At 45.9% G+C, this 71,644-nt stretch overlaps 4 protein-coding genes and 1 pseudogene across 5 annotated transcripts; 3 read left to right on the plus strand and 2 right to left on the minus strand.

The window, feature by feature from the left end:
* The first annotated feature begins 25,654 nt into the window (after nt 1-25,654).
* Nucleotides 25,655-26,992, plus strand: LOC136470705 (uncharacterized). The gene has a single exon (XM_066468454.1). The coding sequence runs from the start codon at nt 25,655-25,657 to the stop codon at nt 26,990-26,992; it is 1,338 nt and encodes a 445-aa protein (XP_066324551.1).
* Nucleotides 26,993-27,536: 544 nt separating this feature from the next.
* LOC136470706 (uncharacterized) lies at nt 27,537-28,799 on the plus strand. Its single transcript, XM_066468455.1, has 4 exons — nt 27,537-27,596; nt 27,672-28,049; nt 28,126-28,374; nt 28,456-28,799. The coding sequence occupies exons 1-4, from the start codon at nt 27,537-27,539 to the stop codon at nt 28,705-28,707; spliced, it is 939 nt and encodes a 312-aa protein (XP_066324552.1). The 3' UTR covers nt 28,708-28,799.
* An 18,801-nt stretch (nt 28,800-47,600) lies between these two features.
* On the minus strand, nt 47,601-50,762 carry LOC136475130 (SAP-like protein BP-73). Of its 2 annotated transcripts, XM_066472685.1 has the most exons (3): nt 50,557-50,762; nt 49,314-49,412; nt 47,601-48,995 (listed from the first exon to the last, which is right to left on the minus strand). In XM_066472685.1, exons 1-3 carry the CDS (start codon nt 50,591-50,593, stop codon nt 47,866-47,868), a joined length of 1,266 nt encoding a protein of 421 aa, XP_066328782.1. In that variant the 5' UTR covers nt 50,594-50,762; the 3' UTR covers nt 47,601-47,865. The 2 variants fall into 2 exon arrangements, with proteins under 2 accessions (XP_066328782.1, XP_066328783.1); XM_066472686.1 differs by lacking the exon at nt 49,314-49,412.
* A 1,377-nt stretch (nt 50,763-52,139) lies between these two features.
* Nucleotides 52,140-61,568, minus strand: LOC136478304 (uncharacterized; annotated as a pseudogene).
* On the plus strand, nt 52,606-57,377 carry LOC136478303 (receptor like protein 22-like). The gene is made up of 2 exons (XM_066476701.1): nt 52,606-53,478; nt 53,581-57,377. The coding sequence occupies exon 2, from the start codon at nt 53,871-53,873 to the stop codon at nt 56,604-56,606; it is 2,736 nt and encodes a 911-aa protein (XP_066332798.1). The 5' UTR covers nt 52,606-53,478; nt 53,581-53,870; the 3' UTR covers nt 56,607-57,377.
* Nucleotides 61,569-71,644: the final 10,076 nt, after the last annotated feature.

Genomic DNA, 71,644 nt, shown 5'->3' on the forward strand with positions numbered 1-71,644 from the left:
TAATGATACATTTTATTTTGTAAATAAAAAAATATATTTAAAAATTTTAAAATTTGAATCTGTGAACTTCGAATTGAATTTTAAGACAAAAATTATCTAAAATTAAAATGTTGTAAACATCAAAGCTGTAGAACTCATCAAGATGTACAACTTATATTTTGGTCATCTTTTCATTTGACAAAATTTGAAAAGTTTAAATTTTGAATTTCAATAAATGACAACTTCAAACAAGATTTTTGAAATATTAAATGATTTCAAATAAGAAAGTCATGAACATAAAAGTTGTTGAACACATCACTATCTACAACTTTTATTTTGGTCATCTTTTCATTTGACTAAATTTAAATAATTTAAAATTTGAATTTTAATAAATGGCAACTTCAAACAAGATTTTGAAACCTTAAATGATTTCAACTAGAAAAGGCATGAACATAAAAGTTGTTGAACTCATCACTATCTACAACTTTTATTCTGATCATTTCTTCATTTAACAAAGTGTTAGTAAACATTATTCACAAATCTACATATCACTCATAGTTTCATAAACTATACGAGAGATATGTTGATTTGTGAACAATGTTTACTATCACTTTGTCAGATGAACAAATGATAAAAATAAAAGTTGTAGATCTTGATGAGTTATACAACTTTGGTATTCATCACTTTTTCAACTGAAACTATTTGGTGTTTCAAAATCTTGTTAGAAATTATCATTTTTTAAATTTGAAAATTTAAATTGCTCAAACTTTGTCAAACGAAACGAATGACCAAATCAACACAGTAACTTGATAGGGCATGATTTTAGAAAATTTTAGAAAAAAACCATCATATTTGGAGTTAGTATGAGGGAGAAAAAACTAGTTACAAGTTTCAGTCATAGATTAAAAAGAGAAATCGCACTTGTTCATCATTGATCGTCGCGCCCTTCAGAGGCATCATTGGCTTCGCCCCCCTACTCCGAGCGTGGCGGGGCACGCCGGCCGATCGAAGGAGCGTGCTCATACCCCCCATATCTTCGGGGTCGGTGCGTGCGCGTGACCCACAATGGGGAGATACCCCGTCAGTTGCCCCGGTGGGTGTCCATGAGCTGGCGATCGCGGCGACTCTCAGGCCAATCGGGAACTGTTCGGGTCAGCTCCTCCCTCGATCGATGTGAGGGGGCATGGGTCGTGACCCATGAGAGGTCCTCATCCGATAGGCTCATTACCAGCGGGTCAGGGCTTTAGGGCCCTGCCGCTTTCATCTAGGTATGCATCTACGTTCCTTTTTTTATCTCACAGTTGAGTTTTTTGAGCACGACTGACCTGTACTTATTTGATAGCGGCCAGAGGACTAATGGGTCTAGGCATCGCCCTGCCTCCCATGTGGGAGGAGTGGAGGCCTAGCCTGTAGCGAGTCGCGACGAGCAACGGGGAAAGCGAACTGGCGGTGGTGCAGTCCTTCCCTTCTAGGGGTTGCGCACCCCTGGCCGGTCGCGAGTACGGTGGCAGCGATGGCAGGCGGTGATGGCGGCAATCCTCATGGCGACGGCAGAGGTTGGGTTGGAGGTGACCCTTGCGATCCCTCCCCCAATAGCCACTGGTGGTAGAGAGGAGGGAGATCGGGCTCCCTGCCTCACCCGGCGGAGGAACACACGTCTCGCCCTTCTGGTCGGAGCTAGAGGGGTCAGGAGGAGACACGGCCAAGCCAGAGGCAGAACATCCACCGATGGGCCACGAAGTCGATATAGTGGAGATCCCTGCTTCGGCAAGGCAGACGCCAGGGTGGAGCCGCTGGCCATCCCACTGTCAGTAGGAGCTGGTGGTGGTCCGGTCATTGCACGATGTTGCAACAGTTGGATCTTCTAGCGGGTTGGGGGCGACCCGTGAGCTAGTGTGGCTCTGCCCCGATGACCCGAGGAAGGCTCAGTTCATCCTTCATAACGAGGAGGAGGTGATGCTCTAGCACTTTCTGGAGGAGAGAGGACTATCGATGGAGTCTGACCTTGCCCAAACCAAGGCGAAGCTCAAGAAGGCCTTGGGGTGGGTTGAGCTCGTCTATCAGGCAGTCTTAGTCGACTTGCTGTGCGTCGCCGAGGTAAGCCTTCTGTGTTTTTAGTGTTTGTCTTGAACTCCTAGGTCTTCTACTGGTTGTCTCAATGTGCTTGCTTCTCGCTTTATAGGAGTTAGAGGCGACATCGATCCGCAAGTCATGTTTCCTTCGGGAGGAACATGGTCAGATGGAGTGGGAAGCCACGATGTCAGGGTAGGTCGACGAGCTTGAGCGCTAGCTAGAATCTACCTGCCACGAGTTCTAAGATCGGGCAGCTGAGGCGATAGGAGCGTGGGTGGCGAAACTGCTCATGGCGGAATGGGCGACTGCTGCCTAATGGGGACTTGACGTAGCGAAGGTCCACCTAGCGGCGATTGAGGCACTGCTCCAGAAGTCTTTGGAGTCTCTAGAGATGGAGCGGAAGGCCCAGTTTGAGGCCTATCGAGAAGTGCTCGTGCTCTAGGGGCAGATGCTTGGGGTGGAGGAGTCGCACATTCGATTGCTCGTGAAGGTGACCCGGCAGGAGAAAGGACTCTCCATCCTTGAAAACACCTGCCTCGATATGTACCTGTTCCACCTTTGGTTTCTTGTCTTGGTTTTTCCTTTCCTTTGTGATGAGGACATGACACCCATGCATATGACCATGTTTGGCACATGGTATGGAGGGGTAGGAGGCCAGCAAGGGTGTCCAAGTTAAGAAGGAGGTCCGAGGCTAATTCGGTTCAAGTCCCCGAGGTGGAGGCCCAAAGCAACTCAAGTTTGAGTCTGCCTCGGCCTTCAGGACTAGTCTACCTTAAACTGGTAACCCAGGACGCATTCGGACTCTATTTTCGATGATCCATATATGGATGGAAAGCTAATTGGATAAGGAAGCCAACTCAATTGGTTTCATGTAAAAAGCCCTTCAGAATCAATGGTAATCATCAAAACAAGTTAGTATCCAGAATCTATCAGGGTGCTGCGACACCGTCTTTTGGTTCGTTGGACCGTGTATCATGTTTGGGCCCATTAGGGGGCGTGTCCAGGGGGGTGACGCCTAAGACTCTATAAATAGCAGCCATCGCTCTCCTTAGGGTTTGGGGTTTTGTTTAGTTCTTGATTTCCTCGTGAAACAGACGTCGTTTTGCTGCAACTGTCGCCGCCAAGGCCGCTTGCTGTGAACCAGGGCCTTAGTTCTTGATCTTGTTCGCCTGTGGCAATTAGTCCTTTCGAATAAAGACTTGAACTCCTTCTTGTTATTATAAGCCTCATATTTATTTGCAATTTCAGATTGTGTTTATCTCGTTCTTGCTTATGTTCTCGATTCGCTTGTAGGAAAGCCTTCTCGGCGAGGTCAATCGCATTCGCGTGGTTGATAACCAACGGAGCATTGGTATAACGGTTGTGGGGGTCCAAATCAGTCTTGGTTCGAAGCCTAGATCATGAACATCGAGTCTCCACCAATCGACGCTATCATACCTATCGAAAGATCGGGCCTAGTCTACATCAAGTGGTATCAGAAACCTTAGTTATCCCGTTAGGTATAACTTTGTTTTCCCCTTTAGATTGTTACTGTTTTTGCATTACCTATAGTCCACAAAAAGCCAAAAAATATACATCGTCACATATTTCCTGGCCTATAGCCTCATTGTGCTGTGCAATTTTGTCTCTGTTTCGCGTTGTTGAGTTTGTGCCCTAGGTCAAGTTCTTGTTGCTGGTTTTAGATCGTTTTTAATCCAGTTTGTGTTTTTCCCCTTTGTTTTTCATCATAATCCATGAACATCTCCAAATCTTGTTGAGTTTCCTTTGTATTCATCAAACCCTAGTCCACGCCATCTAATTTCCTACACTTGTCTTCACTGTTTCTATCAAATCATTGCTGTCGTGACCAATTTTGCACGCATTGTTCTCGTTTTGTCCTCTAATTCAGAGTCCGTTCTTAAAACTAGTCTAGTTTTCACATACGAATTCGGATTTCGATGTTCTATATATCAAAATCGACCAGAAAAAAATTTTAGATCCATTCATCCTCTGCCTGATCAAGGTCGGAGATTTTTATTTTAGTCAAAAAGTGGTTACAAGATCCTCTTTTCGTGGTCACAAGGTCTTTGTCGATTTCGTGCACGTCTTCTGAAAATTCCATAGGCCACGTCTTTCACTTGTTTAAGCTCATATTTTCTATGGTTACTTCTTTTGTGCTCCTAAGTGAAGAAAAAATATCAAAAAATAAAAAGAAAAAGTCAAAATTTCTTAAAAAAACAACGACAACCCAAAAATAGAGAAAAATGAGAGGGACAAAAGATGAACAATATCTAGAGGAGCACATAGAGAGCGTCATTTGAGCTGTGTTTACATGTGCTGATTTCTACCTTGTTCCTAATCATATTCTTGCTATTCACATCACTTGATACATCTGGTACTTTGAACGTGAGTAGACCAACAACTAAGACAAGTACTTGGGATACTTATTCAGCTTTGCCATTCAGTTGCAAATTTTGTTATTCCTTGCTACTATATTATGCCTATCCAAGCTCCACTTTCTTCTAACTAAGTACAGGTTCACCTTACAACTGTTACACTTCAAGCTACAACGATATCACAATCATCGACCGATTGCACCGCTTGTTGCTTTGGTAAGAACACTTGTAAGACCGTGGTAAGACGCTTGAGAGTAGTGTGACTTTACTCCTTGACCACATCCTATAGTAGTTCATAGTAAAATACATACTTATGTGTTTTCTTGTTTAATTCTAACAATGACAAGGTTGTTCATATCCACTAACTTATGATGGTATAGGTGTTGATGAGTACATAGAGTGGGAAATTGCCATAGATAACATATTTGCTACTCGCTTTATGTGTTCAAGGAGGAAGGTAAAAAATGCATCTAGTGTTTTGTGACATTCTGCTTTATCTTGGTGGGAGTCTTTAGATCCTTCTGATAAACCTCAAACTTAGGAATGATATGAAAGATCTTATGAGAGAAAATTTTGTTAATTCATCTCTTGTAATTAATTCAAATGATGAGGTACATCAACTAGATCAATCTCTTGTTATTCCTCCTGCTATACCTAACCTTTTGCAGGACTAATGTACAAAAGAGCGAGGATGACGTGACAGAAAAGGAGGAGCTCACAACCTCATGCAAATTCAGAACCATCACTTCACAATGCACCTATTACTCCTGTTGAAAACACAGGTAATGCCCATGTGCTACACTCACAGAAGGTGAGAATTGTTTTAATGTACTAAATTCTTCCACACACCATGCTATCATAGAGCAATTGTTAGTGGAACCCTCTCTTGATTTATCTTTGTCCCATGATAATTTACTTGATGTTCCTTGTGATAAAGATGAATTGGTTGATGATGCTTTAGTTTTACATATTTTGGAACCAACCACTTGCACTGAAAATAAACATGTTATTCATATTGCTACTAAAACTGATGAGTTCAAACTGTTGTCTTCTTTACATACTTTGGGATACATTGAATTTGATGTTTTGTGTAACCTAGATTGTTTGGAGGAGAGCCTATTTAAATATGTTGATTTGCCTTGGTTTTCTAAACATATATATCATGTTATTGGCAAATATAACAACAAGGGACAATATATAATACATCGAGTATACATTCGCAGTAATATGAATTCTCCTTTTGTTGTACAAAATTATGATCGTTTAGGGGTCAGCCATAATCATACAAACATTTTCCCATGTTCCTCAAAGAAACAAGTTCACTTCCAAGAAGGGGAGCATTGTTGGTTGCTACCTATGTCTGCTAGATTATCTATTCTTGCATTGTCTTTGGATAGTTCTAATCTTTTGTAGGATAGTGTTGACATACATCGTGTGCATTTGGATTATGGAGTCTACATGCTTGCTGAAATTTTTATGCGAGATGACATGCTACAAACTTGGAAACATGGTCATGTTCCTTCTCACAATTATTTTAGTGCCCTTTGTTTTCGCAACCCCGTTCTCCTTTATGTTGTGCAGGATCAGTTTCAAGCACAATCGACGCCGAGGACGGCATTTCGTCAAGAAGGGGAGGATGATGAGGACATGACACCCATGCATATGACCATGTTTGGCACATGGTATGGAGGGGTAGGAGGCCAGCAAGGGTGTCCAAGTCAAGAAGGAGGTCCGAGGCTAATTCGGTTCGAGTCCCCGAGGTGTAGGCTCAAAGCAACTCAAGTTCGAGTCTGCCTCGGCCTCCAGGACCAGTCTGCCTTAAACTGGTCACCCAAGATGCATCCAGACTCTGTTTTTGATGATCCACATATGGATGGAAAGCTAATTGGATAAGGAAGCCAACCGAATTGGTTTCACATCAAAATCCCTTCAGAATCAACAGGAATCGTCAAAACAAGTCAGCATTCAGAATCTATCACTGGTGCTACGACACCGTCTTTTGGTCCGTTGGACCGTGTATCGTGTTTGGGCCCATTAGGGGGGGCGTCCAGGGGGGTGACGCCCAAGACTCTATAAATAGCAGCCAGTCGCTCTCCTTAGGGTTTAGAGTTTTGTTTAGTTCTTGATTTCCTCGTGAAACAGACGTTGTTTTGCTATAACTGTCGCCGCCATGGCCGCTTGCTGTGAACCAGGGCCCCAGTTCTTGATCTTATTCGCTTGTGGCGATTAGTCCTTTCGAATAAAGACTTGAACTCCTTCTCGTTATTATAAGCCTCATATTTATTTGCAATTTCAGATTACGTTCATCTCGTTCTTGCTTGTGTTCTCGATTCGCTTATAGGAAAAGCCTTCTCGGTGAGGTCAATCACGTTCGCATGGTTGATAACCAATGGAGCAGTGGTGTAATGGTTGCGGGGGTCCGAATTCAGTCTTGGTTCAAAGCCTAGATCATGAATGTCGAGTCTTCACCTAATCGACACTATCATTCCTATCGAAAGATCGGGCCTAGTCTACATCACTTTGCTTCTGAACTTGTCATCCTTTTTCTAGAACTAGGCAGAAAAATTGGTTCTCTAGAGAAGAAGCTGGAGACAGCCAAGGCGGCGATCGGTCAGAGCGTGGAGGCGCTAGCCAAGTCCCTCGAAGAGCAACAGTGCTCTCGAGCGGGAGCTCGACCAGATCTACAACATCACCTAGGTGGTCGTTTCTAAGGTGTTCGGGTCGGTGCCGAGCACTAGTACGCCCGTCGTCCTAGCTGGCGGAGGTCCTGAACAAAGTTGGGGCACTCATCTCCGATGGGATGTTCTACGAGACATCAGGGGGTGCTGACCACAGTGGCGACACACCACTCGGACCTAGACTTCGCCACCATCTATAGAAGGTACACAGACGGCTGGAGCGCAGATGCCATCCATGCGCTTGGGGAGAGCTTAGTGCCATACGCACAGATGGTGGTCGAGCAAGTCTCCACATAGTGGGTGATGGAGGCTTGCCATTCGAGCGTGGCCGAAGGCGTGCGCCAGGAAGACATCATCTAGCATGTAGACGGAGTGGAGACCGGGTCAGAAGCGAGCAGTCGCCCCTGCCTCCGACAGAGCCAAATGTCAGTCCCATCGGAGAGCGAGAAGCCCTTATCTTCGTCGTCTGAGTGGTTAGCCGATGCCGTCGGGTGTCCACAATAGAATTTAGAGTAGAAGTAGTTAGTATATGTAAAAGTTAAGTTCATGGGAAAGCCCTCATGTGAACAGTTTGTTTACATTCATTAATACTTCAATTCTGTTTTATGATGGAATCACTCGTAAGGGTAAGCTTGTCCCATCCGTTCCTTGCTTTTACCCTAGCATAGCTTTGTTTTTTATCCTTTTTTCACACCTGTCCGTTCGACCCATAGGCTTACAACCTTAAGAATTCGGGCGTGGCCCGTGAGGCTCAGCTGCTCGTAACCATAGGTCGTGGTGGGGTGTGATCGGTCGGGAGTTTAAAATAAAGTTATGTAGGGTGATTAAAGGATCAGACTACCCATTCGTTCAGGTAAAAAGTATTTACTATATGATAGTAAAAAGAGAGTGCTCAGGCTGGGGTGCTTGTAGGAGCAAACATTGAACGAAACAAAGCGGTAAGACTGAGTTTTAGGAGAAGAAACGACAGTAATTGTTCGATGTTCCAAGTGTTGGTGAGAACATTGCCGTTGTCGTCCTTCAGTCGGTAGGTGCCTGATTCGAGCAGGTCACGGGTGGTCTAGGGCTTCAGACAGCTGAGCTTGTGGATCAAGGACTAACAGGTTGTCCTAGAGAGGAACGCGCTGACGACATCAGCATCAACGACATCAGGAAGAGGAGTTGCATCAGTTTTGAGAACCTGCGGAATGTAATCCCATAGGGACTAGTTGGGCTCCTGCTGGCAGCTCTTGAGGTCCTAGGAATTCCCAGGACATACATACAGTCCCCTGGAAAATTCCTAATGAAGATCCTCTTAAGATCCTCCCTAGTCGCGGATGCTGTCAGGCGGGAGGAATTTGAGCCATGCTCGAACATGCTCCCCCACACAGATGGGGAGGTATTGAATGATGAAATGGTCATCATCCAATCCTCCGGCTCGGTAGGTGAGCCAAAAGTCTTCGATCCATATACCAGGATTCGTTTCCCTGGTGTATTTGGTGATGTTGGTTGGCGGTCAGAAGCATTGTGGGAACAACGCTTTCTAGATGCGACGGCCAAAGGCCCGTGGTCCTAGGCTATCCGAGCTAGAACTCTGGTCGTCCTATCGACTACCATGCCTGGGGCATGTTTCCTCACTCCCCTCGATGGTCTAGCCAGGGCCCGTGCCGCCTGCTCTCACCGCCCCATGATGGACGTCATCATCACGTCGGGCTTGACACCAATTGTTCATGACGCTGCGAGCATATCGGTTTGGACCGAGCTATTCGCGCACAGGTGGTCAGTGTGGAGCGGGTGCCAGTCAGGCCATGGTGCAGCTATGTCCTCTTATTCCACACCCGACGACTATAGTGGTGAGCGGATCGAGCGGTTTGATTGGTGCGCCCCTATTCCCCCAGTGGGGAGAGAGGCCACGAGCCGGTGTCACGACATAGAGCTCTCCGCCTGTTGAACAGCGGCGATTTCCACTAGCGTCTGGAGGTTTCGGTGGATCGATTGCTCCTAGGGGTCATCAGGCTCGGGAAAGCCACACAAAAGCATTGCCGCAATAGTGATGTTCTGGCCAGCCTGAGCGAACTGAGGGGGATCATTTCCTTTATCCATGATGTTGCGCCGGACCTAGCGGATGTGACCCCAGGCGCCGCCCGTCGGGTTATGCGCATGTGGCGCAGCATGCTGCGCTAAGCGTGCCAGCATAGGTGGTGACTGGCTCTACCACCTTTATCGTAGCTCCTCGCCGTGCTCCTGTGCATGCGTGAGGGCCTTCGCACGAGGGTCTGGAGGGACTCTACTACCACCAGCGGCTGTCCCGGAGCATCAGCCATAGCGCACTTCCAGGATAGAGGGTGGCTAGGTGCCATGACGTCGCTGATGCTAGAGCCGTCTCTTTCAACCTCGTCATCCATGAGGTCATGGAAAGAGGCGGGAGCATAGCCCGTCATCCCCACGAATTTAGATATGAGAGGGGGCGGTGTTAGAATTTTTTGGAGCCCTCGTGCGTACGCGTCCGTAGGGGACGCAAGGCAGTAGGGGAATCGGTTGCATGGCGGTTGCGGTGGGGACAACGGGGTCTCTCCGGAGAGTCATGAAAGATATTAAATAGCGAGTAAAGAATAATATGTACGTTACTCACACGAGCCTAGCGTGGTCTCAAAGCAAAGCGCAGGTGTCTCACCATTGAGGTCGCCGGGTGTCCTAGCGCCCATCAGAGGGACAAGTGCCTCCTCACAGAGGTGAAGCATGCCAAGCTAGTCGGCGACAAAGTCTAGGCTTCTGAAGAGGAAGGTCTGGGACAGCTTGAAGATGGGAGGTACCCACATCCCAATAGGTGGGAGTGTGGAAAACTCCAGCGAGCCAAAGCGAGTCGTATCGCTTGAACCCACCATGATGAAGATGGCAGGAAAGGTAGGCCATCTAATGACCAAAAGTGTGAACGTATGGCATCCTCCCCATAGACGGCACCAACCGTCGGTGCGAAAAGTGACCAACAAGTAAATATTTGTCATTTTGCCATACATTGTTATCAGATGTGGCCTAGCACTCAATGACACAAGGGTTTATACTAGTTCAGGCAACATGCCCTATGTCTAGTTTGAGTTGGTCGGTGACTTTATTCCTGAGCCCAGGTGCTCAAAGTTTGTTGTGGGGTTACAACCGAGTGGGAATAAGATGAGGGGTGTTAGAGGTCCAGTCGGACTCTAGGACTGAAGGGCCAAGAGTGACTGGAAGCTCCTACGTGCGCTAAGTATTGGAACATATGCTCTATGTAGCTTTAGAGTTCTAGAGCCAGTGAAGCTGTTTGAGTGCTTAGAATGTCCAAAGCTAGCAGAGAGAGAGAGAGAGAGAGAGTCGGAATGACCAGTCTTTTGTTGGGAGAGAGCGCATCCCCTTTTATAGATGAAGGGGACTGGCCTTACAAGTTCAAGAGAGAGAGAGAGAGTGCCCTAGTATTGTTCCCACGCCAGTCGGGTATAAGATAGTTTGTCGGTGCCCATAATACTATTGAACGCCTAGATGCATGTGGCAGGCTCCATCGTGTTCTTCTGGTATGGCAAATGTTGGTGTCTTACCATACTATAGGACAAATGTCGACGCCTACAATACTATTTGTATTCTAACATGTCTTGGAAGGCTGCAAAGTACCCTTCTGGCATGGCCTGATAGTACTATCCTATAGGTGTGTAGGGTACGGTCCTCGGTATTGTGGTTTGACTTGAGCGCCTTACCTTATCTGCTCCGCCTGATTTCTTGGATCCTCACCGAGTGGGTGTCCCCGTCCGGTCATTCCCAGTTGGCTCCGACCTGCACCAGTCGAAGAAGAGCCATAAGCAGAGGTTAAGTATATTCCTGGTCGGAGAAGCATGTCGGAGTCGAAAAGCAAGCGTTGTCCTCTCCTTGGCCAGGCCTTCTGGTCAAAGAAGCGGGTCAGAGTTGGAAGCGAGCATCGTCCCCTTCTTGGCTAGGCCTTCCGGTCAGAGAAGCGGGTCGGAGTCGAAAGCGAGCGTCGTCCCCTTCCTTGGCCAAGCCTTCTGGTCGAAGACTAGATCGCTCCTCCGGCCTATCCTTAGGTATCTGGGCTGGCCCAGGAGTTGCGAGTCATTCGTAATATCATCTGTCGGGCCTGAGCTTTTGCTGGGAAGCGGGCCCATTAGAGACCCCGGGTTTATGAACCCGACAGAGGAAGAATAGAGCATGCACTTATAATTCTTTACTTTACATCAATTTGGTAATGTGATACTTTGCATTAGCTGTGAACTCAATTTGGTGAGGTGTGGTGGTGGCAGTAGTATTATTGTTCTTGCTGCAATGGCCTTGTTTGAGAACATGAAAAGTAAAGGCATGTAAACATTTGTGATTGTCCAGCAACCCAATTGGTTATATGTTTTTGTCCAGCAACTGAAGTTTCATGGTGTGTTTTTGCTAGCTGTCAGCGGATAACATATATCGGGCAAGAGGTCATAAGAAATAGGTAGAAATAAAAGCGGACCAACCTAAAGTTGATATTAACATATTGAGTTGCTAAGAATTAGTAAAGCTCAACAGTACAAAATTAACCTAGATAGTTATGCCAAACTATTGATAAAGAAAAATAAACACTAATTAAAGGCTCACTGGATTCAATGCAAAATCGAGACAAGCAACATGAGTTCAAAATAAACAGCAAGTATTAATTAAATGATTAAGGAATGGTGGCCTGATATGTAACAAAGGTCTATCTTGTAAGGACTATCTTGTAAGGTCTATCTTGTAATTAATTGATTATGCAAAACCGAGACAAGTTTGTTGCTAATTTTCAGTACTAAAAATGAAACAATAAGGTCTGTACCAATCTCAAAATGCTTGCACCTCTGGGGCACGAGAACCTAGGAAAGATTGAGACATACTTGATTCAATAGCATGTTTAGCACAAGAAAGATTGAGACATACTTGATCAATTGTATAACCACATAGATATAAGTTGGGAAAGGAAATTGAAAACTCAAATCAGAGCCGAAAGTCCTCCAAACCATTAAGCATTGGAACAAATAATCAGCTAACAAGTCCAATTATGCCTCAAGTAAAATGAAAGATTTGTTAAAAAAATACCATGACCAGAAGCTACCTTATGAACTAGTCCACATCGATCACAACTCTATTTAAAGAATAGTAGAATAGAACTCTCCCATGAGCTCTAAATAAACAACTCACATAATCTAAAAATTTGACTAAATTCATAGTCTGCTAGTTGTTCTAACCAAAATTCTCATGATGCTTAACCAAATGCAGCAAATGAATACTGCCTGGATATCTACATGAAATTTTCTACAACTTTTGTTTTAGTGAATAGGACCAATTCTGTCTTTAACTCAGTCAATAAAAAAGCAGAAATAGTTTGCTAGATCATTTGAAGCTTACAGAAACAGAAATAGAAACACAATGCTCTCAGCCTCTCACTCACCAGTTCTTTGAAAATGCCCTCACTCACCTGCATCTTTAAGCTGATGACACTTTTAGACCTCAAAACTTTGAACCTACAAATGGAAAATAAGACCATTAAGTATGTGAAAAACAAAGGAGCCACTATGGCAGAGTGGGAGGAGCAATGCAAGAATAGACCATTAAGGCCCTGTTTGGTTGAGCTGTGGCTGTGGGAAAAAGCTGCTGTGGGCTGTGAGCTGTGGGAAAGCTGCTGTGGGCTGTGAGCTGTAGAAAAGCTGAAAGCTGTTTGGTTAAACAAGTATAAAATATACCTTCTATCCTTATCTCTCTTGAAACAACTATGGAAGAGCTTTTTATTCCATCAATTTTGAAAAGCAGAAAGCCAAAAGCCAAAAGCAGGATCAAACCAGCTTTCAAAAATGTACTACGGAAAAGCAGCTGCTTCTGAAAAAGCAGCCTCCAAAAGCAGCCCCTTTGGTTGGGCTTTTGGCTTTTGGGACCAAAAGCCAAAGCCAAAAGCCCAACCAAACAGGGCCTAAGTATGTGACTAGGCCATCAAATGCAGAGTCCAGACCTCAAATTATAATTATTCACTAGTGTTAAAAGGAATTGTGAAGCAGCATTGTAGATATTGTGACTACAACATAGCTGTGTTATAGACCAAGTAGAGAAATAATATACACATAGACTCACAAGCATAAAGACTCAGAAAAATACTTGTAATATAATTGTGAGTTAGCATATAAGTTTTACTTTAGGTGTAAGGGTGTCATAGTAGTTTTTTTGTGCCTCGGGTGACCTTGCAAGAGCAACTGGAGCACGGATATGATATGAAACTGCACCTATTGTGTACATATTCAGATCTTCATGTTTTTCTACAGCGCTCTGTAGAGGTATAAGAGTGTCTAAAAAAAGTCAAGCGGGTAGACAAATATGTGAACCATAAATACTGGCAGTTTACAGATAAGGAAAAGCAATAATTATTAAGGAGTAGTCTAGTCAGTAGCAGATGCAGGAAACGCTGACAGATTGTCACATTTTATTTATGGAGCTGTAATCCAGAAAAAGATATAATTTCTTTAAACTAAAACATGCTCTAGCACCAGCTATATTGTAGCCAAAAGAACACACAAAGCTATATGTGTGATGAGCAGGTACAACATGTTTAAATAGCCCAAATTAAATTGTTAACTAACAAGTCAAATTAACAGCTATATTATGTTTCTTGCTTGCATCAACCAGCCTGCCCGCCAGCAAAAATGAACGGGCCATTCCCAAGCCAATAGAGAGCAGGTGTAGCCTGTAGGTTTGAGAGCCCGACTAGCATGAATGTGACCATGCTTCTTGGAGCTGCATGTACACACATGGTAGGACCTAACCACTCAAGCTTTGCTCACTGTTTGTTGTAGACTCTCAGTTTCGTAGAAAAAAAAGAAATTGGAAAGGAAACACATGCACTTCATAATAGAAAAATCTTGTGATGAGTTTTTGACTGCAGATCAGTAATGTATTGCTCTTCTTTTATCGTGCTACTTTGTCCACTGATGACAAAAGTGCTGAGTTCATACTGGTTTGATCTCTTGTCAACGAGTTCTGCAATATTTGTATGTTATATGCATTACCACTTAATTTATGCATGATGCCATATACGGTAGAATGCTTACATATGACCTGTTCATTTTGATATATTTCTTACCATTGGGTTATATAAAGCAATAAGTGTAAATTACATAGTTATTTGCCGTAGACCTCATGATCTTTCTATTCGTAAGAATGATGCAGTTGTAATTGTTGATATGTGCTATTGGTTTTGTTGATTCCTCTTTTGTTCTCAAGATCAATTGGACAGAGAACATATACCTACAATATGTAGTGCACTCAATTTGAGTATGGTTTGTCATCTTTGAATGTTCTTTGCAATAGCTGACCTGCATGCTTTTGTCAGAAAAATCATATTCAGTGTCTGCCATTGGGGTTGTTAACCCTTGCAGTTTGCAAGACCAGTATGTTCCAACATTGATACCACTCTAACAGACTCTCCCTTTTACTGATTATAGGTTGTGAGCTATTGGCAGGCAGTCAACTTGTTTTATTGTAGGATGTTATGGAACCACTTGGAACTGTTCCATGAAATTTTGTTAGACTTGCATGTAAGAATATGAAGTAGGCACTGTTGCCTATCAGTTTACTTTGAATCTTTATGATTAATATTATTTGCTAGTGTGCTCTGGTGTGCCTTTTGGTACAATTGGAAACTTGAGCAAAACAATAGGTTTAAGGCTTTCTTTGACATTAGAATGGCTTGAGTTTATTTTTTGTGTTATTACTTCGAGGTTTGTTAAAGCACTGTTTTATTTTTGGAACCATATCGTCAAATAATTGAAGCCTAAAAGTTCATCGATTTGCCATCAGCTGCAAGGGCCAAGGGATACAAATGTTTATTTCAGCAGCTCGGAAGCCTAAAAGTTCATTGATTTTCTGCTAATAATGAGACCAATGTTGTTGTTTTTTGGCTATTTTTGCCATCAGCTGTTGCTCTATGTTTGCTAAGCAGCTGTTGCTTTTTTTTTTGCCAAATCTCCCATCTCCTCTCCTCTCCTTTTTTTTACCGATGATGAAATTGTCCAAGTTTATAGATTATATGGAATATGAGCTGATGATCAAGAACTTGTGAGGAACTTGGCATCATTACCAGCCGCCCCAACATTACCTTCTCCTCTCTTCTCTATTACGATGCCTTGATGCTCCAAGTTCATAATCAAATGATGATTGACATGTTTTTGAGGCCTCTACTACTGCTACTACTCAATTTTTTGATATATTATTGTTTTATAGGACTACTTTGGTTTATAGACCTTTTTGATTTCTTATACCTTCTCGTGTACCTAAAGCACACTTTCTTGCATCTATTAGAACAAAGTGCGAAATAATGTCATGGACACCAGATAGTGCAGCTCGATGCCCTGAGCATGATGAGCAGCCAACCTATAAGGAGCAAGCACTAGAGAACCAGCTTACTCAAGAGTAGTTCGATAATGAGTTAGAAAAGGATCTAGAGGTGATGCTTACTCAGGAGCAGTGTGACGAGGAGGAAGAGGTAGCAGAAGGAAGAGTAGCAGAGGCTGCTGAAGGCAAAGAAGAAGAGGATGATGATGATGAGGACTCAGAAAAGGGATATGTAAGTCCTGAGGATCCTTTCCCACGTGAAGCCAGAAGGAGGCCAACAGAGGAAGATTTGGACAAGGATTTTGACCCAAACAAGGAGGTAGGGATAAAGCTTTAGCTTATAAATTTTACTAAAGCTTTGGCTATGTTACCTTTACTAACACTTTGACATGTCGTATATACAGGTCCCTCCTAAAACTTGGAAAAGACAACATCGATGTCTACGACATCTCACCGGATAAGACGGAGTAGAGGAAAGGAGAGCAGAGGCAACAACCACAGAGATGGACATTGAGGCCTCTACTCCACAACCTCAAGACACAACCACGAACACGACTACCAAGCCAAAGAGGAAACAAGGGGATAGAAAAGCAAACCAATATCCAAATAAGGCATGCTATGTGATAACGGAGGTTGGGCCAGCAGGGGAGATCCTTAAGCCAAAGAAATTCAGAGGACGATTCTGTAATGCGATTGAGGCCCTAGTAAGAGATAAATTGAACCCAACAATCCCAAACTAGAAAGAGGTACCAGAGAAGAAAAAAGATGAACTATGGGATAAGCAGTTGAAGTTCAATTTTAGATTTTCGGAGGGTAAGCAAGAACTGGTAAAAATGCTTTTAAGATCATGGGAGAGTCATTCCAACGTAAGAGGTCGGAGCTCAATAAGAAGTATATCCAAAAGAGGTTAACTTCCTTCAATGAGTTCAACAACAAAACTCCTAGTCAATAGGAGGAGCTCGTGGCTTAGAAGACTTCACCGGAGGCATTGGAGTTCAGTGCCCATAACACCAAGCTGGCGAAGAGGAACAAACACCACCATCATCTAGGCCTCGGTGGCTACTATGCTAAGGAAGAGTAGTTTAGGAAGATGGACGAAGAGGCCGCAGCTTCTGGGAATATCGATGTGAAGAATTTGAAGGTACGTTCAAGGAATTGGATATATGCAAGGAGTATAGAATCATCCCCACGGTAATCTTAAGTTTGATAAGCTAGAGACCTAAGAGGCAGCATCAAGGATACTAAAATTTGCTGAAGACAAGGAGAAGGGCTCATTCAATCCTTCCAGAGATAGGGACGATCTTAGCCTTGGCTTGGGAAACAACGAGCACATAGGTCGCATCAGGGGGCTAGGGAAAAGGACGGCCTAGAAGCATGGATTCGAAGAAGACAGGCACATGTACAAGAAACATGGTAGAGACCGAGAGGCTAATCTTGAGCTCTAAGTGAAGGCTCTAGTTGCGAAGGTGCTGGAGGAGCAAGGACTCTCTATGGAGCCACGGACATTAATGGCGCCATCGGGAGAACTGACATTAGTTGACAGCCCTCCGAAAGTTCCTAACAGCTAAGGTTCCACTATAGCCACAACCCCAGTCGATCATATACGGGAACCAACTAGTTGCACCTTGGTGTTTCTCTGCGGCCGGCAGAACATTGTGATGGAGGTGGCAATAGGTGTGGCACATCCTCCTGGTGGCTTACACCACAATAATAAGATACCACTAGACTACACTAGGGTCGAGGTGCATACCATGAAGCCTGAGTTCATGCACTAGAAGATAGACTACGCAACTTCAAAGGGGCTGGTGTTACTCAGAGATGTAATGGGGCAGTTCATCCTCTAGCACAAACGGGACATTATATTGACTGCTTCTTCATCGTCTCCCCCTCTCTCAAATTTAGAGCGAGTTGTTGAGGATGGAGAGATATTTTTACCGTCTCATGACTACCACATTCCTGAGATGCCATATTCTTCTCTGCCTCCTAGCGAGTATGTGCCCGATAAGCCACAACCTTCTCTAGCTCGTACTGAGCAAGTGCATGATGAGATGTCACAGTCTTCTCAACAAGCGCAACGGATATAAGTGCCTCCTGAAGAAGGTGATGCACAAAAAGATGAGGACATGCCTGAATGGGAACTTCGAAAGAAGCATCCAATCACCATAAGGCTAATTTATGTTTCGATGAAAGACGTCTTGTCGGTGCACAAGTGATATGCCCATGACCAGTTCAAGCCTGAGAACCTAGTTAAAAAAGTCCCAACACGGGCTTCTAAGGAGACCATCACTATCTAAGTCCACAAACTAGCAAAGAAGTATCCAAATGTTGATGCCATCAAATGGTCAAAGGATTGCCTGAAAACATATGATAGAGGCAAGCCCTTCCTACCAAACTAGGACATCCAACGTGTCAACAAAAGATGTTCGACAGTCCACCGAGGGGTATCCCGTGATGGTAGATTGATCGGTGGAGGTGCGCATAATTAGGAATCGGATGGTGACACAAGGCACAGAGACAGCGATTTAGATAGGTTCGGGCCAGTCTGATCGACGTAATACCCTACATCCTATGTCTTTGGTGTATTGTATTGAATATGAGATGTATGTAGGTCTGACAACTAGGGGGGCCCTGCCTCTCCTTATATACTCTGGAGGGGTAGGGTTACAAGTATCCTATTTGGTACTATACAATATCTTACAGTGCACGTCGACCAGTGCCATATATGCCTTGATCTTGTGGACTAGGCCACCTCTGATAGTGTGGCCCATGTCTTATCTTATGGATACTGGGGGCCATACCCCCACAGCTAGTCCCCGAGCCTGACAGTAGGTGATGTAGTCACGTGGTGCTAGGGTCAGAAAGTAGAAGAAAGGCAGAAGACCGACCGAGCAGGCAACCTAGTCCACGGACGAAGCCCTAAATTGAAAAGGGCACATTGACCACATGGTAAAGTGTGCCCACTTAGTCCCCGAGCCTACTAGAAGATGAAAGAATGAATCTTGTAGCGGGGTCAAAGAAAAAGAAGTCTGAAAGCTTACCGACGTTCGTCTGACATGCACGTATCAAGACCCTAGACTGTGCTGCCCAAGATTAGCACCCTGATCCTAATAGTATGGAGCAGCTTGATAGCACACCGATGAGGCGTAGCAAGATCTGACCATCGAGGGAGTCCCCGGCGTAGCTGGCGATGTCCGAGCACCGAGGAGTTCTCGGCATAGCTGGCGATGTCCGAGCACCGAGGAGTCCCCGGCATAGCTGGTAATGTCCGAGCACCGAGGAGTCCCCAGCGTAGCTTGGCGATGTCCGAGCACCAAGGAGTCCCCGGCGTAGCTGGCGATGTCCGAGCACCGAGGAGTTTTCGGCGTAGCTGGCAATGTTCGAGCACCAAGGAGTCCCCTAGCGTAGCTGGCGATGTTCGAGCACCAACAAGGTGAAGTGGGGTGAAGTGTGCCCACTTAGTCCTCGAGCATGAAGAATCCAAGCGCCGAGGAGTAACCGGCGCAGCTGGCGATGAAGCACGAGCGACTGAACAGTCAGGTCAACTAGTCGGTGGCGAAGTAAGCATTGAGTAGAAGCGATCGGTGAATAGTCCGATCAACTAGTCGGCGATGGAGTCCATGAACCAAGCGGTCTGACCAGTTGATCGGTGGAGAAGTCCGAGCACCAGGTGGTCCGATCACCGGGACGATGATCCTGCAATACAAATATATAGAACGGGTAGTACATGATGTAAAAATATATAAACTCTGGAGAAAAATCAGCAAGTGACGATGAAATAGCATATGTAGCTCAGGCGATCAATTGGTGTGAAGATGTATTTATATTTAATATAAACTGCCCGACCAGTTAGTGTGTAGCTGAGTCTCCAGCCCTAACTAGCCTGTTAACCATAACAGCAGAGCGTGGAGCCCGTGTGCATGTAGGAAGAACAAAGCAGTCGCTAAGAGCCACTGCCGACCACCCATAACGTAGAGGGCAGACGCTCATGCACATGTAGGGAGGAGCCAGAGATAGGGCCGTCTCTGGGGACATCCGAGCGTCAACATGACTGTTCGGGGGTTCAGAAAATCATTTGGAGAGCAAACATGGAGAAAATAGCTCGGAGAAACATTATGGCGATATACGAAGATTGGAGAATATTTAGAAAATTATTAAAGCATGACTTAGCTTGTGTGAGGTCAAGCAGAGGCAGCGACCGATCAACTGCTGGAGAATCGCTCCATGGATAACAAACATGTATATGCATGCATTGCTTCAATCTAGTTAGTCTGCCATATGTAGATCGAGTACACCCCCTTTTTCATTGCTAGCTTGCGTGGTGATGCAGATTTAGACGTGGCCTTGGTCTTCATGTTGGAAACGTAGATGAGCAGCAGTTGATCTGACACAGCTTGGCGAGTAGACGAGTCGCAGGGGAAAATCATCTCTTAGGTGGCTAAAAGCATGGATCTATTCCGTATGTGTGTATGATGTATACATATATGCTAGTTGCATATGGTCTTGGTTGTCATATATGAGTGGAGCTCTAGAACTCTTACCATAGCTGACGCAAGCCGATCCTTTTTGGTTTGCATAGCCCAAAGACGGATTGTCACACGTTACGTGCCGAATTTGACAAGTCTGTTGCATGGAGACGCTCTGGGTCACCGACATTGCTCCTTCGGCGGACACTTGCCGATCTGATCTGGCAGGAAGGCTCGTGCGGGAAGCGCGATGAGTCCCGCTGTAGGTCGTAGTCGCTGTTGTCGCAAACAACATTGATCTTGAGATCCCATCTGGTTCGCCATGGATCAGCACGCGCAGCCCCTACCTGGCGCGCCAACTGTCGACAAAATATGCTCGACAGTCCACCGAGGGGTATCCCGCGATGGTAGATTGATCGGTGGAGGTGCACGTAATTAGGAACCGGATGGTGACACAAGGCACAGAGACAACAATTTAGACAGGTTTGAGCCGTCTGATCGACGTAATACCCTACGTCATGTGTCTTTGGTGTATTGCATTGAATATGAGATGTATGTAGGTCTGACGACTAGGGGACCCCTGCCTCTCCTTATATACTCTGGAGGGGTAGGGTTACAAGGAAAGTATCCTATTTTGTACTATACAATATCTTGTGGTGCACGTCGACCAGTGTCGTGCACGCCTTGATCTTATGGGTTGGGCCACCTCTGATGGTGCGGCCCATGTCTTGTCTTGTAGATACTGGGGGCCATACCCCCACACAGCTCCTACCACTTGGAACGAGAAGGTTCCATGATTGGTACTTGCGTGTTCTCCTAACGAGCATAGACCCCGTACAAGCATGCTTCCCCGCCGGCACATTTGGAAGCCCAACCGGGAAAATTATCTTTGACTTCATTGACATGCAGACATGCTTTCACCTCAGAGCAATGGAAATGAATCTAATTTGCACGTGGTGCCTGTAAGTCCTTGCCCTCCCGATATGATATGAATGTAATATTTGGATTTTATTGTAACTAACCCACGCCTTCATTTGTAGAATGCAAGTGCACATTGTAAAACAAATACCAAGTGTGAAAGCCGGATATATAGATCCTCAAGCTATAGCCCAAACAATTTTTAATTATCCTAGACAGTGGAAACTGGATGCCAAAGAGCTAGCTACTGGAAAGACCCTTCGGGAGAAAGAGGACATCCGTGCGAAGAAACTAAGGCAAGAGTCCCTTAAGGTTTCGACATATATTGCCCTGGCTTTTAAAAATCTCCAACAACACTCGACTATATGGCTACCATACAACTTCGAGTAAGTTCAACTCTATACTTAAAGCTTTGTTCGATATATTTTATTCAATGCAAAAGAGCTTATCTAGTTCTATGATTAAATTCATGCAGTAACCACTGGATTTGTATAGGCGTCGATGTCGTAAGGAGCATGGCATGGGTCTTTGATTCAATAGATAGGGACCCGGTGACATACAATTAGTTTATATGTTTGTATACATACTTGTAACGTTCACTTTTGAATACTAACAAGTTGCATTTGCTAAAATAATTTGAATAGGGCATTCAGGTTCTATGTCAATGAACATCACGGAAGGCATGATCCAGTAAGGAAGGAAAGGCTGACTATAAAAACACTATATGCGGTAAGTGTAACTTACTTTAGTACTCCATTACATGGTTGTCAAAAGCATTACTTAATATTTCCATATGCAAAACACACAGTGCCCTAAGCAGAAGCCTAGGAGTGTACATTATGGATACTATGTATGTTCTATGATGAGTAACACCGGTGCCTACAGGAGACACCCCTTAAGGGTAAGTTTGAACCTCTTCACCCGTAGTATAAAAACTTCACATATGATATGAAATACTAAACCGAAACTTGTTCTCTTGTAGTGAAAAGAAGAGAAAGAAATGAAAAGAGACCCATGCAAGGATGACCAACTCTTAGAGCTCGTCGGCGACCTTTGCAACTTCATATTGGACCAGATTGTATACGTCAAAGGCACCTACCATGACCGAGATTCTGACTTAGATAGAATTCCTCAGTACCAACACCTTTGTGAGACTAAAAGGCTAGCTCTAGGCCGTTGATAACAATGCGTATGGAATTTGACATTGGTCTTACCTTGTGGGACGGTTTGGACTTATGGAACGAATTAAACTTATGAATTATGTCTATTTAATGATGGATTGTATATATTCTTATGAATTGTACTTGTAATGATAGTTTATATAATGCTCTTGTGCTTTTGGTCAGATTTGAATTATATATGTTTTGGTCAGATTTGAATTATATATATATATATGGTCTAATTTAAATTTTTTGACGAAAAAATGTACTGTAGGGGCAGTTCTAGACTGAACCGCCCCTACAAACATGTATTATAGGGGCGGCTGGTACTACAGCCGCCCCTATAAATCGATTTTGTAGGGGCGGCTGATGTTACTAGTCGGCCCTACAAATCGATTTGTAATCGATTTGTAAGGGTAGTTTAAGAACCACCCCTACAAATACATGATTTGCAGAGACAGTATGATAGGGGCGGCTAGCCGAGCCGCCTCTACAAAGCCTCACCAGCCGCCCCTATTAATCTTGTCTATGGTAGTGTATGCATCTAGACATAATTTATATCTTATTAGGTACGCGCGTAACAAAACTATATATTTAGAAAAGTCAGAACGACTTACAGTTTGGAACGAAGGGGTGTCCTTTTTTTAAAAAAAAAATGTGGCTACGCTTTTTCATTTAATTTGGATGGAGATGAGATGGACGATGATATTCGCTAGCTATATCTTGAACGTGCAATGCGAGCGAGGGGGGTCGGAGAAGCAGAAGGATGGAGCAATCAGGAACACTGTTGCGGCGCGGGCCCCCGCGAGATGCTCGGATGATGATGTATCAAGCACGTCGAATCGACGACACGCCGGCCCATCCTAGAAGCTAATCGGTCAAAAAGCCCTGCTGCCAATCCCGCCCAGGGTCGACATCTCGCTGTCATGCATCTAGCTAGCTCCAGATGAGAGAGCTTGCACGGGTGGTGTAAAAACAAGAAAGAAAGAAAGAAAGAAAGAAAGAAAGCAAAAGAAAAGGAGCTAAGCTAGGGAAGGGAATGAATAATGAAACAGCTGGATGCATATATGCATGATGGCCAACGGCGGTCTCTTTGTCCTATAAACATAACACTCTTATTTCTGAGACGAAGTCAAATATTTATATATACAAGAGATTATTAATGCTTATACTCTTATAGTACATTAGAAGTATCACTAAACTGAATATATTTTTATAATAATTTTATTTCTAAATAAAACGATATTAATATATTTTTTTACAAATCTAGTTAAGTTTAAGAAAAATTTGACCTACACAAAATTCTAGGCGACTTTTTTTTGGATGGAAGGAGAGCAGATTCGTTAGTTTCAATTACACACCGCGTGGCTTTCCTTTCTCCTTTTCTTTCTTTTTCGCCTGTGCACTGCAGCAGCGGCAAGTTAGGTCCATACCATACGCGCATATGCCGCGCCCATGCATGCATCAGATATGATATGTGCACTTTTTTTTTGACACTTCTCTCTTGCATTGCTGCATACATGCATGCATCTGTACTTGAACTGCCCCCACACTGGTGCTAACTTAGTGCTACTGGCTAGCTACATAGTAGTATACCATAAGTACTCCTTTATTTGAGACACAAAAATTTCATACAAATTAATTTATTTCTATATAGAGAAAACATAGAACAGAAAAAAAAATCCTACATTCCAAATAAAGGAGGCCTAAAACATATATAGTAGCTATATATAGAAAAGGAACACATGCATCCACGGGGAATATATATAATACAATCTTTCTGGTACCTTAGAAAAGCTAGCTCAAGTGAGTTTATATATATATATATATATATATATATATATATATATATATATATAGAGAGAGAGAGAGAGAGAGAGAGAGAGAGAGAGAGAGAGAGAGAGAGAGAGAGAGATGCACATCACATGATGTTTCACCTTTTAATATACGTTTTATGTAAGAACATATATATATATATATATACTTACATAGGACAATCCCACATCTGAATAGTACCTACATATACTACGTACTTTTCGTTCCTGTATATATGTGTGGTCTCAAGTCTGATCGCACAGCAAGTGTAAGCCACAACAGGAAACTGGCTCTTTGCCGACTGCAATTTTCTTTGCCAACTGTTTTTTTTCGACACTCGGCAAAGAGGTCCCTTTGCCAACTGGAATTTCCTGCAGTCGGCAAAGCAGGATTTGCCGACTGCCTGGATTTGCCGACTGCCAGGCAGTTGGCAAATAATTGCAGTCGGCAAAGGCAGGCCATGATTGACGCCATCCACACCGTCGCCTTTGCCGACTGCCACTCCGTCAGCAGTCGGCAAAGGCGCAGGCTTTGCCAACTGCCATCCTCCCTGGCAGTCGGCAAAGAATTTTTATTTTTTTTGATTTTCGATCCCAGTTTTTTGTGTTGGCTTGGTACAGTAATTACATGATATATTCCAAGTTTGGGGTCATTTTGATTTATTTTGCTATATTCCGTAGATTTTTTCTGTTTCTTTGATTTTTTCCGACAGCTCCAGATTTGAACTGCAGGTACATGAAATAATGGAATCCGGCCATTCAGAAAATGATATTCATGATGTTTGGAGCATGTTGAGGCCGTGTGCGGGGCCTCGCGTGAAATTTCGACCGTGTTGGTGTCGGAACACGCCGAGCCACGCGCGTGAAAAGTGTTTTTAAATTTTATAAAATCGAAACGGAGTCCGAAAATGACGAAACTTGACGACGTGTCTTGTCATCGCATGCGGAGGCTGTGGTAAAAATTTGAGAAAGTTTCGAGCAAGTGGCGACGTCGGGTCGCTAAAACCTGGACATCTCCACATGTGTTATCACCGTCCTCGCCTCGCCGTCCTCGCCGTCCTCGCGCGCGGCTCTGCTCCACGCGCCGGTGACGCCGTCCGTGACGACGAGGTAGTAGTACTACTAGTAGTAGTAGTTTACTTTGTTAATACCTGCTTATATTCTTCTGCATGGATTGGAAATACATTTGTGGTTGTCGGCCATCGTGCCTGACATGTATATGTGTTTGTCGGCCATCGTGCCGTCTTTTCTTGCAGGTTTGGTAACCTTCCCGTACAGGGGAGGTGCTGCCGAAATTTTTCGTTCTCACTAATTGTTTTTCTTTTTCAGGAGGGCTCCCATTGGAGGCTAGCCGGAGGAGCACGACTCGACACTGCCCCGCTAGCCTTTCTTCACCGGCACCTGCGGTATGACCCCTCTTTCCGCCACATGTAGTCGTAGGTCGCGTTACCCAGTTAGGCGTCTCCCGTCCGAAACGGATACGGTTGGAAGTATGCGTTCTTCGCATATGTATAACCGTATCCGTTTCGGATTGTCCACATTATTTGGACAGCCCGAGGATGCGCAGACGAGGTTAGCTCCCATGTTCCGCTCCCGTCCGAGTCGGAGTTTCGGCAGGACCTCCCCGTTGTTCTCTGGATACACACTCTCCCCGCCGGGACGTGTATCGGGAGAACAGCGGGGAGGTGCTGCCGAAATTCTGTCTCGGACGGGAGCGGAGCATGGAAGCTAACATCGTCTGCGCATGCTCGGGTGGGATTAGGACCTATCCTTCACCTATTAGATGGTAGGAGCGCGTTGTAGATGCACTTGCTGGTTTTATCACATGTTAACATTGCCGCATGACAGAGCATGGGTGACCGTGAGTGGATGTACTCGGGCTTCGCAAGTAAGAGCCACGAATGGATCAGGGGGGCGACTGAGTTCCTGGAGCATGCATTTGGCCCAGCTGCTAAAGGGTCGATTCGGATGCCGTGTCCCTGCAGCGAGTGCAGGAACAAGAAGAAGAAAGTAAAGGCTCAGGTGTTGAGAGATCTGTTCAAGCACGGGTTCGTTCCAAACTATACCCGTTGGCGCCACCATGGTGAATACCATCCTATTAGGGACGAGGTGGTGCGACCCGTCCTCGAGGAGTATGATGGCGATGCCGGGATGGCAGACATGATGGCAGACTTCCACGAAGCACGGTTTGGCGAAGGAATGGATGTGGAGGAAGATCCGGAGGAAACCGCGAAGGCCTTCTACGACATGATGGAGTCGGCACAGAAGGCCCTTCACGAGAAGACAAAGCTTACGCAACTGGATGCCGTCTCACGCCTGATAGGGTTGAAGTCGCAGCTGGGCATTAGTCGAAACGGCTTCGATCTCGTGTTGAGCATTGTTGGGGGACTGCTTCCGGCAGATCATGTCCTGCCGACGAACACCTACGCTACACAGAAGCTCCTTCGTGCACTTAAGATGCCGTATGAGGGGATCCATGCTTGTCCGAAGGGGTGCGTCCTGTTCAGGGGAGACCTCGAGGAAGCAAAAACCTGTCCGAAGTGCGATGCCTCTAGGTTCGTGTTGGTAGAAGGCTCTGATGGCAGCATGAAACAGTCTAAGGTCCCCGAGAAGGTCGTACGGCACCTTCCTTTTCTACCGAGGCTGCAACGGCTGTATATGACGGAGGAGTCCGCGAAACAGATGACGTGGCACAAGAATGGCAAAAGATACCATCCTGACAAGATGGTACACCCGGCGGACGGTGATGCATGGAAGCACTTCGATAACATGAATCCTGTCAAGGCTATGGAGGCTCGGAATGTACGCGTAGCGCTGGCAACAGATGGGTTCAACCCGTTTGGAATGATGGCGGCCCCGTACACTTGCTGGCCCGTGTTTGTGATCCCCCTCAATCTCCCCCCCGGCGTCATGTTTGAACCTAAGAACGTGCTCTTGACGCTGATAATACCTGGACACCCGGGCGACAATATGGGTGTGTTCATGCAGCCGGTGTGGGATGAATTGGAACTTGCTTGGGAAGAGGGGGTACTCACGTACGACCGGGCTACGAAAAGGAACTTCAGAATGCATGTTCGGAAAAATTGTAGAAATAAAGCCAAGATTGAGGCTTCCGTTGGGGGGTCCCGTGCAGGCCCGTTGGTGCTATCCAATCGAGAGGTGTCTAAAGCTTCTTCGGAAAAATTGTAGAAATAAAGCCAAGATTGAGGCTTCCGTGGGAGAGGCCTCCGTTCTAGAGGAGGTGTCGACCTTCACACAGGCGTACTATACTGAGAAGCTTCCCAGCATGCACAATCCAACCCCTCGTTACAACACTGACGAGAACTCATCGATACTCAGCCTTTTCCAAGGGGATCTCGGGAGTGGAAGCGCAGGTACCAACAAGCAGTTGAACCATCAGGAGTGGCAGACTATCATGTTCACATTGTTGATCAACCTTGATGAAGTGATTCCTTATCAGAAGTAAGTTCTCAATGAGCTTGTTACCTACGCCGTCACTATCCTCCATCTATCATGGTCTGACCCTCTAGTTTCTTCCTTCTTTCAGGGAATTTATTAGTCAATACTGGAGAGGCAATAGGGCTCCTAACGAGCAAGAAGAAGACAATCTTCTTAGACACGGTGTGCCCGATTTCATCTCCTGGTTCTGTACAAAGGTACCAACCAACTAACCTCTTTCCGACTTTGTGATTCCACTTTGCTCCCCGGAGCGAGTACACCGCCGCGCGCGCAGATGCGAGGGGTGTCACACCACCAAGGGAATCAGCCTCTCCCCCAGTTCGCGACAAGATGGGTATGCGTCCGTTCATGTCTTAATCCTTGCGCTCAATTGTCAATACTTGTAACCATGTTTGTGTTTTCAATGCAGACGCAGACGCACGGTGGGCAGGAAATCAACGAGTACACCGCGTACCTCCTCTCTCACAAGGGCAAGGCGACGGATCCGAACAACGTCTACAACCCGGAGGACAGGCCCGATGCGTACACCAACCCCACCGCCTACGAGAAGGCCACCGAGTACACCGTCGCGGCTCGCCAGCGCTACGGGGAGACGTTCGACCCCACCGCCGAGCCCCTGGACACAGACCTCCTGCAGAGGTTGGGACCAGGGAAGCAGCACGGCCGCTACTACATGGCCCACAGCGCCCTCGACCCGTCCCAGGTTCCTACGCTGACCCAGGTTCGATCCACGCCCACGAGCTCCAGCGACATCCCCGTAGCGCCCCGGCGGCAGTCAGCGTCACAGGTAAGTGCCGTTTCGTTCGTCGTTCACTCGTTTCGCACCTGTACATACAATCAACACTGCGGATGTAATATTGCAGGCCCAGATGGAGGCCAAGATGGAGGAGAGGATCGCCACGTTGCACGCGCAGATGATGGCGCAACAGATGGCTTACCAGCAAAGCCTGCAGCAGCACTACAACACTCAGATGCAGAACATGGCCAGCTTCTTCCAGTCCATGCAGACGCCCGGGGCGTCTACACCGCCTCCTCTTCCAATGTTCGCTCCACCGCCTCCTCCTCCAGAGTTTTTTCCTGTGCCTGCTCTTGTCGCTCCTGGAGGGACCCCGGTGAGTATATTGACTCTTGCTTTAACTTGTGCGTCCATGCTGCAGATACTAATGACATCACTTGGCGTTTAACTTGTGCAGGTACAGTCGACGGGTTCGAACCCGTCTCCTGGAGGTCCCGGCCATCAGATGATGTCGTATCCACCACCTGCACCCTATCCACCGTATCCAACTCCGCGTGGTCCTCCTCCGACGTACTCGTGGCCGCCGGTGCGCGGAGAGTGGCAGTACGCGCAGGCGCCTCAGTTTGGTCCAAGGGGGTTTCCGTGGGCAAACCCTGGGGGCTCTGGGGGCGGAGCGGACGACGAGACCGGGGACGGCGCGACGAGCTAGGTACATGTCGATTCTGTTATCATGTATCCACCGTATCGTCGAAGTTGTTGTCATGTATTTCTTTTCTTCGTTATGGACCTAGACTTGTTATGTTGAACTTTGTGTGATGGACGTCGATTTGTGGTGTTCGACGTGTTGGACTTCATGTGATGGTTGTAATGCACTTGTGTGGTTGTTATTGTGACATATATGTGAGGTATATGTGATGTTGTGCGTTATTGTGATATATGTGGTGATGTTGGCGACAAATGTGATGAAATTGTGATATAAATGGTGCTACCGGTGCTTCTGGTGAAATTGGATTATAATTTGTGATTTTGCAGGGTTTTAATGCGAGAAAACAGAAAACAAAAGCAAAAAAATAAAAAATTCCAGCTTTGCCGACTGTTTACAGTCGGCAAAGCTGGGCAAAAAAACCCCAGGACAGAGTCTTTGCCGACTGCAATGGGAGGCAGTCGGCAAAGAGGTCAAACCTTTGCCGACTGCAACTCCGAAAGCAGTCGGCAAAGAACATTTCAAAAAAAAAATATTTTCTTTCTTTGCCGACTGCCTAGCTGGCAGCCAGTCGGCAAACAATTTTTGAAAAAAAAATTCTTTGCCGACTGCCGAGGAACCAGCAGTCGGCAAAGCCTGCCGTCAGGGCTGACGGCGCCACGTGGCTATGCCGACTGCTGGCGTGGCAGTTGGCAAAGGATTTGCCGACTGTGTGCCACGTGGCAGTCGGCAAATCCGCCTTTGCCGACCCAGGCTTTGCCGACTGCTATTTGCCGACTGCCACGTGGCTTTGCGGTCGGCAAAGCCTTTGCCGACTGGGTTTATGCCTTTGCCGACCGGGGCAAGCAGTCGGCAAAGAGGCGTTTTCCTGTAGTGAGCGGTGCCTATAGCCGTGGGGCATATGCGACGTATATGCTAGAAAGAGATAAGGTACGTAAACATGCACAGTGTTGATCTATCTGAGGTTGGATCGTGCACGTACTACGTAAGCACACCTGTATATATATGGTTCTGCGTACGTAACGTGTGCTGCACCTTCATCAGTTATTATTAATTTGGCAATTAAGTAGCCTTTCTTAAGTATATTAATTACATCCGTGACAAATTGGTCGAGTTAGACAAATTTGCACGCATGCAGGACTCAGGACTCAACTGTGCTGAACAAGGACTCTCACTCAACTAACGAGCTTGTCGTAATCACCATAGTGCAAAGTCGGTCGGCACTTACAATTACCTTGATAACCAATTAACCATATATTATGGGAAAAATACTACTTAACCCTCTAACTACTAATTATCTACTTCACCCCTTCACCTATAAAAGTCAAGTATTTTACCCTTTAAAGTATTGAAAATTGTCTAACTAACCCCTGAGGCAATTTCGTTGTCATAGCATATTATGTGGATGATGACATGGCAGTGAGTCAGCAAACAGTAAAAAAAAGCTTTACATAACCTCCTAGCATATAAAATATTAACTACATAACCCCATCAATATGTCATTTAAATTATCTAATATTGTTTAGCTGACCCTGGATGGTTTTGTGGGGCTATTTTGACACCACACCCTACCACACTAGCCTGAGTATCCGCACTACATGTGAGCCCTTATGTTCCCTCCCTCTCCCTTCTCTGTTTCCAGGCTACCCCCACGCCCGACTACACAACCTCCTTTCTCTTGCTCCACCTCTCGGCACTCCTAGACGTTATTAAGTTCACGCATCACGCCTGCACCCACGTTATCCGGGCCTTCCCACGTCCTCCATCCCTCCGCTTTTCTCCCCCACTAGTTTTTCGGCCGCGCCCATGCGCGCGGTGCACTGACACACGTTTTTTTTGGAAAAAAAAGGTATAATCAAAGTTGGACTGTATGGGAAAAAAAAGTATAATCAAAGTTGGACTGTATGTTGATTTGAGAAAAATCCGGGGACGTTTTCGCAAAAAACGGTGAGAGGCGGACTGCGGGTTGATTTCAAAATAATCCGAGGTGGGTTTTGCAAAATTTTCTGAGAGGAACTATGGAGCGCGGGTTGATTTCCGAAAAGCAAAAGGGTTTTTTTGAAAAATGACCGCGGCTCACCCGATCCGGGGCGTCCGCGCGGCCGATCGGACGGCCACGAAAAGCCGCCGACGTGGCCACGCTGGCTGGCCGGCGAGTCTTTACGCAATCATATCTTTAGATGGCTACCTCAAAAACCAATTCCCCCTCCTTTTGTGACACACCTATCTTAGCAAGCTTCCATGCCCGTCCATATTAGATGGTCCTGATGGCATGGGTAATTAGACCAGCGTGGCAAGCCATGATGGCAAAGCAGTCCTATAAAAACATCAAGTGGTCAATTGAACATTATTAGATGCTTTAAGGGAATGCTATGCTTTTTTATAGTTGATGGGGTTATATAATCAAGCCTCTATATGTTAGGGGGCTATGTAAACTTTTTTCCTTTTGTTTGTTGACTCACATGCCCCATCAGCAAAATTGGCTTTAAAACAATCCTGAGGAGTATTTAGATAGTTTGTAATACTTTAAGGGGCAAAATACTAAGTTTTAACAGTGAAGGGTGAAGTATAAAAACACTAACGATCCAGGAGGTTAGACATTTTCAATGGACCAATGATAAAATGTGGATATATTAAAGATGCTTCTTGTGGCTGCATATGTTCCATTGATAGCTTCAGGGCCCCTTTGGCACAGCACCCAGCGCCTTTGCCCCAGCTTCACTCTCAGCTTCTGCGGAGCCCTGTCAAACACTTAAGATGCAACTGGATTCTGGTGAGGAGCTGATGAGAATCACTTCTTCATTTATACTATGAGAGCTGGGAGCTAAAAAAACCTTGCTCTCCACCGCTTCCCGCTGCTCCCCATTCATTTATCATAGGAATCACTTCAGAACTGATTCTCACCTGCTCCCCACCTTGTTCCCCACTAGAATCACTCCTTCGGAGAATCAAGAAGAACTCAGCATGGCTAAGCAGGCACAAGCACTAATTGACATAGCACCTAACATGTACCCATTGCGATGGAGGGAAAATCATGAAGTGAAGGACAATCTACTCGACCACAATTAGACACGAGGCTTATGGTAGATGGGGACAGTGGAACGAATAGATGGCTGAGTCTGTGCGCCTTTAGTACCTCGTCCAACTGATCCAACTTAATGAACAAGAAGATCAGTTATTGTGGAGGTGGACAGCGAACGACAACTACACTGTAAAATATGTATACCTAGTACAATTCAAAGGCTCCTTTGTTCTCTTAAGGTAAAGTCAATCTATATAACGCATGTAAATGGGGAACTAAAATTCTTTGGCATGGCTGCTGGTTCAAGCGAAAGTAGTTACGGTGGACAAGCTTGATGTGAGAAATTGGCCTGGCAATCCCACATTTGCCTGTGGTGCGACTAAAAATTAAAGAATGCCCTGTATTTGTGCCTATTGTTTCGGTTCACCAAGGAAGTATGGATGAACCTCGTCAGAAACTGGGAAGGATAATGCATACCCACAAAAAAATATGGATGTTTGCAAGAGTGGTGGGAGAAGTGGCTACAAGATCAAGATGCAACGAAGCAGAGAACATCAGCAATCCTCATGTACTCGACTTGGAACATTTGTAAGTAAAGAGCGCAATTGGAATGAAAGAAGAAATATGACTCGTAACAAGATCTACCGGTCGGATTTCTTCTAGTACACTAATAATCCTTTTTTTTTGTGTTTATGCCCTTTCTTATATGTAACACCAAATTGTAAGACTCTGATTTTTGCTCCTCTTCTTGTATGATATAGCAATGCCCTACTAATTATTCCAAAAAAAGATGTATACTCCCTTTGATTTTCCTTGTTTGACTTAGTAGGTTTTAGTCGAAAGTTAAGCTAAACCAGCGACATACACAAAATATGAGAATGGAGAAAATACCAAATATGATATGACTAATTTCTCTTTTATTACACCGCTATTCTATTATAGAAGATGCTACATTATCCAATCCTATAGTAGGAGAAAAATATAAGCAAGTGATTTGAATAACCATGCCAATATATACCTCCAAATAATGGAGCCTAGGCCATGGGAAAGAACACATCAAGCAGGATACCACATGCATGATGGATCGCGGTAGTACGTGTTATACGTTGTATATGTGGTAGGCAATGCAATGCAAGCGGCGGGCCGGGTCTGATGGATGGAGCCTGATCTGATCGTTGGTTGATGCATGAATGCGCTGCATGCGTAGCAGTTGGAATCGAGGGAGTAGTCAGTAGTACGTGTTTAGGCCGACGTCGATCGATCGCCTTGGTACGCGCGCGCGATCGAGGAGGAAAAAGAGAAGCGATAGGAGATGGAGCGATCGATGCGCATGCAGCAGTAGTCGTCCTGTCGTCCAAAGGATGATGCATGGACAAATATTGGATGGAGGACTGTGACCAGTGGAGTTTGGCGAGCCATAGAATGTCTGTCCAAATAAAGCAAGGCAGCTAAAGTGAGAGGCTCAGGCCGACACTGTTCACTAAAGAGGAAAACAAGGAGGGGAGAGAGAGAGAGAGAGAGAGAGAGAGAGAGAGAGAGAGAGAGAGAGAGCGCAATGGCCACACCACCACTCGTCCACACCATCACGGCACCACCATGGGCGGCAGCCGGCCGGGGTGGTCTAGCCCGGCCTCGTGCATGCATACGGCTAGCTGGGCTGGCCGGCGTCTGCATGTGCATGCATGCATATGAATGCTGGCGGGTGGCAGTACTGGAGTTAGCTGCTGCTGCGTACATGGCCACCACAGCGTCAGCGTGTGTTTGCGTTGCATTGGGATATGATCACCACTCACTCGCCTACTAGCTGACACGACGGTACTATTCTTACCGCCCAGCGCCGTACCAACATCTATCTACCTCACCACCACCAGTCCACCACCCGGCCTCTCCTTCAGCTATGGCCAGCCTCTGTCTGATACACTCTGAGCACCGTACCGTGCACCATGCATGCAGAGTGACCCAGCCATCAGAAGCCATGAGATGTGCACTATACTCTCCTACACTACACCACTGTCGTCGTCTATGCTATTGCATTGCTATGCATGCTCCCTCCCTCTCTCTCTCTCTCTCTCTCTCTCTCTCTCGTGAGTTGTGAGTACATTGCTTACATTTACTGGCCAGTACTATGCCCCTGACTGCTTTGACCACGTGCACGTACTACGGTCTACTACTACCCGTGCCTCCTCGTCATCTACATGCTCCAAGCTACTCACATGTCTTAAGTTTAACCAATTATATAACAAAAAAATATATAAATAGTTATGACGTCAAATAAGGGGGTGTTTGTTTCCTTTAGGCAAAAGTTTAGCCCTGTCGCATCAAATCTTTAATACCAATTAAGAGTATTAAACATAGGCTAATTACAAAATTAATTACACAGATTGAGGCTAATTTATGAGACGAATCTATTAAGTCTAATTAGTGCATGATTTGACAACGTAATGCTACAGTAAATATTTTTAAATGATAGATTAATTAGACTTAATAGATCCGTCTCGCTAATTAGTCTACCCCTGTGCAATTAGTTTTATAATTAGCTCATGTTTAGTCCTCATAGTTCGTATCCGAAAGTTCGATGTGACACCACTAAACTTTAGCCCCTGGATCTAGACACATCCTGAGTATCATTAGATTTGTCATAAGATATATTTTACAATATACTTATTTGGTCTTAAAAACATTAATATTTTTATCTATATATTTGATTAAACTTTGAACACTTTAACCAAGAATACATGTAGAAATGTATTTTATAGACAGAGATAGTACATACGTGGCGGGCAGCAGACTAGATAGGCAGGCACTGCATGCATGCCCCGGCCATGGCCTGGCCCTTCCCATTTGCCAGTTCATCACTAGAGAGCAGGGTAAAGTAAAGTACCCTCTCAGCTTATGCCCACATCCATATATATTACGAGTATGTTTTGTACAATTTAGACCAGTCTCGGTGTAGTAACACGAGAGTTTCATGAGCATTAATTAGGTATTAACTTAGCAAATATGCTAACATGACATAATATTGATCAAAATGTGTGTGTGTGAGAGAGAGGATCAAAGCTTCATGGAAGTAAAACGAGTTTTATAGAGATGAAATTAGTTTACATTGTTTCCAACACTAAAAAGACAATCTGGGACACGAACCCTCCACTCAGACGGGCCTTATAACCTGTTTATAACCCAAATAAGTTGAAACTATCAGTCAAATAGACGTGCTTTTCTGCAGCAGCTTCTTCTGTTTTAGATAAAGGAATTTCACATCTTCTTCTAGCTAGAGGTAGCCATGCTTATTCTCACAGTCTCCATTTGCAGGGACGGATCCAGCGGTGGGACGGGTGGGGCTCTAGTCCCCCCTACGTCCGCCGGATCCATGGAGCTCCCTTCTAGAAATTTTTGCCATTGATGTACTTTAAGGAGAGCCTGAAGCTGTCTGAAGGTTGAAGAAGCTCCCCTAGACATTTTCAGGATCCGTCCCTGTCCATTTGTACTATTAAAAGAGCATGTTCGCTGGTTGGTTTCTAGGCTGATAAGTCCGGCTGGTGCTGGTTTGCTATGAGAGGAAAACACTGTTGGCTGGCTGATGAGCCCTAGCTGAAACCAACAAGCGAAATGGCTGAAAAAAATAAAAATATTGCTGTTGGATTTGGCCAAGCTTTGGCGGTCGGTTTGTGGGACGCATTTCATGCACCGCACTGCACGTTACAGTCGTTGCGACCTAACCTATCCTAGACAAAAGATGCGCGCACAGCTAGGCTCGTGTACGCGCTAGTACATTACATGCATGTACAGAGTCGCTATTGTAAGGAAAATGGACCATTGGCCCATTTACTTTGGATTTTGGTGTTTGATGATCAACACAACCAAATTGGACTAATAAAGTTACAAGTGATTGTTTTGTAGTTCAATAGGATGCAAGACGTGACTTGGACGAAGGCAACATGATGATCCGATGATCAACACCATAAGCAAGACCTTACAAGCATAAGAGAAGGACCCAAGATATCAAGCAAAGTCCAAGTATGAAGATAGGAACCAAGCCGTACGCAAGATCGCGAAGAAACGAGCTCACAGAGGTGACCGGATGCTGGACCGGATGCTAGAGGAAAGTGACCGAACGCTCCGATCAAGAGGCTCAGCAACAGGCGTGACCGGACGCTGGCGGCAGATCGACCGGACGTAGGACAACAAAGTTTGGTCGAGTACAGAGAGGTTCCAGAGTGGCGAAACTACGACTGGACGCGTCCGGTGGCGGTGACCGGACGCTGGTAGCGTCCGATCAGTTGTTCGTAGCTTTAACGGTCGGGACGACCAGACGAGTCCGGTCAGCACGTGATCAGCGTCCGGTCAATAGCAGAAAAGCGGGATTTCATCCCCAACGGCTACTTTCTCAGTGGGGCTTATAAATACAACCCCCAACCGACCAAATGAGTTGAGTGGAGCTAAGGAAACATATCTAGGGTGTTGATGCACCATTTTAGTGATCTCCACTTACATAGTGCTTAGTGTTTCATCAAGTGATTAGCATAGGTGCTTTGCGAAGCACTTAGGTTGATTAGACCACCGCTTATGCGCTTGCTCTAGGTTTAGACCTAGTGTTTAGTGGGGTTTGCATACCTCTTACCACTCGGTGCTTGCGCGCACCATTGTTGTACATCGGAGGGGCTTGTAGTCTTGCGAGATCACACCAACCGCGTTTGTGGTGTGACAGCCACCGTGTACCGGAAAGAACAAGGCCTACGGTGTTTCAGCCAGAAGCTTGATAGTGAAGACGGCGGGGAGCATCCCGGAGAGGCTTACCGAAAGGCACGTCGGAGACCCACTTGTGCGTGGAGAAGGCCCGAGGCTATCCACGGAGTTACCCGACCGGAAGCTTGACCCTTGCGAGGGATTCCTTGCGAAGGGCTTCAACGAGGACTAGGGAAAAGCTTGTGCGCTTCTCAATACCTCGGTAAAAATACCGAAGTCATCGACGGAAGTTTGCATATCTCTACCTTGCTCTTTAGCTTCCGTATTTACATTGATTGCATTACTCCTTTTACGGTAGAGATAGCAACACACTAGTAAAACGTAGTTGCACATTTAGATGGTTTATCTTTTGCATAGGTTTTGGTAAGGTTAGAAAAAGAAGCCATAGTTTAGAGTTAGAATTTTAAGTTGCCTAATTCACCCCCCCCCCCCTCTTAGGCGTCACGGTCCCCTTCAATTGGTATCAGAGCCGGTTGGCTTAATTTGGACCTTTGGTTTAACCGTCGTTGAGCTGATACTATTTAGAGTGGTTGGGATGGATACCTCTAGGCTTCCACACTTTGACGGCACTAACTTCCCCTATTATAAAGCTAGAATGGCTTGCTATCTTGAGACGGTTGATTTGGGAGTTTGGAGAGTCACTCATGACGGGATGAAACCCATTAAGAATCCCGATAAACCCACAAAGAGTGAAGAAAATGGAATACATTTCAATGCTAGAGCTAAAAATTGTTTGTTTGAATCCTTTAGCATGGATGTGTTTAACCAAGTGTTCACTTTAAATACGGCAAATAAAATTTGGTTAAAACTCAAAGAGCTCCATGACGACACAAGCAATGTCCGTGAGCAAAAACATTGTCTAGCTAAGCAAAATTATGATTCATTTATGATGAATGATGATGAGCTTGTTCGTGATATGTATTCTTGTTTGAATCTAATTATCAATGAGCTCCATTCAATAGGATTAACAAAGCTAGATGATGCGGACATCGTGAGGAAGATCATCTCCGTGCTACCACAAAAGAAATATACAAGCATTATCACCATCCTTCACAACATGGAGAATTTGAGCACCATGACCCCGGGCATAGTCATTGGCAAGATAGTGGCATTTGAAATGTCATGTAAGATGGGTCAAGGCGAAGCCTCTTCATCGAGCAAAGGCAAAGCTCTCGCATGTAGCGAGAAAAAGAAGATGAAAGGCAAGCAAGTTGAGACAAGCTCAAGCTCAAGCTCCTCAAGTGAAGATGAAGAAGAAGATGAGGATGATGATGATAATGATGATTCAAGTGAAGATGATGAATCTTCCTCCTCCACCTTCGACCTTGATGAAGAATCAATCAAACTAATCAACAAGGTGGAGAAGATGATCCAAAGGCTCAATGTCAAGGGTGTGTTCATCCAAATCCAAGATCACATTTTCACCAATCAAAGAAATGAGCAAAGAAAGAGAGGATGCTATGGATGTGGCGAGTTGGGGCACTTTGTGGAAGTTGGTCCAAATAAGTCCACACCCAAGACAAAGAAGAAGGCATGCAAGAACCAAGCCCTCACATCAATAAGGTCATGTGATGACTCTTTAAGTGAAGAACACCATCACAAGAGGCGAGGGCGCAAGCACTCATCATCAAGCTCTTCTCGTATGTGCCTAATGGCACGAGGTAATGAAAGCTCATCCTCTAGTGAGACTAAAAGTGATGATGAAATGCCTTCTTATGAGAAAATTGTGCAACAAAATCTTAATTATGCTAAAGTTTGAACTAGTCAACAAAAGAAGCTCAAAAAATTAAAAGAAAAGTTAAATAGTTCACAAGAAGCATACAAAACTTTGCTTGAACAATATGAGAACTTTGCTAATCTCAATGTTGAACTATCTACTAAAATTGAGCAATTTAAGGCTAGTGCAACAACAAATGCATGCACAATCAATGATGAGCAACTTGTAAAGAAAAATTAAAAATTAAAAGAAAAGTTAGCTAGCTCATAAGATGCTTATAAAAGTTTGCTTGCTAAAATGGAAACCATGTGCAAACATTGTAATGAGCTAGCTAATAAAGTTGCTAATCTTGAAGCCGTTAGTACAACCCCCACCAAGGCATCTAAAAAGAAAAGTTCTATCTTTAACATGTCTAAAAAGGATGCCTCTACTTCTTGTAATGATTTATGTTTAGACTCATCTTTATGCAACCAAGTTTGTGTTAAGAAAGTTATTGTAGATACATGCACACAAGAGGTTGCAAAGGAGAATGAGCAACTCAATCAAGAAGTAGCTCGCCTCACCAAGGACTTGACTCATGTGAAAGGCAAGGCGAAGCAAGCCCAACTTCATCAAGATAACACTGTCAAGGGAGTGAAGAAACTTGATGAAGGACAAACCATGGTTTGCTACGTGTGCCACAAGGAAGGTCACAAGTCCTATGAGTGCAAGGTGAAGAATGGGAGAGGAGCAAAGAAGAAAGAGAAGAATCAAACAAGCAAGCTCTCCAACACCTACACCAACAAGGTGGACAAGAAGGCCTCCACACCATACTTGTTAAAGAAGAAGAAAAATAACAAGGTGGTGACCATCAAGGTGAAAAAGCAAGCTAACAATGGGGTCAAACGCTTTTGGGTGCCAAAGAAAATCATTTCCAACATGAAGAGCACTAAGAAGGTTTGGATTCTAAAAGGGAAGTGAGAAGTCTAATGGACTTTGGGGAATTTGGAGACTTGGTAATGTATGGGTGTATTTCATGGGGTGCATCATGCTGGATAAAATCATTGCCAAGTGGGTTAGTGAAAACTATGGACCCAAATTCTCCTTCCCATGTTAGGTAACTAGATGTTATTACTTTCAATTGGTACTTCCTTCAAGTGATATTCCTTACAAATTGGCATCTTAAAGCATCTAGTTACTTTTTATGCCTATATTTGCATTTGCATACTTATATCTTTTGTCATGCATACACTAGGTATATCTTATGGTAGGCTTGCTCGGTCTCATTTTAACCCTTGGAGCAAACCTACATGGTTTAAAATTGTTTAGGAGCACGACACATAGCTTGTCTTTTGATTGTCCATCTAATATGTGCCAAAGTTAAAATTGTAGATAATTTCTCCTGAATATCATCTTTGAAAATAATTCTCTCATTCATGAGATGTCATCTTTCAAGTGGTATTATTGATTCTAAAATCCATGTGCATGACTTCTACAAGTATTCCACACTTGTGTGCACAAATTTAGGGGGAGGTTACTCTATAAGTTGGATACCTTGAGACTAACACCTTTTCAAGCTTATCATATGTGTAGTAGTCTCATTACAAAAAAATAGAGTCCTCGGAGTTAAGCATCATACTTCAAATATCCACCATCTATTGCAAATGGTAGAAATCAAATTGGTTTCCACATGTGGTATTTCTAAACCGATATCATCATGTTGATTTCATTTTGATATTTATATGCTTTCTCCATGCATTATATAGATTAAATTCCCTTAAGCAATAATTTGCCAAATATGCATATGCCTTGCTTTCTACCATATGTATGCATATATTTAGGGTGAGCTTAATCTATATAATGTGAGAGTCAAATTTTATGACCTATTCCACCCTCCACATAAAGGATCACAAAGTTTGACCCTCCCTTGTGCTACTAATGTCTTTCTTTTTGGTGTTTGATTCCAAAGGGGGAGAATTTAGAAGACCAAAAGCAAGCATTAATAATTTACAAGTGGTAATGGTCTGAGAAAAAGAGAATAGTGGATTATGGATTGCCTATGTAATGGGGAGAATGTGTAGGAAGCAAGGCTTAAATCCATAATGCCACATGGGGACATTTGCAAGGGCAAGATAAGCTTTTATGTGGTATCCTTTAGTTTTACAAGTAGTATCTTTTAGTATCATATAGCCTTGCCCCTTGCATTGCATCCTAGCAAGTAGATAGTTTTTAAATTCTAAATTTTTATTATTTGCTTGCTTTGGTCGTGTTGTCATCAACCACCAAAAAGGGGGAGATTGTAAGGAAAATGGACCTTTGGTCCATTTACTTTGGATTTTAGTGTTTGATGATCAACACAACCAAATTGGACTAATGAAGTTGCAAGTGATTGTTTTGTAGTTCAATAGGATGCAAGACGTGACTTGGACAAATGCAACGTGATGATCCGATGATCAACACCATAAGCAAGACCTTAGAAGCACAAGAGAAGACCCAAGATATCAAGCAAAGTCCAAGCATGAAGATAGGAACCAAGCCGTACGCAAGATCACAAAAAAATGAGCTCATAGAGGTGACCGAACGCTGGACCAGACGCTAGTGGTAGATCGACCGGACACAGGACAGCAGAGTCCGGTCGAGTACAGAGAGGTTCCAGAGCGGCGAAACTACGATCGGACGCGTCCGGTGGTGGTGACCGGATGCTGGCAGCGTCCAATCAGTTGTTCGCAGCTTCAACGGTCGGGACGACCGGACACGTCCGGTCAGGACGTGATCAGCGTCCGATCAGTAGCAGAAAAGCGGGGTTTTGTCCCCAATGGCTACTTTCTCAGTGGGGCTTATAAATACAACCCCCAACCGGCCAAATGAGTTGAGTGGAGCTAAGGAAACATATCTAGAGTGTTGATGCACTATTTTAGTGATCTCCACTTGCATAGTGCTTAGTGTTTCATCAGGTGATTAGCATAGGTCCTTTGCGAAGCGCTTAGGTTGATTAGACCACCGCTTATGCGCTTGCTCTAGATTTAGGCCTAGTGTTTAGTGAGGTTTGCATATTTCTTACCACTCGGTGCTTGCGTGCACCATTGTTGTACATCAGAGGGGCTTGTAGTCTTGCGAGATCACACCAACCGCATTTGTAGTGTGACCGCCACCGTGTACCGGAGGGAATAAGGCCCACGGCGTTTCGGCCAGAAGCTTGATAGTGAAGACGGCGGGGAGCATCCGGGAGAGGTCCGATGCTATCCACGGAGTTACCTGACCGGGAGCTTGGCCCTTGCGAGGGGCTCCAACGAGGACTAGGGGGAAGTTTGCGCGCTTCTCGATACCTCGGTAAAAATACCGGAGTCGTCGACGGAAGTTTGCATATCTCTACCTTGCTCTTTAGCTTCCGCATTTACATTGATTGTATTACTCCTTTTGTGGTAGAGATAGCAACACACTAGCAAAACCGTAGTTGCACATTTAGATAGTTTATCTTTTGCATAGGTTTTGCTAAGATTAGAAAAAAGATGTCGTAGTTTAGAATTAGAATTTTAAGTTGCCTAATTCACCCCCTCTTAGATGCCACGGTCACTTTCAGCTGCGACCTACTGTACCACTATGTGCACACAGCACAGGAAACAGGGATGTGCATCGCTCGATCGATCGATGGAGGTGCATCATGCATGCAGCTGCTCGATCTATCTCTAGCTCTCTGTACGGTGGATGAGCGAGTGATGAGCATGCATGCATTGATGCATGCAACAGCGTCATCCGATTCAGATTCTGATTCCCATGCATGCATGGCGATCGAGCGACAATGACCGTGCATGCAGACACGCAGAGCTAGCTAGCTAGCTAGCTGAGGTAGACGGATCGGAATCGGACACGTACGTACAGCATGGATTTGATGCGTGTGTGCATATATGGGCCGGTCAAAAGGTCGCGCTTTGGTGGCCGTGACCACGATCATATATATATATACAGGACACAAATCAAATAAAATCATCATGCCGCGCGCGCCCGCCCGCCCGCCCGCTGCGTCTCGTCGCGTGCAGCGGCAGCCGGCAGGGATCGGCTGGTCGGCCCGTCCGGCCCGCGCCCGGCATGCCGCGGGGTCGCGCGCTGGTGGCCACCGCCGCCGCCGCCCCATCTGCCGCCTGTAGATGGCGCTGTGCTGCGGCGGATGGGAGCGCGCGCGGCCGGCCCGGCACCGGTGCCCCACCGGCGATACGGCGGGCCAAGCCGGCAGCGGGGATCCGGCCGGCGCTTGGCGCCAGAGCGCAGCCCCCAGTTGGTCACATCGGTCACATGCGGCGCCTGCCGGCCGTGGATCAGCGCGCCCCTGGCCGGGCACCAATTTATGCTTCCTCTCTGCGTACAGTTACCACGGTCCACGGAGTTATTATGCGATCGTATCATCCATGGATGGATGGGGTATGTAAGGGTCGTAGATATATGACGCATACACACGACGACGACGTACGTAGCAGTGGTGGTGGCGCCACCGGAATCTTGACGGTGACCTAGCTCGCCGGACCAACAGTGCCCGTGATTAAAGCCGGCAGCTAGCCTCCCCGTCCCCGGCCTCTTGCGATGTACAGCACAATAAGACACATATAGTCGTCGTCGTAGTACCGGTAGTCACTGGTCACCACCCCTTAGTTAGTAGTTACCACTTGCTGTACATGTCAAAAGTCCGGCTCTGTTGCAGCGCACGGATGACCACAATCTCTCCACTCTAGCAATGGAGAGATCAGATATATTTTTTTTTTCGCTTTCAATGGATAACCTTTCATTTTATTTGCTTATTGGTCAGCAATCACAATCAGTATATACGAGTTTAATTAAACATTGAGTGTGCCTGTAATAATTTTGAGTTGACGCTTCTTCTTGCATTAAACAAGTATGTGATATGTGAAGCACGGACTTTTTCATGATGTAAAAAAAATACAGGTATGTTCTGACTGTATATATATGTATACCTCTATACCTATATATATCTACCTGATAATATGAAAAGTAGAACCCTCCTACGTACTCTTTGGTGAAATAGTCATTTTAGTCCCCTCAACATTGCCTGAGGCTTAATTTTGTCCCTGAACTATCAAAACGACTGTTTCACCGTTTCAGACCTCAAAGTTTAGTTTTAGGCTTAATTTCATCCTAGAACACTACTACAAAATAACTTATGCGAGGCGTTTGGAGAATGGCCTCGGAGGCGGGCGGGATTTTAAACCGTCTCAGTTAATGCCTGGGATTAACCGAGGCGGTCATTTTTTATTAACCGAGGCGGTCACAGTCAACCGCCTCACAAAATCTATTTACCGAGGCGGCTAAGAAATAACCGCCTCCTAAAATCTATTAACCAAGGCAGGCCGCCTCAGTTAATATTCCTGAGGCCCAGCAAAAAGCCCATATCCAATCAACTATCGGGTTTATATATATACTAGAGCAGGGGAGTTAGGGTTCACTCACTTCCCTCACTCAGCACCCGAGCGCCCCCTCCTCTCCCGTGCCTCCCTCTCCGCACCGCACCGCACCCGAGCGCCCCCTCCTCTCTCCTCTCCCTTGCCTCCCTCTCCCTCTCCCTCTCCCTCACCAGCAGCGGATCTAGAGGAGCTCCCTAGCACGGCGACTGGCAGCCCAGCGGCACAGCCTCGCGGGCGCGGCAGCCTAGCTGAGGCGGCGGCGCGGGCGCCGTAGGCGCGGGCCTGGCCGATGCGGCGGCGCTGGCTGCTTCCCCGCCGACGGTCGAGGCTCGTGGGCGTGTGGATCTGAGGCCGGCGGGCTCAGTGTTTGCAGATCCGGGAGGCGGCTTCTTCACCGGCACCGTCTCTGCCACTCCCTCCATCTCCCGTGCCTCCCTCCTTCTCCCTCTCCCTCACTCGAGCGGATCTGAAGGCTTGGGGGACGAGCTCGCGGGCACGGCTGCCCGGCGGCGCGGCGTAACCAGCGGACGCACATCTAGCGGGCGGCGGTGGCCCTTGGATGGGCTCGGCGGGCCCATGGATGGGCTCGCTGGGTTTGTCCACGGGTTTTCATTTTTTTTTGTTTTTTTATTTGATTAACAGAGGCGGGCGACCAACCGCCTCCGTTAGGCCCGATTAACCGTGACCTTTCGGCGGAGGCGGTTGCAAAAACCGCATCGGTTAAGTTTTGTGTAGTAGTGGAACTATTTAAGTGACTATTTCAATCCTCAAACTTTGCATTTTGGGCTCAATTTCATCCATGAACTATCAAAATAGAGTATATTTTACTCTTCAAACTTTTGCTTTTAGCTCAACTTCATTCCTAGTCCTATGTGGACCACCACACCATCATGCCTGATCAGCTCCAACAGGGCTCGCGATTGGAGATTCGGATACAAACATTATTAGTGGACATTCTAAAAACTCTTTAGTGGCCATTAATAATTTTAATATATTATTTTAGATGGTACCGTTTATATACCAGTGTCCAGGAAAGAATGGATAAACCAATTTAAGCATTAAATTGATGAAACATGATTGTGATATGCTACCCACCTACTCTAATACAAGCACCACAGGAGTATCGACTATTGAAACAAATACTCAAACCAACTATTCAAATAGCATGATTTATCTTTTAAAACAAGCACGATTCCAGGAATTGGGAAGAAAGAAAGAAAGAATCAAGGAAATATCTTTCTCTTGAACTATAAACTAGATACTACACTGCTTTTGTGGGAGTAATTGCAGTGGCTACAAACGCGATTTAGTACCTTGAGAACACATTGATGAATTAGAACATCAATAGATCTACAATTTTTCCCTTAGATATTTCTAGCATCAGGCTCAACTAATAACCTGTTGCGAATAAAAATAATGTGTTTTTGTCATATGCTAGAAATAACATTTTGTTACTCAAATGAAACAATATAATTATAATTGAACATATGATATCGGATCCGAACGATCCGATTATTCATATTAGAGGATATACAGATCTATATTTATATTCATTTATAAATATGGATATAAATGTCAAAAGTGTGCTATCTGATTCGATATCTGGGGAAGGTGCCACCAGACCGGGACAATGGTACTGAGCGATAGATGACCGTCCATCTTGAATCGCGAGTGGTTCTAGAGTTGACCAGGTGTAACATCACAGAGTTCCACGTAGAATAAGGGATGAAGTTGAGCCGAAAAGAAAAGCTTAAATACTAAAATGCGCTATGGTAGTTCATAGATGAAACTAAGCCCAAAATACAAAGTTTTAGAACGGAAACCGTCACTTTGAAAGTCCTACAATGAAACTGAACCCAAAAGGATTGAATTGATCATTTTGAAAGTTCAAGGATCAAATTGTGCCTCAAACGATAGTCGAGGGACCAAAATGACTATCCTGCCCTACTTTTCGCCCGTTAGGCCATCCCAACGCATATCACTCTCCAGTGCGTCTGTATCTCACTCTTACTGTCCGCACATTTCTAGTCCAAATCCGACACGGGACCACATTTTCAATCAAAGCCAGCACAATCCAAATCCAATATGAGACCATGTTTTGAACTGCCCATCTAGCTACAAATACAGAGACCGATTTCAAGCCGGAACTGATGACACAATTATCATTCGTCTAAATGACCGCGTAGCATGTTTGCTAGTATAAGAAAAAGGGGAAGAACACGTGACCATATAGATATAGGTAGCAAGGTAGCTCGTGCTCATGTTTGATGTGTGCGAGGCTGCTTGCGATATGGACACATCACACATGGTCCATGCACGGCGCATAATGCATGCATGGCCCATGGTATGAGCAGGCCAGGGGCGTGTGATGTGGACTAGTCGGCTTCAGTTCCCGACTTCCCGGCCGTCGGCACTCGGCACACGCAGGGTTCCAGGCTCCCGTGCACGCACTGGCGCACGGCGCGTGCAGGCCTAGGTCGCCCTACTCCGACGCGGCAACAGTATCGGCGCGTCCGGCGCCCGGCAGCCTAGCTAGCTGCTGGTGCTAGCTACCCTCGCCCTGTCGCGCCGCGGCTCAGCCTCAGCTTGCAGAAGAGAGTTCGAACAGTGATGGCGCGCTACAGAAACGCGGTGCAGGCTGGGACCGGCCTAGCTAACGTGTCTACGCACACCTTGTCGTTGTACACGTCCGTCCGTCCTGTGCTGTGCTGGTCTGGTCTGGCTTCGTCGTCTCGTTCCTACCTGCATCTGCATGCATGCTGGCCAATGGTCAGCACCGGTCCCGGTCCATGCATGCGGCGTTGCAGCAGCTAGCCTCTCGAGCGTTTTGTGTCGTAGGATCAGCAGATGAGTGAGGAGACGCAAAAGGAGGAAGCCTTGCATAAAGGGCCCTGTGTGCAAATACGTGGCTACTGCATGCCAACAGGACAAACATGTGTTCGTTACTTTTTTTTTGAATGAAAAAAAAGAGGGCAGTGGCTGGGACTAACTGCGGCCGTATCGAGCTGGGCCAGCTTTAATCAGGGCTTCGCAGTATGCCCAGGCCCCAGGCACAGGCGGAAGCAGAGCCAGTCAGGCCTTGTTTAGATTAAGTTTTTTCAATCTCTCTATCACATCAAATCTTTAGACACATGCATAGAGTATTAAATGTAGATAAAAAAATAACTAATTACATAGTTTGATTGTAAATTACGAGACGAATATTTTGAGTCTAGTTAGACCATGATTGGACAATAATTGTCAAAAACAAACGAAAATACTACAGTCCCAAATATTGATTCCTAACCCCAATCTAAACGAGGCCTCAGCCAGAGAGACAAGCAGCAGAGACCCGGCACGTGAGGAGGACAACTAACCGTCCAATCACTCCAGATCTGACGGCTGCCAGAGACCTAAGCATATGCAGACTGAGCGAGGGAGTCCCCCCCTTCCCCCCTCCCCGCGTGGACGCCTGCCAGTGCCAAACGATTAGCACAAGGAAGCACAGGCCAATAACGCAGCCGCCGGCCTTAACACAGTCCTGTCCTAGTGTGTCCTGTCTCTGAACAAAGTAACAAACCACCCATGCGTTATTGGTGGCTGCTCCTCCTCTTCCTCATCCTGTCTTCCATGACCATGAGCAAAGCTGCAGCTACCTCTGCACCGCGTCGAGAGCGCAGCGCAGGCCAATAATTGCCAGCCTTCATTCACCTGCAACGCAAAGAGAGATCAGGACTTGTTCTTGTTCATACACAGGATAAATATTGTGGCACTGTCCTACAAAAACAATAGTCGTTGTTGCATCACAGCATCATCTTGTATATTAATTGATACAGAGAAGGGTGCAATGCAAGCAAAGCAACACCATGTGGCAACATCTCTCTCAGGGGAGTTGCCAGTACGGGGTGCATCTGCAGCATTACCCAGGTAAAAACCCACAATGTTCCAGAACAATATCGGCAAGACCAATCCAGTAGCCTTACCAGTTTGATATGCAAACGGTCCATCACAGCCATAGGTCAACTCTGTGGAAAAGACGAACACCACCTAGAACGAACGTAGTGCATTGATTTATAGTACACAAACAGCTAGCATCTCAGGCTCTCAGCTACCTTACTCCACTCAGCACAGAATTCAGCTAAATGGCTACCAAACTAGGCGTACAAAATGAGAACCCGCAAAAGATCAGCACAGACCGGAACAAAGTTAGCCTTGCTCATTTACAATTTTCTACGGGACTGAGAGGAGGCGGCTCTGGCCAAGCAAAGTGGGTTCAAACAGAGGGCCAGGTTGACAACATCACTCGTTTATCATCAAGCCATGCAGCTGCTCAAGACTTCAATCAACTCGTTTTTCTTCATCTTTGAGTAGCCTTTGATTCCTCGGGACTTTGCAAGCTCTCTCAGCTCTGCAACCTTCAGAGAGCTTAGATCTGAACTTTCTGTGGAGTTGTTCACGTGCAATTCATCCGTCTCTGTAACATCAGCGATTTCCAAAGAAGGTTCTGGATACTCATCGTCTGGTTCATCTGCATCAGATTCTTCATCGTCGTCTAAAATGTCATCGAGGTCTTCCAAAGAAATATTTTCTGGTTCTATTACAGAATCAGGTTCATACGGAGACATGGAGACAGGCTCGTCTGTAGCAGTCCTCTCATCAAGAGCTGTCTTAGCTTTCTGTACAGCATCGGCGACATTACTGCCGATGGACTTGCGATCGGCATCTCTGTCTACGACCGCATTGATAACAGGCGGGAACTTCACTCCAGGAACAGGAGATCTTCGCCTGAAATTTGAAGCTGGCCTTTTGAAGGGTGCCGGAGGTGGCTTCTTCTGCTCTTCCTGGATGTCACTTTTTGTGCCAAAGATGGTTGAACTTTGTCTATTTCCAGAATCGTTGCTTCTCCTCATTACATCAAAATTCTGTTCTTTGTCGTCACTGCTCTTCCTTCTCTGGTCCACAGAGTGTTTCCTAAGCAGCTTAAGAAGTGAATCAACACTGCCCCTTTCACCCTGCACTTTTGCAGGTTCAGGCTTCTTGTCTTCCCTGCCTTTCCCCCTAGCTCGCAGCTGTGCTTGAACCCTTTTAAAGAGCTCCACAATCTCCTTCTCTCTTTCCCCAGGAGCTGATGTGGCTTGAGGACGGGAATTGCTTGCCAAAGAGATTGGTGGTCCGTTCTTGGAGAACATGATATCGCTATCGAATTCATCAATGTTCTCAGAATCATCTTTAGCCTGGTACGACTTGCCTTTCCCTCTGGAGGACCCCCCTTTTTGTTGTCGCGATGTATCCGAATTCCTTGGCCTATGGTGGTTGGGGCTTGCACAACATACCAAGGATACCCTCATTGGCCCCAACATAGGTGATGTGCCCATGAAACAAGCTCCTGGAGGGACTCTGCTTTCTCCATGATGCACAGGTAAGGTTGCGCTACCTGAGATCCCTGTGCAGCAAAAGCACTGTACATTAGTTATTGCTTTAGAAGGAACTTGTGAATTAGGAAGGAATAGGAAGCTTAAAATGGAACTGTATGCATTAATTGCTATCGTACACGATATGGGATATCGATTACAAAATAAACCGAGATTGCATGGCTAACAAGAACAATTTTGATATAAACATCTTGGTAGAAATATCATATCAAAGTCAGTATTTACAGAACCACTTGAATGATATAAGAAAAAAACGAAAGCCATCGGAAGGAAAAGACTACAAGAAGTGTTTATACGAAAAACAAAGTGTTAAACAAGCCCACATTCACCTTTTTGTCTAGAGCGAAAGTCACAAGTCATAGCTTGATCATGGAAACATGATAAGATGCTTAAAGAGTATGCACCATTTATGTGGCCTATCTGTACATCTGCAAGGGACGTACAGTGCTACATCAGAAGTGGAGGTGCACGGCATACAGTAAGAGTAGATCTGTGCATTTTTATGAATCAGCTAACAAACTGTCCTAATTAAAGCCAAACAACGCAAAAGTGGGAAGTGTTTACACCACGTACAAAAAAGATGAAAACACTGCACTGGGCGACGATACCAAGAAAAAGCAACTAACAGTAAGTCTAATATAAGCTAAATCTGGGAATTAAATGCAATCCATTTTGAACATGGGGCTATTAAGATGGCAGTCACCTAACAGAATATAACAAAGACCAGTAACTTAGTCAACATGTGCATCCAGGCAGCTAAGAAACTGCAAGGCATTCATTTCAAAAAAGAAACTGCAAGGCATCTAAATAGAAAAGATCATCACTCATAAATTAGATAGGCTTTCATTGTAAAATCGTGGATGAAGCATGAAATTCACATCACACGCAATCCCAGTCATGGCGTTTATAAATTCCTGATCAATTTAAGTAATTAGCCCTTGGCCCCTTGCACCTAAACAAAGACAGGGAACTGGAATAGACGGTGAATTCAACACTGCTGAGATTGCAATCAATTTGATAAGATTCTGAAGACCTATAATAGTTGGAGAACCAAGTCTCTACCCAGTTTCTTAGCAGATGAGGCTGGCAGCGTTACACTGGACTACAGAAGCCACATGTCTATAGTTTGTCCACGGTGCACCCATGATGAAGGAGCAAAAGTAATTTGCCCCATCTGCTACCCAGGAATTTCATAGCAAAGGTTATAATTCCCAGAGCAATACTGGTGGAATTCACTGGCTCCAGCAGTTCCATTCTCCGCATAACACCCGATTAGGTCTCCTCTGATGATTCACCATTCTCACACGGCGCCATCTGGGGAACCCGCGCCACGTAGCAAACAGCCTCGACCGTTACGCAGGCTGCCCTGGCCCCACATCGCGCGCATTGCTTCCCTCCGTCACGACAGGGGCGCGCGCACGGCACAGGGCGGCAGGACAAACGCCGTCCAACAACAGGCGATAGGGCAGACCCGCGGAGCGAAACCCTAGGTGGTTAGAGATGGACGGCGCCAGCGCCACACGGTAAGCACGGGAGACGAGAGGCGGAGGGGAGAAGGGGGTGGTCGCGTACCGCGGTGGTGGAGGAGGGCGGGAGCCGAGGGGGACATTCCTCCGTAGGGGGCGCGGTCGCCCGGAGCGTCCCGACCGGCGACTGCGGCGGCGGCGGCGGCGGTGAAGCGGCGCCCGGGCTCGGGGGCGGAGCGACTGTTGGTGGCGACAGGTGATAAAGCGAAAGCGAGAGAAGTGGTGGTGGAGTTGGGGGATTTTGGCGAGGGTTTTGGCCTCCACTCCACACCGCCGAGGCCCGAGGCCGAGGTCCAGCGGAGCGGGGCGGGGAGGAGACGTGGGCCGGCTCGTGTCACTCGCACGGGGACGACGTCATCCGCCCGCCGCATCGGTTTGGAACGATGGGCCGTGGGGAGTGGGCTGGTTTGGGACTGCGGCAGACGTGCCGAGGGCAGGGAGAGAAGCCCAACGATTATTCAGTTTGGGCCTCTGTTTCTGCAGTTCATCTGCGTCGCTGTCGACCCAACAAAGTCTTTAACCCTTTTTGTTTCGAGAAAACAAATTTCAGCAACTCTAGACCGACAAATTTTAAAATTAACAAAGTCACTCCAAGAGCTTCTTTATATCCTTCCTAATTAATAGGTATAAAAATTTTGGTGAAAAAAAATATCCTCGAACCACTTCTTTAATTGGATCTCTAAATATAGACGTCCTCTATTTTTGAATTTCTCGCTATCCTAGGATAGAGAGCAAGGATTACTCTATAGAGTGCGCATAAGACATAGAAAGACTGTTGTAGGGTGGAATGATATAGAAAGCGGTTTTTATGTAAATGACTCTCCAAATGATGCTTTAGAGGGTGAGTTTAAAAAAAAAAACTTAGAGTTGGTCTTACCATAGTGCCTCAACCCTCTAAGCACCTCTGATCTAACATATCTTGAAATTAACATAGTGTATTGCTGTCGAGCATTGTTAAATTCTAAAATCAATCCAGGAAAATATGAACACCATTGTCAAGTTAATGACTTAAACCTACGTGCCACCATAAGAAACCTACTAGCTAAACTATGCTCAATTCGCAAGAAAACAAACTCTTTAACTTCCTTGATTTGAATCAGCGAGGATTCTCGCAAGAAACAGAAGACCATAAACATTTGTAATGGTAAAGAGGCATTGAGAGTTTGGAGACTGAAGCAAGTAGAAAATTTGGCATAAGTGGTCAAAATATGGAAGCCCACACTCAACATGTATAAAATATATTTATAGCTATTGAGTATTGATTGCCTCAACTTGAAGGTAGAATCAAAAGATTCTGCTTCTATGAAGCTTGAGAATTTGGTGGGCCGTGTTTTTTTTTATCCAGACATAGTAGCCTACATCGACACAGGTCTACCTGAAGTTGCTATCTCCCTGCCACTGCCAGACCGGCAATGCTACCGTGCACGGTGGATCATTTGCTCGCCACAAAAATTGCCGCTTGTGAGAAACCGAAAAGAAAGTCATATATAACCTTTCAAGATGTCAATGTTACGTTCAGAATACGGCAGAAAAGTCTAGGGTATTGAATGAATTTTGTTATGTTTTATTTGCTGACTTGCTGTCTACTTGGATTATTGTAGCCTGTGATACATTTACAGATTTACAGTCTTACTGGAAGCGGGCACCTCTTCGTTTCTCCCTTCAGTTTTAAGAGTAAATTATCGAGCTGATAGAACGACTTGAAACAGTACTTCTGGCACCTGACTAAAAAAGAAGCACGCGACCATGATTACAAGAGAAAACCGTCCTAATGATCATCAATACGTAGACTGGATCGCCGTCGATCTGAATGTCTAGGAAGAGAAGTCTTGAGGTATCCTCACCAACTGTTGTGAAGCCACTACAACATAATTCTGCAAGTGCGGCTTCTGGAGGTAATCCAATTGCGGAGCTAGTGGGTAACTAATTAAGAGCAAGTGGGGCTTCTGGAGGATAGTCCAATTACGGAGCTAGTGGATAACTGAGAACATAACCTGCAAAGAAAACCAAATTAAGTTTTTTTTTCAAATATCAAATCATTCTTGTTTAACCAACCAAAGTGACCATAGCAGTAACTTGTAATAGTAGTAGCGGATTCAAATCTTTATTACTAAAACCCTGTGACCAAGTGCCAAACATACACGTTGATAGGTTTTGATAGGTTTGGTTAGACCCAGGCCAAGCCACGTAAATTATTACAAACCACATGGAACGAGCCAGCAGTCAATTTTCGATGTGATACTGAATCTAATAATAACAAAATATTTTATTGCGTGCATTTAAAATTCATATAGATTTGTTTGTGCAACTTGCAGAGATAACAAATAACATGCTAGCTGGTAGCAAATCTGGTTAGCTCCTACTCTGATGGTAGAACCGCATATACGTGTTCTGGTGGCATGGATTTTGACCCCTTTGGTCCCATCGCCATTGTCTTATCCAAGTGTGCGTGTACCATCCGTCTCCAGTCTATTTAAGGCTGCTGCCCATGCCCAACGTCTTGCACAATTGCACTGTCATAACATAAGCACCGAGTACCCTGAACTCTCCTCCTCTAACTCAAGTCACCAGTCACACCACAGCTCGGAAACCATGCTGTTTTGCTGTCGTTCCGTTCCCAGCTACCTTCTCGTCATCGTCATCGTCATCATCATCTTCACAACCAGCGGTCATGGGGCGTGCCTATGCCACCAAGACCAAAGTGATGCCCTGCTACGCCTCAAAGCAAACTTCCACTTCTTCCCTTCTCGCTTCTGCCCTTTGGCCTTCCCCTCCTTTCAAGAGCAGAACAACTTCCGATTCTTTCCCAGCTCATTTCCACGCCCACTGCCGTTGCCTTTGCAAACAAACCTTTCGTCCTGGCAGGCAGACACCGACTGCTGCACCTGGGAAGGTGTCACGTGTGATGACGGCGCTTCAGGCCATAGCCATGTCACCGCTCTTGACCTCTCCTGCCTCGGCATCTCGGGTAACCTCAGCTCAGACATCTTTAAACTCACCTCGCTTCGCTCCCTTAACCTTGCAGGAAACTTCTTCCGTGGAAATAATCCATGGGCATGTCGTGCTGCAGGATCTGCACAGCAGCAGCTCGGTGATCTCAAGTACCTCAACCTCTCTTATTCCGGCTTGTCCGGTCATTTCTCCGTCGAAAACGGCTAGCTTGCCAATCTGCTCACGCTAGACCTCTCGGGTCTTCATCTTGAGAATTTGAACCTTTTCACCTTGATTGACAACCTTGGCAGTCTCCAAGAGCTCTATCTTGATCTTGTCAACGTCTCAGTTAGTCAAAATGATTCTACATTTGCCTCTTCTTCTTCTAGCAACAATTATACCACAACGTCGGCTCTCAAGGAGCTAAGCATGATGGGGTGCACGAAGTTCAGCCCTTTTGTTAGTTGCACCATCACTGGCCGTTTTGATAGTGCTGCTCTTGCAAGGTTTGCCAATTTGGTCACGCTAGGCCTCTCAGGGCTTGACCTTGGAGATCTGAGCCTAGACACCTTGGTTCACAATCTCGGTAGCCTCCAAAAGTTATACCTTTTCGGTGTCAACATTTCGGTCCTCAACCCAAGTCCAACAGGGTTGGTTACAACGCCTGTTCTCCAAGAGCTAACGATGAGTGGTTGCAAGATCACTGGTCCTATTGATATCTTTCTTGCTAAGCTCCGCTTTCTTTCCAAGCTGACACTCGATAACAGTGACTTTGTCCCTACTGATCGTGTACTAGAATCTTTCACAAACTTTTCATCCTTGGTACTTCTCAGCCTTCAAGACTGTGGATTGAATGGAACCTTCCCTTCCAGAATATTTCATATCAAAAGCTTGGCCATCCTGGACGTATCATTTAATAAGAATCTATCCGGTGAGTTGCCGGAGTTCAAACAGGGAAGCGTGCTGCAGGTCTTGGTCCTCAGTGGAACCAAGTTTTCTAGACCAATTCCAGAATCCATCGGCAACCTAAAAAACCTGACCATACTGGACCTTTATTCTTGCCAATTCCATGGGTTCGTCTCGTCCTTTGCTCAATGGCCTGAGATTTCGATGGTCGACTTGTCAAGTAACAACCTAACTGGTTTTCTACCTTCAGATGGCTACCTTGGTCTGGACAACCTAATGTATATCAACCTCGAGAACAACTCAGTATCTGGTGAGATACCTGTATCTTTGTTTTCTCACCCTCATCTACAATATCTACACCTATCGCAGAACAATTTCACTGGGAATTTTCTCTTGTACCCCAATGCATCACAAAGGTTGAGAATGATTGACATAAGTAAGAACAAACTCCAAGGACCAATCCCCAAGTCAATATCCAAGCTTCTAGGATTAGAAGAGCTGGACCTTTCATCAAACAATTTCACTGGTACAGTGGATCTGAATTTGATCAAGAACTACGTGAATATGACCCTTCTATCACTATCCAACAACAGGTTGTCTGTTGTAATAATGGAAGATGGTGATACTAATTTTTATCAGGAATATCCTCATCGTTTGGATTTTCTGGGACTGGCATCATGCAACTTAACAAATGTGCCTGAATTTCTAAGGCACCAGAAACTGTTACATTTAGACCTCTCAAACAACAATATTGCTGGTCACATTCCGGATTGGATTTGGGAGAATGGAAAATATGATGCTGTCAACCTCTCTCATAATTCATTTTCTAGCATACAAACAGATCTGTCTGTATTCATGTATGGTCTTTTTTACCTCGATCTCCATTCCAACAAGATTGAGGGTGCTCTCCCGTTGCCCCCATGTGAAACTGTGAAATTGGACTACTCAAACAATCACTTCAACTCTTCTGTCACGACCGAGTTTTGGTCGCAAATTAGCTCTTCCAGTTTTGTATTCCTGTCAAACAACAGCCTTGTAGGAGAAGTTCCACCTTTGTTATGCAATGGGACAGATATAGAAATTCTAGACCTCTCTTTTAACAGATTTAGTGGATTGATACCACCCTGCTTGCTGAAGCACAAAAACAAGCTCGAGATATTGAAGTTGAGAGGCAACAATTTCCATGGATCCGTGCCTCAAAAGATCAGCAAGGAATGTGCACTTCAAATAATAGATATCAATGACAACAAGTTGGAAGGAAAACTGCCAGCATCTTTGGTCAACTGTCGCATGCTACAACTCCTGGACCTCGGAAACAACGAAATAGTTGACACATTCCCAGAGTGGTTGGGAGTCCTGCCTCTGTTGAAAGTGCTTGTTCTAAATGACAACAGGTTCAATGGTCACATTGATCAGTATGGGAGGCATAAACAAATGCATTCCTACTTCCCAGCACTACAAGTTCTTGACCTTTCTTCAAATGCTTTTACTGGTGGCATACCTACACTGATCCTCAAGAAGTTAAAGGCTATGATGGTACCTTCCTCATCAGGGCCTCCCAGTATATATACTGAAATCATTGCTGATTTAAACAGATCACCTCCAGGTTACATGCCATACGACAAGAGCTCTTTCACAATCACCCTTAAGGGGCAAGAAACAACCATGGTGAGCATCCTGCCAATTTTCATGTACCTAGATCTCTCCAACAACAACTTTGATGGTACCATCTCCGACGGCATTGGCGACCTCAAGTTACTCAAGGGACTAAACCTGTCCAGGAACTCATTCACTGGTCATATCCCTCCTCGGATCGCAAACATGCTGCAGCTGGAGTCACTCGATCTCTCCTACAACAAGCTCTCTGGGAAGATCCCACCGGAGTTGGCCTTGCTCACTTTCCTTGAGGTGCTCAACCTCTCCTACAACCACCTGTCGGGGCCAATACCACAGTCCAACCAGTTCTCAACGTTCCCAGAAACATCCTTCCTGGGGAACGATGGGCTGTGTGGGAAGCCGCTGCCGCACCCATGCACCATGAATCGACCACCGTCGGCTCCTGCTGCACCCGATTCTTCTACAGAAGTGAACTGGGATGTTTTGGGCATTGAGGTAGGGGTCATATCAGGATTGGCCACCGTGGTTATAACCGCGCTGCTGTGGGGTAACGGAAGGAGATGGATATATTATCAAGTGGACAGATTTTTTATGCGTGTCCTACAACCACGGATCCACCATCGTCGTCGTCGTCGCCACTGAAATGACTTCCATCAATGATAGTGTTTGCATTGCATACCTCAATGATAAGTGGAAGAAAATAAGGAGGCATTACTCCATGCTTGCCCTAAAAAACATGGAACATCTTTCCAGTTGATGAATGAATCATGTGATGTTGTATGTTTACATACTATTTTGTTGTAACATAGAAATTGAGTTTTTTTTTCTCAGACATGCAAACGTGTGTCATTGTATTAAGGTACTAAGGTAGAGAAAAATGTCCAATATAAGCTATTGCCATGCCAGGGGTTAGTTTTTTTTTAGCACGTTCACGCCCTTGGAGATGGAACGGCCAAACCCAACTAAGTAACCTAAAATCTCCACCGAGACCCTTAGCACCAGCCATAACCCACAATGCTGCCTGCTCGCTAATCTCCTGCAACACCACCCAGGCATTTGAGATTGCTGGACTTGAGATTTGAGAACATTGATACAAATCTGAACAGTAGGAGGGAGGACTGCCACAGGGTTGAGCACATGATTTGGCAATGGAGATTTGAAAATGTAAAATTCGATCTAGATGGAGCAAATCGGTGAATGTCTTACTGGCCTTAGAAATTAAACTACCACCCTCTGTCCCAAATTATTGATCGTTTGGCTTTTCTAGATACATAGCTTTTGCTATGCACCTAGATATACGATATGTATAGATACATAATAAAAGTTATGTATCTAGAAAAACCAAAACGACTTATAAATTGGAACGGAGGGAGTAGATTGAAAAGGTAAAATTAAACCAGATTGGATCTTACATTCTGCTATCAATCTTGTCCCAAAACAAGAAACCAGATCAAAAATGATAATTCTTGCCTTGTCATTCCATTCAACCTGCAAAGTTAAAATATTGTCTGAGTCCAATGTCATAATTGTTATGAGATAACCAGACTTCGATTTACAAGTCACAATGTACATAGCTTTGCTCAAATAATCATAGTATATGGCATTCATACATAAATTAATACAATTAGCAAGCAGGATGCTATGCAATATCTAGGATCAAATTCCAGAGTACTAATAATACATCGCTTCAATAGGAAACAGAGGAAGTGAGTAGAATACATTGATAATTACACTTTAAAAACAGACTAAACTTAGATGCATATAAAAATTAAAAAAAAATACATTATGGCATCCTCCTAATCTTTCTATGCCTAATTTGATAAGACCATTAATATCACCAATGTTTTCAAGGCGGTAAGGCGAGGCGTGGCGACCGACTACCGCCTTACGATTAAGCGACTAAGGCGTGAGGCGAGGCGACGCCTTAACATCTTAAGGGAATCTTAAAAAAGCAGCTTAGAGTGGTAGATAATGAAGAAAAACGAAAAGGAAAAAGGAAAAGAAAGGAGATGGAGCAAGAAGTAGTCAGGCCCAGCCCACCAGGCAGCCCATATACCCCTCACCTTTAACCTTCCTGCTTCATCTCTCGAACTCCCAATCCTCTCTCCAGCGCCGCCGCATCTCTCTCTCTCTCTCTCTCTCGTTCTCCACTACCGCTCCGCCTCCGCCCCTCTCTGTCTCTTGCTTCCCTCTCTCCTCCAGATGTTGCAGGTCAGCGCCGATTGGGGGAACATGGCCGCAGCCCGCACAGGCGGCCGCACGGCTCGGCGGCGGGCGGGCAGCAACTTCTCCCGTCAGCGCAGGAGAACGCGTCCGCACGGGCGAGCTGCGGCTTCTGGTTCCCCTCCCGCTCTCCTGCTGGTGAATCTCCCGTGGGCTCGCTCTCTCTCTCCCTCCGGCGCGCTCTGTTTCTCCCGCGCACCCCTTCTCTCTCAGTTTTCCCCGCCATTTCCAATCCTTCTCACGCGTTTTCCCGCTGCCCAGAACAGAGGCCTCCCCGTAAGGCGAGTCGTCTGCTGTGGAGTCCCGCGTGGAGCACCTTGGCGATGAAGCGACGACAAAGCGACGCCTTGAAAACATTGAATATCACAACCATATACTGACGGTCTGAATCTAAATATGTTTTTAATCTCCTACTCAGACACAAATCTCGTTTAGTGAGCTCTTGCTACCACCATATCAAAAAAGAAAAAAAAAACTGCTACTCAAATCATAGTAATTCGGTTTCACACGGAGGTATGGTATTCATAGTGCGGCGGCAGTGACAGGTTTTGTCTCGACATACAAACAATAAGCTATCGACCTAATAGGAAAAATCATAAGAGGGTAATTACCTATTATGGTGTAGATATGATCCAATCCATCATGCTGGACCTGATGCTGACCTCATCACTTCCACCGTGTCTGACCTTAGGGGCAAGAAAATGTACCAAGTCATATGAGATCTAGATCCCGGTGCCCAAAACCTATTCCGATAGGCAAGAAGAATGCCGTCGCTGTTGAAGTAAGATGCCATCGCCTAGGATGTGCACTGTTGTCCTTGTTATTTTGGCCACCTAAATTATTTGGCCAAGTGGTCACATGATATAGAACTTATCCCACAGCTTCTCTGCAATATAGTCTCCTGAAACAATAGGGCAATCATCACAAGTTGCACACCAGAATGGAATTTAGCTCATCATCAGCTGCTCCACTAATTGTGATGCCTTGGTGTCTGATACTCATCAAGTAAGACAGTGAATCATGGGTTACTACCTCGCCTGGGATCAGCACTGGGATACCAGGTGGATAACATATTAGCTCACCACAAATTTCACCAAGGCTGTCCTCAATTCTCACTCTCTTCTTCTTTGTAAAGAAGGCCTCTCTTGGAGTCAGATGCACAGAGATCTTCTCTAATGGGCCACGCACACGATTTTCCTTCATAGGTTTGGAGCTATTTGTGGAGAAATATTTTTCTGATAGATGCTTTGCAGATTGCACAAGCTTCTCAACATCTTGCACTCTGGTTCCTAAGTTGACTGCAAATGTCACTGCCTTGTGCCAACAAGCTCAGATACAATTTGATGACCTTCATATAAAATGTCATCAGCTTCATATCCCAATAATTGCAGATTTGAAGCGCTGAGTGTGATACGCAATGGATCAATAGCAGGGAATTCAGAAGCAAAGCATGACAAGTCCAGAACAGATATCCCAAAAAGCTGGTCTTTTGTTTCTGATGCTATAGCTAATGGCTCATCAAATATATTTGCGTTCTTGCTCAGCTGATCTCTTGCAGCATCTAAAGATGACAGTAGGAGGTTACTCGGGCTCAAGGTCTGGAGGAGCTGAAGGCACTGGCTTACTTTATCTAGATCCACAAGATCTCCAGCCATGTGAAGCATTGAGGACTGTGTAAGGGAGCACAGGACCTTGTGTGTGGATTGCACAGCTAGGTCAGCACCTTGCTTAACTGCAGTGCGTGGCAAACTGTCATGGAACCTGAAATGTGCGCCGTGCGCCTCGTCAACTATAACCGGAATGCCTCGTGGATGACAAACATTGACAATACCTTGCACATTGCTGCATACACCATGGTAGGTTGGTGAAGTAACAAGAACAGCGCCTACCCTCTTTCCACTCCTCCAACTCTCTGACTGCTTCATCCAACTGCAACGGGGTGATACCACCAGCAATGTCCCACCCAGAATTATATTCCGGTATTATGTATTTAGGCACCACACCAGATAAGACCAGCGCAAAGATCACTGAAATGTGGCAGTTTCGCGGCACAAGGAGGTAGTCACCGGGAGAACAGGTAGCCATCACTGAGGCCTGGATTCCGCAGGTAGTTCCATTGACAAGGAACCAAGTTTTAGATGACCCAAACAACTGAGCTGCTCGCCTTTGAGCATCTAGAATCACACCTTTTGGGGAGAAGAGATCGTCCAGCTCAGGTAGCTCGGGTAAGTCATGCAAAAATGCCCCTGAGCCAATAAGTGTCAACAAGGAAGACAGAGCAGCTTTTCCTCTGTTGTGTCCTGGGAAGTGAAAGCAGGAAACATCTTGTCTGGTAGTTGACTGCAGTGCACAAACCAGAGGGGCGGTGCCACCTTGAGCAAGCGCTGAAGATTCAGCTGATGAAGGTTCGGTTTCAGATATTGTTGGTGTGCTCCATGAAGTGCCACGTTGTACAATGGCATGTCGACTGGAAGATTCCTAGGAGGCAGGAAACTTTATATTGTCACATAGAACACACAATAATTCAAATGGACATTAAAAATTCAGTTCATTTTTCAGAGTTCAAGATCATGAAGGAGATATTCATATTCTAGTCATGAGCTATCCTTGCAGACGAACTACAGAGTATATCCAATAAAAGTTTTGTACAAAGGAGGGTGAGCATGAGTAAACAACAATTGGCAAAACAAAAGGAAATAAGATACTGATGAAACAAATTTACTGTAAAGTGTGGCCAGTAACACACTGAACATGGCCACGCTTTACACTAAATGACATTGGAACAGCAGTCGTAGCTTCAGAAAAGAATAAAAATGTGAAGGTACCAGTGTAGTTTGGGGCCATAATCGAAAGCTAAATTCTTGATTAACTCTCCAGTTTACAATGACAAAATCATTATAGGAACAGTAAACCTACAAATTCTTAGTGTTTTGGTAGCTCGTTATCTAAGAACAGCTTCAGAGCAATTCCACATACAGGTTGTGGGCACTCTGTTCGCTTAGCAGGGCATCCCTCAAGGACGCTCCCCCAAAACCACCGATTCTCCCAATAAATAAACCGTAAAACCAAGAGTTAGACGCAGGAATCGAAAAGAAAGAGCACCTCGCACCACCATGAAATCCCTATAGAAAGTCTGGAACTGTTGGAACGAACAGCAAGCCAGGAATAGACGGGTGCCAGAACTATAAACTAAAATCACTCAGAGGAATAAGACAAAGGCAGTCAGGCGCAGAGCCGGTTCTGAGCAGTAGGAGATTACCCAGTGAGGCGGGGAACAACGCGAGGATGCGGGAGTGCTGCTGCCGGTGAGGCAGTGAGCCATGCTTGCTCACTGTCGCTGCGCTGCGCGCTCTGCTCCGCCGATGCGAGAGGCTCTTCGAGATGGTGAGCTGAACGAACGAAGGGGACGGGACGCGATCGGGCTGGTGATAATGTTGTTCCCTGCTTATGAAAATGTAGCCCGGCCCATTTCGATCCAGCCCACATAGGAATTCCAAAGCCCATGTCTCCGTTGGTCACGTCGCTCGTATGCTGAAATGTTGCTACATTTTTTTTTGTTCTATTATATTACCGTGGTCTTTCGAGGCCCTCGGTGCATAAGACTCTTCATTCATTTCCCTTCGACGGTAATAAATCAGCAGCACATTTGTGTCTTTTTTTTTTGCGACTAGCAGCACATTTGTGTCATTGGTGCAGTGTTGGTAAGCATGTCAGGCTCCCATTTAATTAGCACATCAGAGCGAGTTCACTGCTTATTTTCCATCTCAATTGATACAAGCTAATGTATGGACCTCTCCCGCATTCAGAAACGGACAGGTTAGCGCTTGACGTCCGGCCCTAGTCCCACATCTGGACGCTGCTTCCCGCGTCCTGCGTCTGCTCCGTGTCACACGTCTTGCTCGCTCGGGTTCTGCGCCACTCGAACGACTCGCGCCCCACCCAAGTTGCTCGCCCCCACGCGGGCCAACGCCACCTGCTACTCCCCGCGCTCCGCGCCTGCTCCATGCCGCATGCCCTGCTCGCTCGGGTCCGCGCCACTTGAACGACTCGTACCCCACCCACGCCGCCCGCCCCACGCAGGCCCACGCCCCCCCCCCCCCCGAACCTCACCAGCATTGAGAAAGAGGAGACACCGAGGCGATGCAGCAGAAGACGAGAAGAGAGATGCAACACTCGATCTACTTTTGAAACATCCAAATAAAACGTATGCAACATGCGTTCGAAATAGTTGAAACACTTACATCATATGTCTGAAACACTTGTAAAAACACCTGAAAACGCTTGAAAAGCAATTGCAGTATATATACAACATCCAGATAAACACACATGCAACATCCAAATAAACACACTTGCAATATATGTCTGAAAAAACAGATGAAACATTTAGAATAGATGTTTGTAACATAAGTGTGCAACCATTGCAACGGCGTCCCGATCTACTTTTACAACATCCACATGAAACACTTGCAACATATCTCTGAACCAACTGAAACACTTAAAATATACGCTTGCAACATGTCAGGCGTGACACTCTAGTGGGCGGCGACCACCATGTCAGGCGAGGCAGCCGAGCAGGAGGCAGGGGGCGAATGAGGGCTGGGGTGCGGTCACGGAGGAGAGCGGCGGTACAACAGCAGCGTCTGGATGAAGTCCTTCACCTGCCCTGCCCGTCGAAGCGGCGCATTCCGGATCCTGGACCGGGGGCGAGCGTGACGGCGGGGCTCGGTGCCATGGCGTCCCACACGGGAAGCACCAGCGGGTACGGTAATGATTCCTTTGGCATTACGACCTTTACCACAACGGTGTCGTCTATGGATCAATTTATTTCGTGGATTGATTTCACTTGCCTGTCTACAGTTCCCTTGCGTGTGCTCGCGATAGGTGTTTTGTATAAATGTTTCGCTGTATTATTAAATATTCTCCTTTAGTTCGTTTCTCTATCTAGAAGTGGAATAGAATAACCCGGTTGAAGGGTAATGATCATACGTATGTAATGCATTGTATGTCCTAGAATAGGTCACATTCTTCTACCCTTTCCGGGTAGTCGAGCCTAGCAGCGCGCTTTGGTCCGGGGCCAGGGCCGGGCTTCCTGAGGAGGCCGTGCATGCGCGGGTCCACCTCGGGGGCATGTCGGATGCGCCGCGGAGATCGACGCCAGGCTGCGGCGGCGGTTGAAGGCCTCCTGCATAGAGCGTGGGACCAGGAGGCGGTCGACGCCGTGGATGATGTCGTCCGTGCGCACCACCGCGTCGGGGCTCGTGACGGCGCGAGAAACGGCGGCCAGCTCCAGCGGCTCGCTGGCGAGCGTGGGGTGCGGGCGAGTCGCCGAAGGTCTAGACCTCGACTGAGTGGGGCGGAGACGCCATCGGCGAGCGATGCTTCGACTACCGGACTTGGGGAGAGTGGGATTTGACTGGATCTGGCAGAAGAGCCAGCTTGCGGAGTGGGATATTCTTTTTTACCTACCTGACGTGAGTATACATGGACACCGTGAGGCCACGCCGTGTCTGGCGTCTAGACGTGGAATGAACACCCGCGGTACGGTGGAGCATTAACGATTCAGAAATTCAGGGGTTTGAGTATATCTTGTTGTCTTGGATGCTTTTTCACTCATTATATTTGGACATTCGACAAAAGTATGATGCGCTGCAGCCTTTTTCTCTCCTCCATGCTTATGCTCGCATACAATTTCATCTCCCTGTGCTTGCTTTACAAACTGATAATAACGGGAAGGAATTTGACAATGTGGCTCTCCGGTCGTTCTTTTCCTGTCGTGGTGTTCACCTTCTCTATCATGCCCTAATTTCCCTTACACATCCCAGTAAACCGTGAAAGGTGAACGTGTTCTTTGTACCATAAATGATAGCATGCACACCCTGGTTCTCTACAATCATGCACTTAGGCCAGTTTTAATGGGGTTTCATCAGAGTTTCATGGGCGTTAATTATGCTTATGTGGCACCATATTAATGAAGAGAGATGATAAGAGTTTCATGGAAGTAGAGAGTTTCATGGGGGATGAAACTCTTCTGCACTGTTTTCAAAATCTGGATATATTGGAAACAGTGACATGAAATTTCCACTGAGACTGTCCTTACTCAACCGTAGGCCTTGCACTGCGACATCTCCAATAACTCTGTTTCAGGTGTTTTTTGGCATTGCCTCCACACCCCCCCCCCCCCCCCCCCCCCCCCAAACCCACCCCACCCCACCAAAAACAAAATTATGAACATCTCCGTGTGTTAGTGTCTTTATTATCCAAACATTTTTTGAACGCAACTCTCTTATCCAAACATGACCGTCATCATAAGTTCGTAACAACAAGCTCTGTCCATGGTCCACGGTGTGCGTCTTCTTGGGCTACCCTGACGACCACAAGGGCTATAGGTGCTTCGATCTAACCAGCGGGCGGGTCATCACCTCACGACATGTGATCTTCAACGAGCACCTGTTCCCGTTGGAGCACCATGGGGGTTTGGCTAGTGAGCTTCTCGTAGGGTTAAAACTTCTTTTTGCTATTTTTTTGCCTGATTTGTTAAAAAAACGATCTCTAGAGGTATCTGGGTTTTGGACCACCTCTAGAACTCGATTTTTGCACGTGGCTTGATATCCGTCTCTACATCCGTTGATTTACAGAGGCGGGCCAAGTAGCCATCTCTACAAACCATTTCTAGCCACCGCTAAAAAGATTCTCTATAGTAGTAAAACTTAGTGAAATTTAGTAAAATAATTTGACTTAGGATAAACCAAACCGAACTATAATTGGGAATGGAAATAAAATCCTCCCAGTGTGTAGTAAAATAGTGATCTCTCTTCTCCTCAAAAAAAATATAGTGATCTCTTAGCTTTCAGGTAAGTACTATAGCTAGCAAAGAAAATAAAGGTTACCAAAGACGCGCAAAATACAAAATTTTTAGAAATGATGACTTCGTAGCAAATTATTAATTAGGAGACGCACTTTACCACGGTAAAAAAAGAGAGAGAGGATTGGATACCTTAAGTTTCTAGCGTCTAGATTAGCTTGTGGTAGCTAGTCAGGCTGTATCGATCAGGTGTAGAGAGAGGGATAATATACACGTATAGTATGTAGGTCTTTGAGCATTAGTAGTTTATTATAGTTTGTGCTACTAGCTTTGCTAACATGCGTACAATTATCCTCACAGCAGTACCATACACATGAGTTTGACTAGATTTATAAAAAAATAATCAACATTTACATCTCTAAGTAAGTTTATTGTGGAAAATATATTGAGCAATTCATCTAACGATACTAATTATATACCATAAATATTAGTATTTTCTCATATATATTTGGTAAAAGTTAAGTTGCAAATGTTTAACTTCTCGAAAAGTAAGAATGCCACTTTTGTCGAACAGAGGAAGTATATCATGATCCCTACACATGGCATGGTGCATGCTTCTACCCTTGTTCTCGTATTGCTGCTGACCACCATTGTTCGTGGCGACATTGGTGGCCCCTCCACCACGGAGGCGCTACCATCTGCGCACGGTGCTTGTGGCGGTGGGCGGCTACCTGCCAATGTGACGCTGCTAACAAAAGGTAACGACATTGGCGGTGGCCCCTCCACCATGGAGACAGGCGGTGGCATGCCATAGCAACGCTTCTGCCAGCACTAGCAGTAGGTGGCGTCGTTGGCCCCGCGGAGGTGATGGGCGGTGGCATGCTTGTGTGGGTGCAGAGGCTGCTGGTGTTGGGCAGAGAGCCATGCTTGCGAATATGATCGGTGACACACGTGACACGTCGTTGTGGCCAAGGATGCCAGCAACGACGGCCAGTTCACGAACATCAGTGCTGCCTTGGCAGCGGTAAAGGATCTGATAGGCAGCAAGGCAAGTCTGTTGGGGCGAGTAAAATTTGCCCCAAAGGGCACGTGCCTCATACACATCACCATTGGATGGCGCATGGAATGTGTGCACTACGGTCTCTCACGTTGTGAGCGACGTTGTCCAAGTTGTAGGCCAGAAGTTAGCACGCCAGGAAGGTGACCCTATAGACCTCGATCCACGTCACTATTGACTTCGTATTCGGCTACGCCAAGGCTGTCTTCCAGGGATGCTGGCTTCTTGTCCATAACAACTCCGGCACTGACGCTCACAACGTGATCACCGCCCAAGGGTGCACCAACCCAGCGAACAAACTCGGGCTTCTCGTTCCAGAACTGCTCCGTTACTGCCGACGAGGGCGCCAACCTGACGGTGATAGAGACGTTCTTCAGCCACCCTTGAAAGTCGTGCACTCGCATGTGGTCTTCGTGGAGAGCCTCCTCGACTCCATCTCGTCAACTGCAAAAGGGATTGTTTCGAGTGGAACCGGAGCCACGGGCACATGCGGAACACCGTGGTGCAGTGGTGAAGCCAAGGGGCGCCCGGCAGCGGCCATGCCACCCCACCCCACACACACCCATACCACAACAAATTTTTTACTAGTATAATTTTATAATCTTTATTTATATTAAAAGGAAGTATTAAAAATTTATTGTCATATATACCTATTAATATCTTATTTTCCTTCCATTCAGTAAAAGTCATTCTCACTTCTCAAGAAGTTAAACGTTTTCAACTTATTTGACCACGGATATGTAAGGAACTATTAGGGTTTATAGTACATAATAAATATCATTAGATATGTCATTGAATATATTTTTGTAATAAACTTTGAAGATATAAATGTTACCAACATTTTTTTTACAAACCTAGTCAAATTATGATAGTTTGACCAGCATAAATCTCATAGCGACACTTTTCACGAGACAAGGGAGTAGATAATAAAATCATACAAAGCACAACTAGATAATAAAATCGTCCCTAAGAACACCTCCGAAAGACTAAACCACTAGATCTCAATATTTATAGAGTTACCACACAACCTGGCATTCAACGGGCATGCCTCCTACCACTGAAAGAATAGCGCCTTAGATCTTAGAATACATATAAGAAAATACGAGCAACCGTGTCAAATTTATGAATTAACTTAGACGATCATCATGAGAAACCTAACTAGTTGAGCTGCCCTCAGTTTTTCCAGGTTGACTCTTTTCGCTCAGCCCTGCTATGTATAATTCCTAGCTTCACGTTATACTCCGCCTCGCCACAGCTGTGGCCCGCTGCCATGTATTAGGCTAGTGTTTGGTTCATACGCAATCTTAGACGGCCACAGCACCAGCACACTTGTTTGTCGCCACATGGTGTGGCGTTAAATTTTGCCGCCACACTTAGGGTGCCACCACAACTCGTCGCAGCTGGACGTGGCAAAACGTGACATGGAACCAAACAGCACCTTAGTCCTAGCTCCTCGTCGGTCCAACCACCAGTAGTTGCCGAGCACCCTCAAGACTACGGGGAAGTCGTACCGCTTGCAGGATGCCTACAGTGTTGTAGCGTTGCTCCCTGCCGACGAGGACTTTCATGGGAGTATGATCTAGAGGACCAAAGTACCAAACAAGCTAGGTTCAGCACAAGGACCAACCCGCGTCAAAAGAACATTTTGGATGGCGATGGCTCTCAACGACAACAATGCAAATGTTGCTTTTTTTTTTTTGCACAAGAATGCAATGCTAATTCTGAAGACCTCCGCCATGTATTTTCCAAATGCACCCTCAGCAATGCTGTGTGCCTGTGTCGGGGCGACTTGGGATGCAGTCCCTTGGTGCGATGGCCGATGAGGAGATTTGGGTCTGCTCCTGCACCTTCTCAGCTCAACCAGGGCATGTGGTCGTCGGTTCCCATTACCATACTCTGGCGGCTTTGCCCTTTTGGTGTGCGCAATGACACAACCTTTCGCATTCGCAATGAACAACCCTCAGCCCGTGGGGTGGTGAAATCACTCTTCGACGACTTTGTCAGCTGGAGCAAACGTTTTTCTCCCTATATAAGCCTCACTAGTAGAGAAACAAGCTGTACTCCCGGTTCTCAACCCCCTTCAGTCCCGGTTTTGAAACCGGGAGCACGAATCCGGGACTAAAGGTCCCTCCTTTAGTCCCGGTTTCGCGCCCGGGACTAAATGTGATGATTAGTTAATTTTATCTCAAACGATGCAGAAGTACTTGCCGTGAACTGCCGCGAACAAGCAAGTATTCGATGAATAACTGCTGCCATAGCTCAAGTATGCTCGTGATATCAACCAAGAGTAAGTTATGCACGATCATACAAAGCTAGGAAGCGATTGTCCAGATATATTAAAAAGTGAATCATCTATCACTTGTTCTGCGAGGAAAAAAACACAAACACACCAATCCACAAGAGTATAAGACAGAAAATAAAGGGAGCTCAGAACACGACAGTCTTCTTCAGTTCATGTGGTAGGACACGGAGCTCGTAGTATGACTTGATAGCCTCTGCTAGGCACTGCTTCTCAAGGTTCTCAGACTTGACAACAAAACTCTGTAACGTGTCTCGGTGAGAAACTCGTTCAACCTGCAGCACAGGAAAAAAACAAGAGAGAAAAACTAAATCTCCAACCGCCAACTGGAAATAGGCAAGATTAAAAGCATCATGTTTTAGTATAACTTCACATCGTTTGGTATTACCAGCCGGAACGGCGTCGGTGTCGGCGACGGAGGCGACGGATGCGGCGGATGGGGTCGGCGGCGAAGGTTCTTGGCAGTCGGACGGGGCTGGGCGACACGCATGCGTGAGGAAGACGAAGCGGAGGAGGCTAGAGAGGTGTTTTGGGAGGAGGAGGAGGCGGACCGCTGAAGAGCACCAACGCGGCGTCGAAGAGGCGCATGGAGCCGTCCCCGGGCGACGGTGACGAGGGCGGCGGCGGCAGTGGCGATGGGCGACGAAGACGGAGAGTGAGGAGGAAGAAAAAACGACCGCCTTATATAGGGGAGGCACCTTTAGTCCCGGCTCCTATAAACGCCCGGGACTAAAAGACCTTTAGTCCCGTCTGGTAATACCAGCCGAGACTAAAGATATTACCTTTAGTCCTGGCTCGTAATACCAGTCGGGACTAAAGGAATACGAGCCGGGACTAAAGTACCAAACAAGCTAGGTTCAGCACAAGGACCAACCCGCGTCAAAAGAACATTTTGGATGGCGATGGCTCTCAACGACAACAATGCAAATGTTGCTTTTTTTGCACAAGAATGCAATGCTAATTCTAAAGACCTCCGCCATGTATTTTCCAAATGCACCCTCAGCAATGCTGTGTGCCTGTGTCGGGGCAACTTGGGATGCAGTCCCTTGGTGCGATGGCCGATGAGGAGATTTGGGTCTGCTCCTGCACCTTCTCAGCTCAACCAAGGCATGTGGTCGTCGGTTCCCATTACCATACTCTGGCGGCTTTGCCCTTTTGGTGTGCGCAATGACACAACCTTTCGCATTCGCAATGAACAACCCTCAGCCCGTGGGGTGGTGAAATCACTCTTTGACGACTTTGTCAGCTGGAGCAAACGTTTTTCTCCCTATATAAGCCTCACTTGAAGAGAAACGAGCTGTAATCCCGGTTCTCAACCCCCTTCAGTCCCGGTTTTGAAACCGGGAGCACGAATCCGGGACTAAAGGTCCCTCCTTTAGTCCCGGTTTCGCGCCCGGGACTAAAGGTGATGATTAGTTAATTTTATCTCAAACGATGCAGAAGTACTTGCCGTGAACTGCCACGAACAAGCAAGTATTTGATGAATAACTGCTGCAACAGCTCAAGTATGCTCGTGATATCAACCAAGAGTAAGTTATGCACGATCATACAAAGCTAGGAAGCGATTGTCGAGATATATTAAAAAGTGAATCATCTATCACTTGTTCTGCGAGGAAAAAAAACACAAACACACCAATCCACAAGAGTATAAGACAGAAAATAAAGGGAGCTCACAACACGACAGTCTTCTTCAGTTCATATGGTAGGACACGGAGCTCGTAGTATGACTTGATAGCCTCTGCTAGGCACTGCTTCTCAAGGTTCTCAGACTTGACAGCAAAACTCTGTAACGTGTCTCGGTGAGAAACTCGTTCAACCTGCAGCACAGGAAAAAAACAAGAGAGAAAAACTAAATCTCCAACCGCCAACTGGAAATAGGCAAGATTAAAACCGTCATGTTTTAGTATAACTTCACATCATTTGGTATTACCAGCCGGAACGGTGTCGGTGTCGGCGACGGAGGCGACGGATGCGGCGGATGGGGTCGGCGGCGAAGGTTCTTGGTAGCCGGACGGGGCTGGGCGACACGCGCGCGTGAGGAAGACGAAGCGGAGGAGGCTAGCGAGGTGTTTCGGGAGGAGGAGGCTGTAACACCCCGGTGTTATGCCAGCATTTAGACACTGCAAATCATGCATATCATGCATCATCAAGCATCCTAATCATACATGCCTAATCATTTAAATAACAACTGAAACACTGCTTCGAAACATACGAAACATGCTCGTGAAACGTAAATGTTGCATACACTTGTTTAGAGTTGTTTTTACCCTAATTATGCTTGCTAGGTTAGTAGAACTTGTTTGGCAATGATTGTAAATCATCTAGAATTATTTAGTACAATTTTTGGAGCAAAGTTTGTATTCAAATTATTGCCAAATTTTGCTTTAAAAATAATTCTCTAAAATTAGGGTTTTGAGTTAAAATTGACTTTAATTTTATAATTCAAAATCTAGATAGAATTGGACTTTGGTCATAAAAGCAAAGTTGTAGAGGATTAAATTCTAAGCAACTTTCATTTTTGGTACATTTTCAAAAGATGTCATTTTCTTGCTCAAAATGATATTTGAAAGCTGGTATTTGAAATTTTCTTGAAAATATAATTTGAAAAAGGCTTTTCTCCTTTCACGGGCCGCCGTCTCGTTTCTCGGCCCACGGCCGAAGCTGGCCCAGCGAGCCTCCCGCAGCGCCGCGCGCTTCGCCTCGGCCCAGCCCAGCCCCGCGCGCGTCTGGCCTGCCTCCGCGCCACGCCGCGCCCGTTCCCGCTCGCTGTTCCGACCACGGCAGAGCACGCCCGCCGCGTGGCGGCCATGCGCCGGCAACGCCCGCCGCGCGTCGTAGCCAGCCTGCGTCCGCTCCCACGCGCCCGCCTTCATCTGCCGAAGACGCTACGCTCCTCTCCACTCAATCCCGCCCGTTCTCTCGCTCTCTCGTGCTCGCCCCTCCTCTCGCCGCGGCAGAGCACAGCGCCACCGCAGTCCCGCCAGGCGAATTCACCGCCGGTGCTCCACCACGGCCAGCAATCCAGCGCACCCAGCTCCGCCTTGCTCTCCGGCACCTGGTGCTCACGGTTGTGACGTCTTTTGAGCCAAGGTAGCGCATTCTTCGCGCTTCGCCGCCATCGGCCATGGCGCCGCCATGCTAGGCCACCGTGGAAGGCATCCTTCCTCCCCTCCTCCACCCTTCCTAGTTACCTGCTCGCATTCGCCACTTCCTTGCGAACCCCATGCGCTCGCTCGCTTGCCCTGATCCAGCCGGCAATGGTCGCCGGCCCGTTGGCCGAGTCGCGCTGCCGTGATGTC

Source organism: Miscanthus floridulus, chromosome 8 (genome assembly GCF_019320115.1).
Source record: "Miscanthus floridulus cultivar M001 chromosome 8, ASM1932011v1, whole genome shotgun sequence".
NCBI lineage: Eukaryota > Viridiplantae > Streptophyta > Magnoliopsida > Poales > Poaceae > Miscanthus > Miscanthus floridulus.

What these genes read in the sequence shown, in the direction of transcription:
- LOC136475130 (XM_066472685.1), bottom strand. Translation starts at nt 50,593, where the DNA reads ATGTCCCCCTCGGCTCCCGCCCTCCTCCACCACCGCG. An exon ending in CGCCCTCCTCCACCACCGCG is followed by an intron (nt 49,413 to 50,556) that starts GTACGCGACCAC and finishes CGTCCCTTGCAG; the next exon opens with ATGTACAGATAGGCCACATA. An exon ending in CTTTCGCTCTAGACAAAAAG is followed by an intron (nt 48,996 to 49,313) that starts GTGAATGTGGGC and finishes TTTGCTGCACAG; the next exon opens with GGATCTCAGGTAGCGCAACC.
- LOC136470706 (XM_066468455.1), top strand. Translation starts at nt 27,537, where the DNA reads ATGCGAGGGGTGTCACACCACCAAGGGAATCAGCCTCTCCCCCAGTTC. An exon ending in GGCGGCAGTCAGCGTCACAG is followed by an intron (nt 28,050 to 28,125) that starts GTAAGTGCCGTT and finishes GTAATATTGCAG; the next exon opens with GCCCAGATGGAGGCCAAGAT. An exon ending in TCGCTCCTGGAGGGACCCCG is followed by an intron (nt 28,375 to 28,455) that starts GTGAGTATATTG and finishes TAACTTGTGCAG; the next exon opens with GTACAGTCGACGGGTTCGAA.
- LOC136478303 (XM_066476701.1), top strand. Translation starts at nt 53,871, where the DNA reads ATGATGGGGTGCACGAAGTTCAGCCCTTTTGTTAGTTGCACCATCACT.
- LOC136470705 (XM_066468454.1), top strand. Translation starts at nt 25,655, where the DNA reads ATGGGTGACCGTGAGTGGATGTACTCGGGCTTCGCAAGTAAGAGCCAC.